Below are 71,758 nucleotides of genomic sequence, written 5' to 3'. Positions count from 1 at the left end.
TATTTTTAAAGTCATTGGACAATAAGAGCCCTGTAGTAATATTTCTTTTGTATTCTAATAAATAAAAGAGCCCCACTGGTCGGTTTTACAAACCAGGCAGTGGTGACACACACCTTTAATCCCAGTAACCACACAAGTTTGCCATAGAAACAGGGTGGCGCACGCCTTTAATCCCAGCACTAGAGAGGAATATAAGCTAGGAGGAGACAGCTCACAGACATGGTCTTATTCTGAGATTCCTGGAGGCAGGATCGCCATTTCAGACTGAGGTAGAGGTAAGAGCCAGTGACTGGCTGTTATGCTTTTCTGACCTTCAGGCTGATCCCCAATTCCTGTCTCTGGGTTTTTATTAATTGTGCTACAGAGCCCAATAGTTTTTACTATTATAAAATATTTAATTCATCTCTTGCTCTTGTTTTGTAAGGTTTAGTCCCACGGCTATTGTGATACCTCACACTGTGTCTTTTTCTTTGTTCTCAGCTGTGTATCTGGTGCACTATAACACTTCTCTCCTTTAAAAGAGGCACTGGGAAAATGACAAGATGTTCACGTAACTGTGTTGTTCTTAAACTAGCCATTTCAGTTGATTTATATTGGTTCTGACTATGGTCTAATCCCCGAAATATTTAATTATTTAAAAAGATCAAACAATTACAGAAAGTTTGAGAAAAGAACAAAAACAATTTACCCTAAGGGTTATGCCTGTATTATGTCACTGTAATTGCAAATATCAATAAAAATATTTAATAGCTACAAGGAAAGTAACCAGTAAACTGGAAAAACAAATTCCTAGAGTAAATGTCAGGATGCCTAAGAAAATAGCAAAGTGATCTCATGGGAATACTCGCCAGCGAGAAGTCCTGGTGTTGAGAATCAGAAGAAAATCCTACTTGGATCAAAAGAGTAGACAGAATTTAATTGCATCAACTAAGAAAAAGTTGAATAAAGAGATCTAGGTCTAAATCAAGATGAAAACTACTAAAAGCTAAGAGTCATGCAATGGCCATCAGCTTGACCACTTCTGGAATGAACTACAATCCAGAAATGGAGGGCTCACCTGTGAGAGATTATTTCTGCTTGGTTTGAAAAAGGAGGATCCACTTCTAGAAGACACCAGCCTTTGATGGGGATCTGAGGTAAGAAGACATACCTTTAATCTGGGCCACACCTGCTGGAAGCCTGTATAAGGACATGGAATAAGGAAGCTTTTGCTCTTTGCCTGCTTGTTCACACCTTGCTAGCAAACCCATAGAGACTACTTCTGTGGGATTCCAGTGTCTACTGAAGACCAAATGAAACATCCAGCCTTGTGGACTGGGTAACTTCTGGATGCTTGGACTTTCCATTCATAGCCCGCCACTGCTGGGTTAGTTAGACCAAAGTATGTAAGTGGTTATCCTACAAGTCCTGCTAGTCTACAGAACCCTGACTAATATGAGACATTGGCCTGATATGTCTTGTCTTTACTGGACATATGAGGTGTGGAAGAGATCCAGCATAATCTCCAATCTCTGGACATTGGCACCCTACAGAACTAGTAACAGGGTACATCCTCAGAATAGCCAAGATTCAAATCTGTTTTCACTTGATGGTAGTAGCCATGGCTAATGTCCTTCAGCCAGAGTATAGCGGCATCAAAGAGCATCTCTCACCTTCTATTTGAGGATTTCGGCAAGAGAGAGCTGTAGTATATGGAGGTTCCTGGTTCCTCGCATCACCAGTGAGGGCAAAAAGAAACCAACACTTGGCAGGGGAAGGTTTAGGTGCCCTGAGCAGGTAAAAGACTTCTTAGGAATATGTGTGACAGAAGACTAACAAAATTCACTCAGAGAGGGCCAGCAAGATGATGACTCAGTGAGCCAAGGCACCTGCCACCAAGCCTGATGACCTGGATCCAGTCCCTAGAACTCACACTGTGGAAGGCGAGATCCAACGCTTGCAAATTGTCTCTAATCTCTACATGTGCTTTGTGGTACACACATGCACACACACACACACACACACACACACACACACAAATAAATAATGTACAAAAAGTTTTAAGATTTCTTTTAGAAGAAAAGATGTCTTGAAATAAGTTTAGAGATTATGTTGTAGACACTTTTTGACTTTTGATGGCTTGGCTTGCAATTTGAGACTTTACAATGGTATAAAAGCGATACATATCTAGTGGGATTGATATTATGAACCTTTATATTCCCTGGGCTGGTGCTGTGCAGTCTGAGTCTACCTTGCCATGTAGAGCGGCTCACTGCACCATAGCTCCCAGCCAGTAAATGAATGATACTCTACAATGTACTCTGTGGCCAGTCATTTTTGAGTCCAGGCATTTAATACATTATATCAGGTAGTTAAGGGTTATTTTTTCCCCTGTAGGTTTGTATTAGATGAGTTTGCCCAACTATAAGCTAAAGTAAGTGTTCTGAGCATGTTCAAAGTAAGTTAGTATAAGCTAAGGTTTTAAGTGAGACAGTAAATGCATCTTCAATTCTGATTCTTTCATGGTGTAAGCCCATCACAAGTTGTGGTGATTTCAATGAGAACGGCACCCATAGGCTCATGTTGATATTACTGCTTCTAAAGAATAAGTAGGTATGGCATTGTTGTGGGGAGATGTGCCATTGTTAATACTCATGTTCTCTCTCTGCCTCTGTCTCTCTCATGTGTGTGAACGTGCATGCATGTGTGCATGCGTATGTGTTTGTGTGTGTGTGCGTGCGTGCGTGCATGCGTGCGTGTGCGTGTGTGTGTGTGTGTGTGTGTGTGTGTGTGTGTGTGTGTAATGGCTGTTGCCTCAACACATAAGCTCTTAGCTACTGCTCCAGTGCCACGACTGTCTACCTGTTGCCATGTTCCCTGCTATATTGGTCATGGACTCTAACCCTCTGGAATCCTGAGCCTCCAAATTGAAGGCTTTCATAAGTCTGCTTGGTCATGGTGTTTTGTCGTGGCAATAGAAAAGTAACTAAGAAACAAGTCAAGAAGCTTCTCTATTTTGTACATGGAATTTTAGAAAACATCGTGGTCTTCACTTCAAGGTTTACCCGTTTTTTCCACTAAAAGTTCTGATGAAAAATGTCTTCATGGTCTACATGGATGATGTTGGTCAAATGATTCCCTTTTATCAGGAAGTTCACATTTGACAGATTGTTTTATGAAGTCTTTGTACAGAAGGTGTGCTGACTAGTTTTATCTCACCTTGACACAAGCAATAGACATTTTGGAACAGAAAACTTCAAACGAGAAAATGCCCCCATGAGATTAGCCTGTGGGCAAGCCTGTGGCACATTTTCCTGATTGATGATTTGTATGTGATTGATGTGGGAGGGTCTGATTCACTGTAATCAATGCCACCCCCGCCTGGAGGTCTTGGGAGGAGACTGAGCAAGCCACGAGGAGCAAGTCAGTAAGCAGCACTCCCGCATGGCCCCTGCATCAGTCCCTGCCTCCAGGTTCCTGCCTTGTTTGAGTTCCTAATCCAGTTTCTCTCACTGATAGAGTGTGATGTGGACCAATAAGCTGAAATAAACCCTTTCTTCTCCAGCTTGCTTTTTGCCATAGAGTGTGATCACAGCAATAATAACCCTAACAAGATAGATGGTGTGACGAGAATCGGGACTATGATCTATCCACTTGGGACCAATACATCACCTCTGTAGTTTTGCCCCAAGGTAGAAAAGCCTAACAAATGATGAAGTGACCCTCCGCCCGTCCTTCTCCCTTCCTCAAAGCAAAGGATCAGGGAACATTTTGGCAGAGGAGGCAGAAAGAAAGAGGCCTCTAAATGCTGTCTTCTGCATGGAACATGGCTGTTGCACTCATGAATTTACAGCAGCAATGATAACCTGTTCAACAGAACACGTTCGAACCGGTCAAAAGTCCCATAAAGACGGAGGAAGAACTCTCAAGCCTCACCTCTGACTGGGGAGTGATTGGCAGATGGTAGTGGCAGGGGAGAGGAACTATTCGTCTTTGGGGGTGTGGTCACTGATGGGTTTCCAAGGCCTAAGTGGATGACCTCATAGCCATACAAAAATGGGCACCACCAAATAAACTTGAAGGGAAGTAGGAAAAAGAAAGGAAGGAAAAAAGGAAGGGAAGAAAGGAAGGAAAGAGAGAGGGAGGAAGGGAGGGAGGGAGGGAGGGAAAAGGGAGGGAGGGAAAAGGGAGGGAGGGCGGTAAGAAGGGAGGGAAGGAGGGAGAATGGGAGGGAGGGAAAAGGGAGGGAGGGCGGTAAGAAGGGAGGGAGGGAGGGAGAGAGGGAGGGAGGGAGGGCGGTAAGAAGGAAGGGAAGGAGGGAGGGAAACGGGAAAAGGGAGGGAGGGAGGGAAAAGGGAGGGAAAAGGGAGGGAGGGAGGTAAGAAGGGAGGGAAGGAGGGAGAATGGGAGGGAGGGAAAAGGGAGGGAGGGCGGTAAGAAGGGAGGGAAGGAGGGAGGGCGGTAAGAAGGGAGGGAAGGAGGGAGGGAAAAGGGAAAAGGGAGGGAGGGAAAAGGGAGGGAGGGAGCTTGGGAGGGATGTGATAGGTGGACATGAGATGGGGACATGTGGGGAAGATGGCGGACTTGGAGAGGGAAATGAAGGGTGAATCAAAACCCCACTGAATAAAGCTGTACTGTAGGTAGAAACCTGATGCAAGGTAAACGCCCACAAATCTACAAGAATGATCCCAACTAAGAGCCCTAGCAATAGTGGATACACCGCCTGAACTCGCCATCTCCTGTGATCAGATTGGTGACGGCCCCAATTGACATCAGAGAGCCTACATTCTGTAACTAATGGAAACAGATACAGAGACCTGTTGAAATACGGAGGGGCGGGCTGTGTCCCGCCACCCGGCTAGCTTTACCCGAAATAATTACACGGAAACTGTATTCTTTTAAACACTGCCTGACCCATTAGTTTCAGTTTCTTATTGGCTAGCTTTTACATATTGATCTAACCCATTTCTATTAATCTGTGTAGCCCAAGAGCTGGCTTACCAGGAATGATCTTAACCTGCGTCTGTCTGGAGTGGAAGAATCATGGCGACTCCCTGACTCAGCTTCTTTCTCCCAGCATTCCGTTCTGTTTACTCCGCCTACCTAAGGGTTGGCCTATCAAATGGGTCTAGGCAGTTTCTTTATTAATAAGAAATCACTCCCACATCATTTCCCCTTTTTCTGTTTAAACAAAAAAGAAAGGCTTTAACTTTAACATAGTAAAATTACATATAGCAAAACAGTTATCAAGCAAGAATTACAGTTACAATATTTATATCTATTTTATCTTTTATCATAACTAAGGAAAACTATAACTATCTATTCATTCTTCAACTCCATCAAAGACTCCAGAAGGATATAATACTACCTAAGTAAACAAGAAATAAGAAAACTCTAGAAATGACAGAGACATCTTGCTGCCTGGACAGTCACCCAAAGTTCTTTTGTACCTTTGGGGCATCCATCTTCAGCCTTCAGGCCCAAAGTATCCAGCAGATATTTCCATGAAGCAGGAAATTCCAAAGACAGTTCAGTCACTTTCTGCTGTGTCCTGCAGAATGTCTCGCAGACTCTTTCATGAGTCATGAACCCCGAAAGACCATCTCACCTTTAGGCAAGTTTAGCAGTCCTCTTTCTGCGGGTTCTCTGTGTCCATTTTATGCAACAGTCCAGGCAAGAGCAGTTTCTTGCCCAAATGGCTATCCAACTCCATAAGGATCCTCTTCGATGCCCATCTTCCTCTCGAAGTAGATTGGTGCTGCCAGGAGCAGACGTGTCTCATTGTCATGAAAAGTCCTAAGTTATTAAAATATTTTAAATGGCATATTCTGTAGCCTTTGAGAGATATGAAGAATGCCTATCTGAAATATATCTCTATATATCTAGAAAATCTAAGTAACATGACTACAAACTTGACTATTATGATTATCCATCAACAACCTATATTTCCTAATTATACATTACATTTTAAAAATGAACTACACAATCACACCTTATTCAAGATCAAAAATACATATACATATAACAAAATTGACCTTAAAATCCATACCAATGCAAATTATTCATACCTATATCATATCCCCCTTTAAATGTAAAAGAACATTTATAAACAATATTTTGGGAACATGGGCGCAGTTTTTTCTCTCCAAACTGCTTCCTGCTGAATGGGGGCGTCGTTAATTAGGTCTTTCATGGTATAACCTGTGTGCTAGTTTCATCTCAGTTGGCAGTTGAGTGAAGCAATTTTCTGAAGATGTTCACAACAACCTTTCAGGAGGGCGTGGTCTATCATACCAAATTGTAATAGAAGAAATCCATAGGGTCTGGTCCTCTGTGAAAACAAAAGAAGACCCTCTCCAAAGCATCATATTCTTAAACCCAAATTTTGAAATCGTAATACCCTTATATCCATTCTGGTTTAGCTTAGCAGCCCATGTAATGAAATGTCTCTCTGTAATTAGCTCCTTTATAGTCAAAAATTTTAAAGAAAGCACAATGTACATAATCCAGACTCTCTGTGAATTTTTCATTTTTACGTGGCTTATTTTTCTTTATTTCTTTTAATCTCTTAACTATCTGTACTCTGTCTCTTTAAAGAGTTTACCTTTTTTTTTTAAACCATTAACTTTATTCTCTATATTTTTTTTCTTCTCTCTCTCAAGCCTACGTACATTCATCCAACAGTGTGGTCTTTTATGTCTGAATCTGTTTTATTGTGAATCTGTAACATTTTTTTACTATCCAGGAACATTTCTTAAAATGTTAAGCAGTTCTTAAAAACTTAAGTTGCGCCATGTACAGGTAATATGGTACCGCCTGTGTCCTGCCCAGTTGAAACCTTAACTGCGCTGTTTTTATGGTAATTACGGTAGTTCCTGCCTGAGACCAGCACAGTTCAGCATGGCAGAGCCTAGCCGCTCCTGCCTCAGAGCCATTTGGTGCCCCTGAGCCACACACAGTTCCAGGCACACAGCAGTCCACATTGCCATCAAGCAAGCCGTAGAGCTTTACTCCAAATGTTCCATTCAAAAGCTCTGTCTCCCACAGGAGCCGGACAGAGATCGCAATGGCGGCACAGCCCAGAAAGCCGGCATTTTAAAACAGCCAGTTTTTTTCCTGCTGCTGAGTCAGGACAATTTCTTTGCGCCACGGAACCCACAAACAGCAAAAAGCTGTCTTAAATTCTCTCTCTCTCCTTTTTAAGCCCTCTCAGGTTTTACGTGGATTTCATTAGCATGTTGGGTGCCACTCTGTTGAAATACGGAGCGGCGGGCTGTGTCCTGCCACCCGGCTAGCTTTACCCGAAATAATTACACGGAAACTGTATTCTTTTAAACACTGCCTGACCCATTAGTTTCAGTTTCTTATTGACTAGCTTTTACATATTGATCTAACCCATTTCTATTAATCTGTGTAGCCCAAGAGCTGGCTTACCAGGAATGATCTTAACCTGCGTCTGTCTGGAGTGGGAGAATCATGGCGACTCCCTGACTCAGCTTCTTTCTCCCAGCATTCCGTTCTGTTTACTCCGCCTACCTAAGGGTTGGCCTATCAAATGGGTCTAGGCAGTTTCTTTATTAATAAGAAATCACTCCCACATCAGAGACCCATAGCTAATCATTAGGTTGAGAACAGGGAATCCCACTAAAAAGAGGAAGGATCATAGCAGCCGGAGGGGTCAAGGACATCACAAGAAAACCCTTAGAAACAACTAACCTGACCCATGGGAACTCACAGAGTCTGAACCAACAACCAGGGAGCCTGCATGGGACCAACCTAAGCACTCTATGGATATGTGACAGCTATATAGCTTGGTCTATTTGTGGGACTCCTAACAGTGGGAGCAGTGGCTATCCCGAATGCTTTAGCTGGCTCTTAGGAAGCTATTCTTCATACTGGATTGTTTTGCCTGGCCTAAATACAAGGGGAGGCGCTTAGTCTTACCAGAACTTGATATGCCATGATACCCATAGGAGGCCTGCCCCTTTGTGAACAAAAGCAGAGGAGGAGTGCATTGAGGGGGTGGGTAGAGTAGAGGTAGTGTGAGGGAATGGGAGGAGAGGAGGGAGAGGAAACTGGACAGGTTGTAAAATAAATAAATAATAATAAAAACAGAAAAAAGGAAATTGTAATGTTACTATAGATCATGCATGCATTTTCATTTCTATAATTTACTTTATAGACTTAGTATCTAATATGTAGCACATGTAAGTGCTCATTATACAATGTCATATAAAGCAGCTATGTACATACTTTAAAAAGAATAGACAATATCTCTCATATTTAAAATGAAGTTAATTCCCCATTCTTTTCTCCCTTACTATAAACTCATCTTTCTGCCACACAATGAAATATTCTGATTTGGTCCTACAAAGTATTATGATAATTGAATGCTACTAAGTAATATACTTTATGCGTAATAAAATGTTACACTGAGGCATTTAATTTTAAACTGAGAAGCAAGAAAGTCACACAGTATCTGGTCTGATTTTTTAACAGCTTAATGTAGCGATATTTTGTTTGTGTTTTAATAAATAAAGCTTACCTGAAGATCAGAGTGCAGAGCTAAGCCACTAAAGGCCAGGCAGTGGTGACACACACCTTTAATCCCAGCACTTGAGACGGAGTCCTACACCTTTAATCCCAGCGCCAGGGAGGAGGAGACAGGAAGGGCTGTGGCTGAGCAGAGATAGGAATACAAGGTGGGAGGAGACAGGAGCTCAGATGCAATCTGGAGATGCAGTTTGGAGGTGCAATCTGAAGCAGTCAGTCAGAGAATGCAGTCTTGGGAGGCAGTCTGAGGAGGTCGGGGTTGCCCTTGGTCTGAGGATTCAGGAGAGATAAAAGGTCTCACTAGTGATCGGCTGCACTGTTTCTCTCATCTCTCAGCTTTCACCCCCTAATATCTGACTCCAGGATTTTATTAAGAACAATTGGAATCTGTGCTACAGTTATGCTATTAATAAAGATATGTGTACATGAATATACATAAACATGAATATACATAAAGTGAGTTAATGAGTGTAGATGGATTCCACTTAATCAAATAGAGAAATAAAAACTCCGATTCTAGTAATAACCTCACATATCCCTCACCAAGTAACTAGAAATAATTTTAAGAAGTAGTAAGCGGTTTCAGAAACTAAACTAAGTGTTCGAGAAATATTTAGAATTGAAAAAAAAAACATTTCAGACTTTTTAAGGGTCTTCCAAATTAGCCTGCCATTTGTAGAAGAAACTCAGGCCTAGGTAGGCAACACCAACTGTTCCATGATGAAGTTCATGGCCAACCTTGATCTCAAATACAAGTACCTCTTCTTTTCAAACGAGATTCTTGACTTTCTTGATAAGACTGAATAGTCAAAGGAAGTTGATTGATTATTTTTTCCGGACTCTCAGTTCCAGGGCAGCAGTCAGTCTCCTGTTACTACCCAGGGTGGAGACTCCAAACACAGTGCTCAAGCTTGCAATGTTAATGATGCTTGATGTAGAAGAGGGCTCAGTATACACACCCATTCCTCCACTAGTCCCATAACCACTCAGCTCCAAGTCGCCTGTGGAATATTCCTTTACAGTGTGGGAACAGATGTCCCTGTGATTGGTTTAATAAAGAAGCTAACTGACTTATAGCTAGACAGGATAAGGTTAGACAGGAGAACCAAACTAAGAGAACACTGGGGACAAGAGAGGTAGAGTTTGGGGGTCAGGGGAGATGCCATGAGATATAGAGCAAGCAGGATGGGAAGTGTGTACGTGAGGTAAACAAGCCTCAGGGTAACACATAGATTAATAGGAACGGGATCATTTAAGTTTTAAGAGCTAGCTGAAAAATAAGCCTAAGCTATTGGCCAAGCTTTTATACTTAATATTAAGTCTCTGTGGTTATTTGGGAATTGGATGGCAGGACAGAAAGGTCCACCTCCAGTCATCCACTCTAGATCGAGTTCCAGCAAAACCTCTTCCCATCCTTCCTTGAGTACACAGCAATAGATATCGATGCACACGTATACGTCCCAAATAGGTTTGCACATCGTGAGAGTGCACGTTATATTACTAAGAAAACTGGCCTTGTTCCATTGTGCTAATGATCATAGGAGTCCGCAGATGACAACAAATGAATTCTTCTGTGCCCTATAGGACCTGCATTCACAGTGGGGGCGCCTCCCTTGGCACACCTGGATATCCAGAAACCATTGAGGATGGGAGCCATATCTGTCTGCCCTTTGCTATGGTGTTTTTTGCGCTGTCATGAGCCAGTCAGGGACGCATGTGCGCTCCTTACGTTGCTCATAATCGGTCAGAAGCAAATGTTTGCCTTCTCTGACCTGCTTCTTGTTAGAGAAGCGAATGCACCAGGTTCTCAGATCCATGAGTGGCTGGTGACAAAGGCCTTTATTTTTTTTTTAAGACAGCTTCTCACTGTGTAGACCCAGCTGACCTGGAGCTTGCTATGTAGACCAGGCTTATGTCTGCCCCCCAAGTGCTGGGATGAACGACGTGAGCCACCGTGCCCCGCACAAAGGCTACTTCAAACAGCCATTTTCAGTTTAAGAAAAACTGGCGATGAAGGTCTGTCACTCAGCTATCCTAGAAGGTAAAACAGGCAGGCCACCATTTCAAGGCTGCCCAGGCTGTAAAATGAATTCATGTCCAACTTGGGCCACTTAGCAAGACCCTGTCTTTAAATCAAAATGTTGGGCCTGGAGAGATGACTCAGTGATTAAGAGCACTGGCTACTCATCCAGAGAACCTCGGTTCAATTCCCAGCAGCCCTATGGTGGCTCATAACTAAATGTAACTCTAGCTCCAACGGGTCCAATGCCTCTTCTGGACTCTAAGACATCAGGCACACAAGAGGTACAGAAACATACACGCAAGCAAAACACCCATATGCACAAAATAAAACACAGTGAATAATAGATGTCCGACGTGAAGGGCTGGTGGTGTAGCTCAGTGGTGGAGGGTTTATCAACAGGCATGAGGGCCCTGGGTTTAATCCCTCATACCAGGGCAGAGTGGAGAAAGGGGGAGCTATTACACAGATCCATTAAGCGAGGTTTGAGAAGTGCCAGGACGCAAAGCCATCTTTCTCTTACCAGAAACCTGAACCTGTCCTTTGGAGTGCAGATGCCACATTAAAAGCCTTTTAATTCCATTGCCCCAGGCAGTAAAAGAAGAGGAAACTATCAGAGGAAGCCCAGACATTGACAGGACAACTGGGACCTACCATCTTGCTCTAGAGCCAACCCCCATGAATCCTATTTTCCTACAGGTATTCTTTCCCTGGAATGTGATTAATACCGTGTCTCTGAAAATCTTGATAGTAGGAATCTAAACACAGTAAAAGATGACTTGCAAGTTTGGAAAAGAAGGCAGCAGTTGTGTGCCAGTGGGGTCGAGACCCCTTTGGGTCTTCACAGGGGTTGCCTAAGACCGTAGGAAAGTTCGGGTATTTCCACTACTAGTCGTAGCAGCAGCAAAATTACATTTATAAAGTACCAACAAAAATAATTATACGATTGGGAGTCACTTCAAGAGGGACAGTATTAAAGGGGCGTGACATTAGGAAGGGTGAGACCTGCTGGATTTGAGAAAGCTGTGTGACAGCGGAATATCAGGCATCGTCTACAGGAAGTCGGCTAGGCACGGCTCTCCCAGCCCTCTCACCCTCTCTCACGCTCTTCAAAGTTCATCAAAGTTTTTTATTCACAACCGCGGCTCTTTCATCCACGAGACAGAAGGCCCCAATGCTCAAAACCTCTGCATCTGCTTCAGAGTAAGCATATCAACCTACCTTTGCCACTGGTGGGATCTGTGGGTCCCACTTCTGAACCACGGAGAGTCCAGAGAACCCACGGGAGCCGACGAAGAAGCGTGCAGCTGGCGGGATGCGGACACGCGAGCACCGAGCGTTTTAAAATACTCGATCCTCGAGTCCAGCACAAAATCAAGCGGATGAGGGGTACTGGGGTGTAGGATTCAAGCGCTGGAATAATTGGACGTCCCCTGAAGCGAGGCTGAAGCATACACAAGGTTGAGAACTACAAACTCAGCATGGTACATCCTGGTTAGCTGGGGACTGATGCCGGATACGGGATCCGAGGCCACTGTAGTCTGTGACCCTTCAAAGCTGATGCGGCCATTTTTAAAACGACCCCAGGTTCCTCAATACCTCTTCCATGGTCAGGAAGAGTGTGTGTGTCCTCTCTCCTGGAATATGGACGAACTCTGGCCTACTGCAGCTAGAAAAGTATTACAGCATCTATGTTCTCTTCCTTCTTGCACCATGATAGGCGGTCCACGTTGCCAGCTGAGACTTATTTTGGATCCCCGAGGCTACCGTATAAGTCCAGCTTCCTGGAGCTCTCGGCCTACAAGGAAGTTCAGGACACATGCAGAAACCATATGTAGGGGCTGTCACAGCCTACTTCCCATCTGAGACAGTGGTAGGGTGAGGATTCTAGAACTTAAAGGGATCCATTTTAATAAGTGTTCGATATCTTTGAACATGGCTATAAAATTATGATTTTTTTTCCAATTTTTCTCCAAATCTAAGGTCATTCTTATTTACAAATACAAGTGTCTAAAAGTACATATCGAATTTTTCTTAAGTCAGTAGAGGCCCCTCTTGGATTGAACCTGATAGAGGACTTCTTTCTTTCTTTCTTTTTTTGTGTGTGTTTGTTTTTTTGTTTTTTGAGACAGGGTTTCTCTGTAGCTTTGGAGCCTGTCCTGGGAAGACCAGGCTGGCCTCAAACTCACAGAGATCCACCTGCCTCTGCCTCTGCCTCCCGAGTGCTGGGATTAAAGGAGTGTGCCACCACCGCCCGGCTCTTTTGTTTTGTTTTGTTTTTCAACACTGTTTAATCGCAATGAAATAAACACATGAGTTTTGAGACACTGGAAAAATAAATGGATTTTAATTGTTTCAATTCTATATGGGCTTTGGGTTTTCGGTGTATAGATTCTGAACAATACCCCATTAAAATGTATATTCATATCATAAACTCTGGAACCCATGGGCATTACCTTATTTAGATAACCTTTTTATTCATGTGACAATTAAAATAGTTATATAATATTTACATGTGTGATATGTATGAACTTCTGGGGTTTTTTGTTGTTGTTTTGGTTTGGGTTTTTTGAAGCAGGCTTTCTCTGTGTTGTCCTGACTGTTCTGGAACTCACTCTGTAGACCAGGCCGGCCTCGAACTCACAGAGATCCACCTGCCTCTGCCTCCCAAGTGCTGGGATTAAAGGTTTGCGCCACCACTGCCCAGCAAACTTCTGTTCTTTTAAGTCAGTCATTTTGCGGTTAATTAATTGTAGCAGTCACAGAAAACTACTAGTCATAAATAATGCGTTTTCTTATCTACATTCTCTGCATCTACCTGAGGAGGAAAAAAAAAATGCAGGAAACTCCAGTTTTACCCCTTACACTTCCCAATGTTCCTCTATCAATCTACAGGATAGATTTCAGATCAAATTTTCATTTATTTTGGTGTGTGTGTGTGTGTGTGTGTGCGCGCGCGCGTGTCCCCAAAGCACATGTATGCACAGTTATGCACTTGTGTGGGGGTCAGAGGACAACCTACGTGCTTCTTAGAAGCCATTCACCTGGGTTTTATTTTTAAGATTTACTTTTAATGTGTGTGTGCAGAGAGAGGTGTTACATGTACACGAACGCAGGTGCCCATGGAATCCTGTAAGAGCAGCCATTGCCCTAGGACTATGAGTTGCCCAGCTTGGATGCTGGAAACCAAACTCCCATCTTCTGCAAGAGCAGCAAATGCTTTTAACGCCTGCCTAAATCATCTCTCTAGCCACTGTGTGTGTGCATGTGTGTGAGAGTGATTGGGGGATGTATGTAGAAATGCCAGACCTGAGGTAGACATTGGATGTCTTTTTTCAATATCTCTTCATTTTATTTACTTACTCATTAATCCATTTTTTCATCCAGAGACTGGAGTTCATCAAACTAGGTAGCTTGACTGGGCAGTGAGCATGTGGAATCAGCGGGTCTCCGCAGCCTAGGTTACAGAACACTCCACCCCCAGCTTTTTAAATGGGCACCAGGAATCCTGACTCTGTCCTCTTGCTTGTTCAGCAAGCACTGGGGGATTAAGCCTTTCCCCCACCCCCCACCTTGTTTTGGACACAGGGTCTTTCTTTTATCTGAAGCTCACTGATTAGCCTAGACTGGCTAGCCCACAAGCCCCAGGAATCAGTCCCTATCTGCCTGATGCTGGGATTACAAACGGGCGCCACCGCACCCAGCTTGGTAATATTTGTACCAGGAATCAAAGGCAAACCCTTTCTGCATAGCAAGCACTTTTTTGCCTGAACCATCCCTCTAGTCTTCAAAGTGTTTTTTGCCAGATAAATATTTTTGGCTACTGTTTATTTGTCCGTGCTGATGGTTTTACATGCTTTCTGGTCGTGTCTAAGATATGGCCCGGTGGCCATTTTTAGGCTGTATTTACCAGCAGCCTGGAACAAAAATGTGCAGGACTTGACTGAACATTTTGAATTCTGTTGATGGTTCACTGTACATATTGGAGAGCAAAGGCTAAGAAAGGATAATGAGAATGATAATTTCACAGTAAAATTACTGGGGGTGGGGGATTGGTAAGCATGCGTTAAAGAGGGCCATTCTAAATCCCAGTTGAGGGTACCCTACAAAATACCAGTACTGGTGGAAAACACGGAGATCATTACAATAAACTGTCGTGTTTAGGAGACATGAACAAAAACGATGTCCTCGCACAGGAAAACAAGCATTAGGTAAAATAAAAAACCTGAATAAATCGTGACTCTAAGAAACGCCCTGTATTTATGCAAATGCTAGAAACTGGGTACTAGACGTGTGAACTCTTTAAAGTATCGTTTCCATTTTTCTGCAAATCCAAAATGGCTCTAAACAGGAGTTTCTCAAGAAGGCCTTAAACAGTCATCTTTCTTTATGTTCATACTTTAAATAAGAAATCAAAGAAGCGAACATCTCATACAAATCGGCAGTATTCCGGGGGTATCCTTGACTGTTTGCCCGAAAGCTTAAGAAAAACTAATTAAGGACACCTCCTCGGCCATTCGTAAGGCTCTAAGAAGGAAACACCATGAAACCCTTCCAAAAAAAAAAGCCTTTTGGTGTGGCTTCCAGGCTTGTTCCCAGGGCTAACGGGCGTGCCATCTGCTCCCAGCCCAGGTGGTAACCAGGGTTCACGTGTCACCCGGCACCGGGTGCTAGGGAGCCGCCCTGGCAGGTCCAGGCAACTCCGCTGCCCGCAGGTCGCTGGGGGGGGCAGGGCGGCAGGATCAGCATCCAGCGCCCGCGGCTCGTTTCCCCGGCTCCATCTGCTCCGCGGGGACGGGCGCGGGTCCGGGGTCGCACAACAAAAAGGCGCCCCGCGGAGAGCGCGCCGGCCCGCCCCGCCCCGCCCCGCCCCGGCTTCCCGCGTCCGCGCCCGCGTCCCCGCGGGAATCGCTCCCGCGTCACCGCCTCCAGGTACCCGGAAGGGGGAGGGGGCGAGGCGACAACAATCCGGCGGGCGGGCGGGCGGGCGGAGGGGAAAGGCGCGGGGCCGAGCGCCAAGACAGCGAGGGGCGGGGCCCTGGGCCGTGCCACCGCGCCATTGGTCGGCCCCGCCCCTGAGGCCGCCGCTCATTGGTGACTGCTCAAATTCAGTCTCAAGGCGCCAGAGGAGGTGTTTTAGCGGGGACCGCGGTCCGGGGCTGGAGCTTGGCTAAGGCGGGTAGGATAACGCTGCTGCCGGACGGACACGGCTAGCTGGCTGGCTGGGCTGGCTGGAGTCGGGGATCTGCGAGTCTGGCCCGGCTCTGTCCATGTCGCCAGCCGGCCGCTGAGATCTCCACGCACGCCCTGCCCGCGCACGCGTGTGGCTGCGGGTGTCCCCGGAGACGGAAAGCCTCCATCGCACAGCGGCAGTAAGGAAGCGTGCGGCCCCTGCGGATGGGGAGGCGGGAATGGGGAGAAGGGCTACCCGCCCGCCCGGGGCTGCCATTCCACTGGTCCGGAATCCGAGTGGTCCGGCGGCGGTGGTGACTGCAGCCCTGGGTGAAGGAGACTGGTCCCTCCCCACGATTTAGGGGGTTCCATGGGAAGAGTTCAACTTGGGGTGTGCTTAGATGCCTGCCTGGGGAGGGGCTTGCGTGCATCCCAGACGGGTAGGTCTCGAGATCGGGTTTCAGTCTACCCCCTAGTTCAACCCACTCAAAGTTGAATTCCTCCCAGTTCTTTGCGCCAAAATTAACTGACCTGGGAGACCCTGTAAGTTTCTGACATTTGCCCAACACCCTCCTTAATGTGGTAACTCTTTCGCCTGTTGATTTTTGTAAAGAAGTACTGGTTTGATTCGTTTTTCTTCTTCCCAGATTTTCTGTGACTTCTAAGTATGTTTTAAGCGTTTGTTCAGTGAGTTTTTAATGAGGGTCAGAGGGTGTTTGCGTTCCTGGAAATTCCCAGGAATGCTCTAGGGACGAGCAAGTGGATGTTCACAAATGGCATTTCTGTTGTTGGAGCGGGAGGTAAATGTGAAATCGTTTTCTGATATAATTGTCTGTTCCAGATGGAGGTAAATTGTTTAACACTAAAAGACTTGATGAGCCCCAGACAGGCCAGACTGGATTTTGCCGTTGAAGATGCCGAAAGTGCACAAAAGGTAAGCACATATAAACACTTGGATCGCTAACGTCTTTTAGATGATGGTGCCTGGCTTTCATCTTATGCACAGCAAGGTTTTGGTGACCATTAAAAAAAGAGGTTTTAAAGAACCATTGTTTCAGTTCTGCACCTAGTCACTAGTTTTGGAACCAGATCCTAAAGTCAAAGATATGCCGGGTGCAGCAATCAAGTGTGTAGTGCTTAGAGTTGTCAAGGATAGTTTAGCTAATGCTTTGCAGAAATTAGAAATCTTAGTACCAGATTTAATGTTAACATGCTGAGAAATACCGACCTCATCCTAGTGAATCTTATACAGAGGTTCTGCCAAGAGTGTAGTCTGCCTACCATACAGGGCCAACGTGCCTGGCCCTCACTAGCTATTCTGCGCAGTTAGCAGCCCTTTTGCTTCTTTTACACTGATGCACGTCTGTGCATCTTGAACACATTACCGACTAAACTGGCCGTAGCAATGTCTACACTGTCACCTTGGCCTGCGATGGCACAGGTGTGCCCATCAGTGGATGCCCTGCAGGAAAGCTAGAGCAGTGAAGTCTGAGCATTTGTTTAAACAAAAGCAAAGAGGTACAACAAACCAGTTTTAGGAACCTTGAATATACATCTATAGTAGCAACTTCCTTGGGCGTTGAACCTCTCTGGATTCCAGGCGTTAGTTTTAGGTTAGGGTCAACAGTGAACCTGCTTGGTGGCGAAGAACATCCTTTCGTATGCTACTTTTTTTTTTGTTAGAGGAGGAGATATATACCAAAACATTACTGATTTAAACATCACCTAAGAGTATGACCTTAAGAATATATTCCAAATTTTGTTTTGGCAGGTTTTCTGTTTTCCTTTGTAATTAGGATGGTTCTGTCGAGAGAGAGAGAGAGAGAGAGAGAGAATATGTGTGTGTATGTGGTGTATGTGTGTGTGATAATATATAAAATCTGCCCAGTCAGTACTCCATTCTCTTTCTGATCAATGACTTGCCCGATACCTTCCCCAAGGGCTGCTCACTCCCCGCTCAGTTTGTCTCAGCCAGTACTGTTGAACCCTCATGGGGGTGCAGAGAAACCTAAATGACTCAACAGATTGGGAAAGCGGTTACAGTATTTGAACTGGAATGAATAAGCAGGGGTTCAGCTCAGAGAGGAGGCAAGAGATGAGAACAGAATGGTTTTGTGGGGACATTGGGGGACCCTTTGTCCTCTCCCCATTGCTACATAAAAGAAGTTTCCTAAGTATGATAGGAACATGGGGTGTATAGTCACAGAGACCCGAGTTTGATTTCCTGCCCTGCCATTAACTAGCTACATGACCCCAAATAAACATATTTTTAAGTTTTTCCAGCAAATATTTGTGTTCCGAAGGCTAGAGATAGGGAAGGTTAATATCACCTAACCTTTCTTAGTCTGCTGGTTACCTCTATGAACTGGAGCCAGTGAAAATCACCTCGCTCGTTGGGTTTTTGTAGCGTGCCTAGCGTATACATTCTTCATGTTGTTCTGAATTAAAATGAGAGTATAAATAGGAACTGTAGTTTCCTCTCCCAGCCGTCCCGACTGAAATAATCACACTGAAACTACATCAATTACAACACTGGCTAGGATTTCTAGCTAGCTCTTTCATCTTACGTTAACCCATTTCTTTAATTATGTACTGCCACGAGACTGGGCATACCTCGTTTTCTGCATGTCTTGTTTCTTCAGCAGCTGGCTGGCATCTGACCTGACTCTGCCTTCTTTTTCTCTGTATCTCTGCTTGGATTTCTCACCTGGCTTTACTCTGTTAAACCAGTGGCCGAAACAGCTTTATTCATTAGCCAATAAAAGGAACTCACATACAGAAGGACATCCCACATCGTAGCAGTCTGATCATAACTTGCCCTTTGATTATGTGAGAGGCTTTCAGAGTCCCAGGTGGAAAAGTAGCCAACTAGATTAAACTCAAATAAGCACATGCATGGGCATTGGAAGGCTTCAGGGGGAGTTTTTTGGTTTGGTTTGTTTGAGCCTTTGAAAAAGGTTTGAGAAATCCAAAGTGGCCAGAAGCCAGGGAGGTAAAGCTATTCCTTCTGAAGATCCCTCGGGGGTTACCAGTGAGGGCATCACTGGATCGCTTGTCCCTTAGAGGACCTTTTCCTTGACATACACTCTGGATCAGATCTGCATGCGCACATCTCCTGATCACTCTCAGAGAAACTTGTTTTGAAAAAAGGAACTTTTGTAGCATGGTCGCCCGACCTTACTGTTTTTGGTTATGGCATAATAAACAGACTGACCAGTCAGTGTCCTGATTGATGGACAGTTTGGGGCAGAGAGGATGGAACTATTAAGAGGACTTGGTGAAATGGCTGATGCATGCATTGGGCTCGGAGGGCATGCATGCTAAGGCCCTGGAATGTGAGAAGAGGGCGACGGGTAAAGAAGTAGAAGCATGCTGGACCTGACGGTGCATGCCTCTAATCCAGCACCCTAGAGGCTGAGGCGGGAGAATGGTGCATGCCTTTAATCCAGCACCCTAGAGGCTGAGGCCGGAGAAGTGTGAGGCTAGAATAACAGGCTCGCACCACCACGAGCTTCCGTGTGTTTTCTTTAAAGGCCTTGAACGACTTTGGGGAGTGGCCAAGGAAGATGGCAGATTCAGCTTAGAATATGCTTGCACCTGTGTGACAGGCAGACAGATAGCAGGAATCAGCTGATTGGCTGATTTAGAATTCTTGAAAGGTTATAGTCGTGAAACCAAATTTCGAATTGCGAGCACATAGTTTGCCTTTAAAGCCGCGTGTATGAGGCTGGGTGAACCTGAGAGTGAGGAGAGATAGAGGTCTGGATGTGGACTCGTGTAGTTTGCAAGGTACAAAAGGAAACCCAGTGAGGGAGATTGAGAAGGTGCTGTCAGAAATACGGAGAGCAAAGACCACATGCGCAGTGTCTCAGGAGCTGAAGTCTCGATTTTATAGAGCCAAGACTCACTGTCCCCCTTACTGCTTCGGTGGGGTGGAGAAGCAAGATGGGCTTCACCGATTTGATGGCCAACCAAGAGGTGATCTGAATGAACAGCATGGATTAGAACAGACGAATGGATGGGGAACCTCTTGGAAGATGACAGGAAGAAGGTCTCACTGTGGACTGCTCTTTCTAAAAATGTGTGCACTGGCAGGAAGGAGAGTTGATGGCCCATAGCCAGGGGACACTTCCTGACATGGAGTCTCTGCAGTGAGCCCTGAGCAGCAGGCGGGGTTTCCACAGGCAGAGCTCTGCAATGTTCAGGGAAGCGTTTGAGTGTGATGGAGGACAGGTTTGAAGAAAGCCAATGGGACCATGTGTGAGCTGTGTATGAAGATGGGACTGGAGAAGACGTTAGTCAGACACCATCAAGAATCTTGCAAAGCTGATAGTCATATACGTGACTTGAGATTGCATAATCAAAGCTATAGAGAGACATAGCCAAGTTGAGAACTCAGGTCTTTTAGCTTCCAAGCCTTTTCTGTGGCAATATACAGCACGTTTCCCCATAGCCATAGTACCGGTACTTATTAATAATAATGGTGTGTCATATGGAGGGCTGCTTGTTGGTTCCCGGCTAGCTTCAACCCAAAATAATCACATAGAAGCTGTATTAATTAAGTCACTGCTTGACCTATTAGCTCTAGCTTCTTGTTGGCTAACTCTTTTTTTTTTTTTTTTTTTGGTTTTTCAAGACAGGGTTTCTCTGTGGTTTTGGAGCCTGTCCTGGAACTAGCTTTTGTAGACCAGGCTGGTCTCGAACTCACAGAGATCCACCTGCCTCTGCCTCCCAAGTGCTGGGATTAAAGGCGTGTGCCACCACCACCCGGCTTGTTGGCTAACTCTTACATATTAATTTAGCCCATCTCCATTAAGCTGTGTATCACCACATGGCAGTGGCTTACCAGAAAAGCTTCGGCATGTCTGACTCTGGCAGCTCCATAGCGTCTCTCTGACTCTGCCTTCTTCCTCCCAGCATTGTTTTTAGTTTTCCCCACCCAGCTCTGTTCCCCTATAGCTCTGCTATAGGCCCAAAGCAGTTCCTTTATTCATTAACCAATAAAAGCAACACATAGACTAAAGGACCTCCCACACCAGTGGTGAACATTTGCAAAGCCTTTCCCAGGTAGCTGTGTTTTACCTTGTTGTAAGAGATAAACCCAGGTTCATTCGTTCCTTTTATACCTGAGGGCTGCGAGACCATTTCATGGCTTGCATTTCTCTAGATCCTCTGACCTAAGTGATGTCCAACATTTCCTAGTGAGCAGCTCTCACATGAGTGTGCTAGACAGAAAACTGTAGGTACCCAGAATTGTAGCAAAGGAAGGAAGAGGGCAGAAAGGAGCAAAATTGGACAGGGCAAGAGACTGGGCTGCAGTTGAGTTGCAATAGACTTCTGATATAACACTACGTGGAATTCAAGGCAAACCCCTTCGAGTAGTCCTGAGCTGGCAGAAAGACCAGATCTTTGCATACTGGTGAGAGTTTTACCAGTCACCGAGTTCACTGGTGGCCTCCCAGCAATGGGTGTGTTCCCGGGTTCATGGGCTCTCCTTAGCCAAAGCGATCCAGCCAAGGGCATGTACTGTTGGCATGGCTTCCAGCAGCTGGGAGATGACTCATTCATTCCTGAAGAGAGCTGGGTACATCTAGTGTCGACCATACAGCTAGACACGTTACTAGAAAGTCTTGACAGTTAGTCTGAACCCCGTGTTTTGTGTATATATGGAAACATGGAATCAAGAAGAAGGAACACCCAAATCTGGAACTATTCTAATCCCTTGTTCTGCCTACACACTGTCCAGAAGGCAGTACAGACAGGTGGCACCCGTGTAAAAAGATCATACCTGACCTATTTCTTGCCTATCTGGGACTTCACAATTTGTGTGCCATTTTTAAATTTTTGCATAGAGGTGTTGTCTTAGTTGGGGCTTCTATTGCTGTGACAGAACCACGACCAAAAAGCAAGCTGGGGAAGGAAGGGTTAATTGGCTCACAGTTCCACATTGCTGTTCATCGTTGAAAGAGGTCAGGACTGGAAATCGAGCAGGGCAGGAACCTGGAGGCAGGAGCTGATGCAGAGGCCATGGAGGGGCTGCTTAGTGGCTTGTTCCCCATGGCTTGCTCAGTCTGCTTTCTTATGGAACCCAGGACCAGCAGCCCAGGGATGGCGCCACCCGCAATAGTCTGGGCCCTCCCTTGTCAATCACTAATTAAGAAAATGCCTTACAGCTGGATCTTGTGGAAGCATTTTCTCAGTTGAGATTCCCTCCTTTCAGATGGGGTGTGTGTGTGTGTGTGTGTGTGTGTGTGTGTGTGTGTGTGTGGTGTGTGTGTCAAGTTGACGTGAGACTAGCCAGCACAGGTGGATTATAGCCCTAACTCAACCACATTACCTAACTTCACTATGACTCTCTCACATAAGCTGCGTTTTAAAAAATGCACCTGTGTATGAAGACATTACTCATCCTGAGTTGCTCCCTCGCTACGGAGAAACTTAAGAACTCATTCCTGTATGGACACGTACCTTGGAAATGGAAGGGAAAGAGAGTAAATCTGTCTACTCATAAGCCTAGGACACACCTTGTGTCTTGAGGGTACCTTTTGGCAAGACTTAGTGTTCATTCAGCGCCTGCAATGGGCAAGGCATCTAGCGAATATGGTGTGTGGGACTGGCCTCCACAAGTGCAGACTCATTATTGAGACAAAGACAAACATCCAGTGTTGACCAAGGTTTCTTTTCTGCCTGATCCTGCAGTCATTCAGTCCCAAAGAAATACACAGAGGCCTACATTAAGTATAAACTGGTTGACCTATTAGCTCAGGCTTCTTATTAACTGTTATATCTTACATTAACCCATAATTCTTGTCTGTGTTAGCCACGTGGCTTGGTATCTTTTATCAGTGAGGCATTCTCATCTTGCTTCCTCTGTGTCTGGGTGACGACTGCAGACTGAGTCTTTCCTCTTCCCAGAACTCTCCTGTTCTGGTTACCCCACCTATCCTTCCTGCCTGGCTACTGGCCAATCAGGGTTTTATTAAAACACTATAAGTGACAAATCTTTACAGGGTACAAGACCATTGTCCCCCAGCCATCTAGGAAGCTAATGAACAATGCAGTGTGTTATGTTTTATTAGAGCTAAGTGCCAGGGCCAGTGGGGGAGAATGGGAAAAAAGGAGAAAGATAATAGCTGAGTTATGTTGTGTGTTCAATATGCACTCGTGAACAAGTCTGAACCCTTTAAGCTGCTATTTTTATGAGCTTCGTCTTTAGGTTGAATAAATGGGAATAAGTGAGGCGTGGAGGAGGACCTGGCCCAGTAGCCTGAGACCCTGCATATATAACCACTCCCTTGTGCTGCCTCTCCAGGTTCTACTAGGCACCTTTCCCGGAACTTAGAAGGTAGTTTCCTTCTAATTTGCACCCAGAACAAGCTCATCTGTAGATGCACCATTTCACAAGCTGTCCTCAGCTGTCTTTTGCATGCTGTGCTTTTCCCAGGGGCTGCTGCTACATGACTTGAAGCAACTTGCTAAACCTCTGTACCTGTGGTTATGTTAACTGGAACAAACAATAGTACCTTCGCCAAAGGATTAGAGATTGATACAAGCCCAGGAAACAGGGTGTGACATGGATTAAACGCTCCATCATTTCCCTTGAGGGTTCATTTGTAGGCACCATCAGAACGGCTCACCAGCAGGGACTTGCTACCAGGATTGTTGCTTGTTTGCCGCCGCTGAGCTGTGAGACTTCATCACCTCCACCTCACCTTTCTGCCACATTCCAGCACAACAGAGTGTCACGCCGCTAGCTGGCAGCTTCTGCTGACCCAGGGAACAAACGTCGGGTGGCCTGGGAACACGAACACCAATTTTTTTCCCGTCATCCACCTCTTTATAGAACAGGACTATTGTAGCTATTGGTCCGCCAGAACCGGAGTATACTGTAGCGGTAGGATGGGAGATGCGTGTCCAGGAAAAGTATGACATGTTGAACTCTTTCCCCTTTTTCCATATGTGAGTCTCTGTTGGCGGGAAGAGAATTCCACTCGAGGAAAAATCTTTCTGGATTCAAATAATAGAAAAAAAATATCAGAAAGATGTCTGCTTCCGTTACTTGTTGGAGCCAAATGCAGGCTCTCTATGCTTTTTTATTTTTTTATCATGTTCTCCATTTGAACCCTTTTTTGTTGTTGTTGTTATTCTTGCCATTTTTGATTTTTATTGAGCTCTACATTTTTCTCTGCTTCCCTCCCTGCCTCTCTTCTCCCCTTCATCCCTCTCCCATGGACCCCATGCTCCCAATTTACTCAAGAGATCCTGTGTTTTTTTACTTCCCATGTAGGTAAGATCCATGTATGTCTCATTGTTGTCTAGGTTCTCTGGGATTGTGAATTGTAGGCTGGTTTTCTTTGCTCTATGTCTAAAAACCACTTATGAGTGAGTACATGTGATAATTGTCTTTTTGGGTCTGTGTTACCTCACTCAAAATGATGTTTTCTAGCTCCATCCATTTTCCTGCAAATTTCAAGATGTTGTTACTTTTTTCTGCTGTATAGTACTCCATTGTGTAAAGGTATCACATTTTCTTTATCCATTCTTCAGTTGAGGGGCATCTAGATTGTTTCCAGGTTTTGACTATGACAAACAAAGCTGCTATGAACATAGTTGAGCACATGTCCTTGTGGTACAATTGAGCATCCTTTAGGTATAAATCCAAAAGTGGTATTGCTGGGTCTTGAGGAAGGCTGTTTCCTAATTTTCTGAGAAATCACTACACTGACATCTAAAGTGGCTGTACCAGCTTGCATTCCCACCAGCAATGCAGGAGTGTTCCCTTTATCCCACATCCTCTCCAGCATAAGTTGTCATCAGTGTTTCTGATCTTGGTCATTCTTGCAGGTGAAAGATGGAATCTCACAGTTGTTTTGGTTTGCATTTCTCTGATGACTAAGAATGTTGAACATTTCCTTAAGTATCTTTCAGCCATTTTAGGTTTCTCTGTTTAGAGTTCTCTGTTTAGGGCTATACTGCATTATTTTATTGGATTATGTGATCTTTTGATAACCAATTTCTTGAATTCTTTGTATATTTTGGAGATCAGGCCTCTGTCTGATGTGGGGTTGGTGAAGCTCTTTTCCCATTCTGTAGGCTGTCGTTTTGTCTTGTTGACCGTGTTCTTTGCTTTAAAGAAGCTTTTTAGTATCAGGAGGTCCCATTAATACATTGTTTTTCTCAGTGTCTGTGCTGCTGGGGTTATATTTAGGAAGTGGTCACCTGTGCCAGTGCGTTGAACCCTTTCTTATCATTGTCTAAGGCAGCATACATGCAGTATGGTGTGGGAGCAGGTGCTGCTTTACCATCTGTTCCAAGATTGCAAAAGCTGAAGAGCAAAAGCTTGGCCCTGAGCACTTAGGAACCATGCTAGCGATTTGATGCTGCCTTTGGGGCGTCTCAGCTTGTGACTTGCTGAGGGTCTCACTTGTTGCAGGGGCTGGAGGTTGATTTAAGTGAGAAACTCAAATGGTCAATCATATGTTGTGGGAATTCCACGCTAGTCCTATGAGGGAAACGTGGCTTAGCAGTATGTAGGACTCAGGAAATAGAAAACAAAACAAACAAGCGAAAAACTGGTCGTTCACTGAATGGTTGGAGAAACACTGCTCAGAAAACAGCAGTCCGCTCTCAGGTTAGCATACGCTGGTATCTTGTTGGCTTCTGTCCCTTTGACTTGTCCCATTACTGGTGGCTTTTGAACACCTAACTCCAAAGACATAGCTGTTCTTTCCTGGTAAATTCAAGCTTGTAAGTAGGGTCTGAAAATATAAAAAAATATGGCCCTGAGGAACAAAAAAAAAAAAAAAGTCAACCGGTCTTCTTCATTTACAGCTATATGAGCATCTGTTGGTGTTAGATACGTTTGTGATTTCTCTTACTGGCACTTCATGGGAAATATGTGTAAAGGGAGTAGCAGCTATAATGGGTGTCTCCTTGGAGCCTCCCGTCGGTGCCCACGGAGCTCAGTCCCGATTCTTTCCCTGATCATGTGTTTGGATTTCCAAGTCGAAGCGGAACAAACTCCGCACTCTTAACCAACTCCTGCCCCTCCTTAACCGCGCTGAAAGTTCTCTTTTCTCTAAATAGGAAAATATATTTGTTGATCGATCAAGGATGACCCCGAAGACTCCGATGAAAAATGAGCCAATTGATCTGTCAAAGCAGAGAATCTTTACTCCAGAAAGAAATCCCATCACGCCGGTAAAGCTGGTCGACAGGCAGCAGCAGGTGGAGCCATGGACGCCCACAGCCAACCTCAAAATGCTTATCAGCGCTGCCAGCCCCGACATAAGAGACCGGGAGAAGAAAAAGGGGCTGTTCAGACCCATTGAGAATAAAGAGGATACGTTTGTGAACTCGCTGCAGGTAACTAACTAGCTATGTTCGGAGGCCTTGTGAGACCTCAAAGATTTACGAGATTATTAAAAAGAAATGGGATGCCTGTCCAGTCACATACAGTGTTAAACATGGAATCATTTGGTTAACAGATGAATTTTCTCTTAGATTCTTATTTTTCATAATTAATTTCTTTCTTCCTTTTCAGACCGCATTTTAAAAATAACATATTAGTAATTTGATTCAATAAAGAAACGTGGGTTCTGGTTTTTTTGTTTTTTTTTTTTTTTAAGCACTGTTGAGAATTTTTCATTTCAGTAATTTTGACTAGGAAAGTTCTATTATTCTGTTTGCTAGTTGGGGACTTTATTCAAGTTAAACTAGTTTAATATATTTCTTTAATTTTATTTGCTTAGGTTTTTGGTTGGGAGAGTTCTTTTATTTTGTTGTTGACTGATTGGTTGGGTGTGGGTTGGGGGGTGTTTCTGCTGTTTTAGACACTGTTGTGTTGCTGTGAAGAGACACCTTGACCGAGACAACTCTTCTAACAGAAAGCATTTAGTTGGGGCTGGCTTACAGTTTCAGAGGTTTAGTCCATTATTATCAGGGTGGGGAACATGGCAGCGTATACGGCTCTGAAGAAGTAACTGACAGCTGTTGGCCTGCCAATCCGCTGGCCAAGAGGAAGACACTGGACATGGTGTGGGTTTGAACCCTCAGAGCCCACCCCAGAGACACACTTCCTCCAACAAGGCCACACCTCCTAATCCTTTTCAAACAGTGCCCCTCCCTGATGACTAAGCCTTCACATATATGAGGATCTGGGGGCCATTCGTAACTCAAACCACCACAGCTGTTAGTGATTCAGCCCAAGGCTTTATACATAGTGGGCAAACCCTCTGCCACCAAGCTACATGCCCAACTCTTAACTCAGAAGGGTCTTAGGCCATCTTTAAATTACATACCACGCAAAGATGTAGATCTGCTCGGTGAACAGCATCTTCATACTGTTTTTAAAAGACCTAACAGTCAGTAATTTTCCCTCCCACCCACCCACGTTTTTTCTGAGACCTCCCAAGAAAGATGACTTCCAGATTAGTCTTCTCAGCTATTTTTCCCCTTCTTTGGTGTATTATTTTTTTTAACGTTGTAAAATTTGCCAAAATGTAGAAATTGGGAAAGAAAGGGAGATGTCTCAACTTAGAGCTTGAAGCTAACAGAGCAAAGGGCGTTTCATCTCCCCCACAGGCCACCGCCGTGGCAGAGGTTTCTCTGTGTGGCTGCATGCAGATCGTGCAGTTTGGAGAGCAACTCCTTTGTGCTCAGAGCCAGAAACTGTTCATCCTTCCTCTTGTACGCCTGCTCCTTTCCCTGGCCTCCTTTCTGTGTTTTATTTGCTTTGAAAACCACAAGAATCCCAGCTTCAGGGGGTCACGAGTGGGTGTGGCTGAGTGCATCAGCTTCCATGTCCAGAACGTGAGGTCTGTGGTGCTCCCTGCTCCAGTTTTCCTGGGATAACACTCACGCTGGCCACTGTCCTTAATCCCAGCACTCGGGAAATAAAGGCAGATCAATCTCTGTGAGTTCAAGGCCAGCCTGGTCTACAGAGCGAGTTCCAGGAAAGCCAGGGTTATGCAGAGACTCTTTCAGGAACATATATTGATCCTGCAAAGAATGATTGTATTCACCATTAGTGGAAGTACCATCATTGGCCATGCACACATTCACAGGGTGGTGGGTGCCACATGGATTCCCAAGCGCCTGCCCGTTTCCACGAGGTATGTGAGACACTGACTGATCCATGTCGCTGAAGCTGTCACTTATCACTCTGTCAAGTTACCGGGTGGTCTGTGTCTTTCTGTGGCTCTTAAGATTAAACTTCTTTCTATGTGACCACTGGCCGCCATGGTTGTTCCTCTTCTCTGTGATGCCCTTTTGTGTGTGTTGGTTTGTACTGAGTTGTTTTTTTCTCTCATAGTGATTTCTAGGAGATGGTTGTATATTCTGCACACTAAACTCATCAATCACTGTGTTTCATATATCCCATATATCCTGGTTCAGTTGATATTTGTTTTTCCCCTTTCTGATGGTTCTCAGCTCACAGAACTTATATTTAAGATGACTCTGTGTATAAATCCCTTCTTTTTTAAAAGTTTTTTCATTCTAATTTTTATTGTTTTCGCCGGAATCTTGAATGGTGTATATGGGACCATGTTGCCAATGGGCTTTCCAACATCAGCAGTTAAGGTGGTAACCTGGCATCTCTCCCCACCCTTCCTGTCCACTCTCCGTAGCTCGACGTCGTTGGCGACGGTGTCGTGGATGACTATGATAAGCAAAGGCCGAGCAGAAAGCAGAAAAGCTTGGGACTACTGTGCCAGAAGTTTCTCGCTCGCTATCCAAGTTACCCCTTGTCCACTGAGAAAACCACCATCTCCCTGGACGAAGTCGCCGTCAGTCTTGGTATGTATCGCCCGATTAACCGGAGACCTGTCGTCTGTGACAGTGGGAAGCAGGTTACCTGGGGTGGGCCAGAGGCTTCAGGTAGGGAGTGGACGGAGCCGCCTCCATCGCCACCAGATCTCCCTTCAGTGTGCACAGAGTTCAAGGAACCCACAGGGCCAAACGGAAACTTTAGGGCTTTCAATCTTAAAAATGTCGGGGGTAGGGCTATAGCTGATTGGTAAAGGATTCGCTGATCATGTACAAAATAGGCTTACCCACAAATACAATACATAACACCATACAGAAAAAAAAACTATTTAACTGTTTTTATATTTTATATTTGTATTTGGAATCTAACAATATAAGCTGGGTCTGATGGCACATACCTATAATCTCAGTGAGCAAGAGGACTGTACACTTGGGGCCAGTGAGACCCTGTCTCTAGAGAAAATTACAGATTTTATTTTTAGTAATGCTTCAAAGAGTTTGGAACTAGTGTCATCGCCTATATAAAGCAAAAAATCAAGAGCAAGACCGTGCTGCTTGAAACCCTGTGCTATGGTCTTCACGGCCAGCCTGTCAGAACGGGAAGTGCACAGCTGGACATAACTCAAACAGCTAGGCTTCCTAACAAAGAAGAACGCCTGTGTTCACGTGGCAGGAGTGTGTGTACCGTGGGACGCCCGCCTGCACAGCTGCAAATACATATACCGTCACTTTGGATGAGAGACCCCTAGTGGACAGGGGCTCTCTTTCAGGATGATTGGATTGCTGACTGTGATTAAATAGAAATCACGCTAGTCTGGAGGTATACTGGGGTATCCACTTAATAAACCAGGGAGCTTTCCACATGGGGGATAAGCTAAAGGAACGGTTAATGGTCGTGTTCATAGCTGTCTGTCTTCCATAACCCAGAGAAACATGCCGGAGCAGTGGGCTGTCAGTCTGAATTACCCGAGCTGACAGCCCTTCGGACTGTTGGAAACTGAGGTGATGGATAGGTACGGGCTAGGATCCGGGGTCAGCAGGGCCCAGCTCTGAACTTACCCACCTCGTAAGAGCTTTGAGAAGTTATTAACTCTTTCTTGTCTGTAACATAAACTGCCAAGATGTCACAGAGTTGAGCCAATGCGAGTCACATGCTTAACTAACTCGGTCCTGGCGGGGTTCCTGGAAAACGGTCTTGCAGAAAATGAGGGTTAAGTACCAGATCATCCTGTGTCCTCATCAGGCCTCAGGACGTCTTCCCCCGACACCACCCCATGAGTTCCATGAACCATGAGTTCAGCCGGAGATTTTCACAACAGCTTCCCGATGCCCCATGACGACACAGACCCACTAAAGTAAAATGTGTTGCCGTCTCTTCTCATGCAGGGTTGAAAGTTAGCGTCTCTCCCTAGAAGCTCTTTTCCTCAGTGATCATCTCCTGACCTTGAGTCCGAATCCCCTGCTCCCTAATTTAAAAGGCCGCCATCTTCCCAAATATGTGCAGAGTTTCACACTGTTGTTCCCAGAGTCGTGCGATGTAGATTTGACTCTGGAATTAATGAGGAAGCGTTTAAAGACCTTGGAATGACTTGAGTAAATAGAAAACAGGACAACATTTGAGTCGAGTAATGTTCTCACTCAGTTCCTAGGAAAGTAGACTTATAAAAAAACAGTAGTCGTCTTTAAGTCCTTGTATGTACAGTTAGGGCCACGAGTAGATTTAATAAGGCCACCTCAGTACAAAAGCAAAAGAAGGCAGAATTCCAGGGAAAACCGTCCTCCCAGCAAGCCTCCGAGGAGCCCACAGGCTTGAGACCTGTGAGTGGAAATTCAGCCCAGCCCCCTAAAGAGAGAAACTTGGGCATGATTGAAATGATGAGTGATTAAGCTGGCAAGGGGCTGCCGCATTTGGCGTTTGCCGAAACAGCCTACCAAGTACCCAGCTGCACGTTCTAACTTTCTCTCGAAGCAGTCCGAATCGTCCTTCCTTTTCCCCGTCTTGTGATGCCTGGCCACTAGGTGGAGACTAAACAGCTCACGATCAAGCACAGAATAACACAGCAGGCAGGCATATGGCCAGCTCCGGGGTGTCTCGGTTGCATTCACATGACATTTCTAATGGGAAGGTTTATGGGATGGTACAGGTTACACAAGATGTGTTACTGTGTGGAAACAGACTAAAGAACCAGATCACTCTGGACAAGAGACTCCTGCCAGGACCTTCCAGCAGGCAGCTGACGCCAAGCCTGGGGTGGAGGACAGGCCAGTCGGGGTCATGAGTGGAATCGTTCTGATTGACCGTGAAATACCTCCTCATGTGTGTGGTGAAGAAGAATCCACACTCTTCCTCAGTCTGGTGTTGTCTTTGTTATTTGGTGTCTTTGTTCTCTCTCTCAAGAACCCGAAGCTGCCCTCACTGAGTCTGTTTCTGGCAGATGCAACAAATGGAGCCTCTTTTTAGCCAGTCTGGGTTTTCTTCAAAGGCCTGAAGGCTTTAGTGTGGATCCTTAGACGAGAGCAAAGGGAACAGCAGTCCCGGGGCCTGTTACTCAGGAGAGTGAGTCATGGACCAGAGATGTTTAAAATCTGCCTCCACTGTGACTCTGTGTTGGCGGGGGTTTAGGTGGCTCCAAATCCTGCACGTATTTAGATAAAATTAACAACTGTTGAGGACCCTTCACGTCTGTGTTCAAACTTAATTACTTTGTAAGGGAAGTACTATACTGTGAAGAGGTTAGGTAGCTACTTATAAGGGATAGATTGAGGCAGTCTGATTCTAGAACCTTCCACGCTTAACCAGCATACATATTTTCAGACATTAGAAGAGAAGTCCAGCTTGGGAGCGCGCAGGGAAGGGAGCGGTGAATTCATTTTCGTGGTTGGCCTGTACTGTGCTTTGCGCTTCCCTGCTGGCCAGCTTGTTAGCCAATGGTGAACGAGAACGCAAGGAGGGTTACTACAAGCCGTGGCAAATAAAGGACTTGTGTTCTTCCGGCGACATGAGAAGGGGACCAAGCCCTTGAATTTGGAGTAGCCGGTTCAAAACCGGAGGCAATATTTACCATCCACTTTCCTTACCAGACTGCAGAGAGGGAGTATATTGTGTTATACCGTTCAAACCCCCAAGACAAGACAGTATTTTTTAGCTCTATGATTGTTAATCTTTGCTGTCAGTGTGCTGACAGGATTTAGGCTCATTACAGGGACACATCCTCTAGGTGAACCTACCAGGGTATGCACAGGCAAGGCCCGCCCAGAACGTGGCAGCACAGTCCCGTGGGGTAGGGTCCCTAACAGACTAAAATGAGAAGGCAGGCCAGCTTCGTCTCTTTCCGTTTCCTGACTATAGGTGCAGCCGCCGCCGCCTCCCATCCAGGCACTGTGACCTCTTCACCATGCTGGGCTGACTCCCTGAACAATGAGTCAGTATAAATCTTCCATTGCCTTAGTCAAATATTCTGCCTCGTCAGTGAGACAAGGAACTTATGCAAGTCCACCAACCAGTTAGGAGTGCAGGTGACTTGCAGCCAGCTGGTGTCCAGTAGGCATGGTTGCTAGACATTAACATTAGTCAAATAGTACACGGAACCTTTCCAGACCCTTCGGGAGTGGATACGCAGAAATGTCTACTTGTGTGATGTCATCTGCCTTCTCCTTTGGCCAACAGGTGTGGAGAGAAGACGCATCTATGACATCGTCAATGTGCTGGAGTCCCTGCATCTGGTCAGCCGGGTGGCGAAGAATCAGTATGGTTGGCACGGTCGACACAGCCTGCCCAGAACCCTGAGGACGCTGCAAAGACTGGGAGAGGAGCAGAAGTACGAAGAGCAGATGGCCTGCCTCCAGCAGAAGGAGCTGGACTTGGTGGATTATAGGTTCGGGGAGCGCAGGAAAGATGGCTCCCCGGATCCCCAAGATCAACACCTACTTGATTTTTCTGAGTCCGACTACCCTTCTTGTGAGTCCAGTATGAGTTCATGGAAAAGCAAAGGGAGTGATGGTCTCTGGAAACTGGGAACAGAGTCTTTTGACGGCGGGGTGGGGTGCACTCTTGCCCTGGCCGCCAGCTGAGCTGCCCACTCCACCTCACTTGTAACAGTTCTCCTGGTCAGAATGTAGGAGCCATAGAGACTGATAACCACATACTGTTTGCCTTGAGACTTCACACTGAACGCATTTTCTTCTCAAAGCATTTTATTCAATTATCTTGTTTGAGTAGATTGCTAAGAAGAACAACCCCCATAGTTGAGTCTGTTATGTCTTCATTGTTCTTCCTGTACCCCAACTTCTCCGTCTCTTCTCGCTGAAGCATTGATACCCATCAGTCCCACATCCCCCTGTTTTGAGAATGGCACATACAGGCATCACTGACAGGCTACCTTGCACTATTGGACGCTGGCGAAGGGTAGAATGGTTTTATTTAGCTCCACAACTTCATGCCATTTAGCTCCCACCATAAGGAAGTACTTACCCTATAGCCAGAGGAGACAGTCATCTTATGGGGGTTCTGCCATCCACAGAAGCACACAGATAATCGGTGTCCTGTTTGTGTAAAGGCAGGTCCTACTGTTAGGGTGCCTTCTAGACATGGTGATGACAGAAAAATGGGGTTCTTGGGTTGGGAAGATAGCTGAGGACCTGAATTCAGATCCCCAGTACCAAGTAAAGTCAGGTACCTCGGTGGTGTGTGTCTATGACCCTAACACTAGGGAGGCAGAGGTAGTAGGATCCAGGGGGCTCCCTAAATAGTCAGTGAGCTCCATGTTCTGTGGGAGACCCTGTCTCAACAAATAAAATTGCAAAGCAGTTGTCGACCTTTGGGCTCCGCACGGATGCGCAAATACCCGCTCCACGTGAGCATGTACACCCATCCACACGAACATGTACACACACAACACATAAATGGAGTTCTTGCTTTTGAGAGGAGAGTCGATGTTCTAAAAGCAGCTCCTGGTCCCTACTCCCATCCTTTTATCTGTCTGCGTTGATCTCTTCAGAGCTGCTTAAGGAAACCTGCCATGTGGCTTCTGTTACGTGATGTGAGCATGAACTATTAAGAGCAGTGGAAAATCACCGCCCTGTTATGAGATGCGGGGAGATCCTTCCGATTTCTTTACGGGTTTATTTTTGTGATGTGCTTCCAGTGGCTTCTGCCTGTTACCCCATGATCCCGCCAATGCTGGCGGAGTGAGGAGTGGCGGAGCTGGGGAGCTGGTAGCAAAGTCTTTCTTGTGGCAAAGCCGCGTTTTGATGATTTCTATTCTCTTTCCCATTTTAGCATCTGCAAACAGTCGGAAAGATAAATCTCTCAGAATTATGAGCCAGAAGTTTGTCATGCTGTTCCTTGTCTCCAAAACCAAGATTGTTACCCTGGACGTGGCTGCCAAAATCCTCATAGAAGAAAGCCAAGACACCCCAGACCACAGTAAATTCAAAAGTAAGAGCTCTCACCTAATCCATGTATCAGCACAAAAGGGCCGGATTGCTGACACTGCTTCCTGCCTCTGAAATAAATATATCCAGAGAGGGTTTTTATTGACGGTGGTGGTTTTGGAGAAATGTAGCCCTTGTGCTCATAAAAGCCCTGCGTGCAGTAAACAGTCAATCAGCTAATAGAACCCCCCACCAGATCCACGTCAAGCTCGTTTCCCTCCACGGTTATAGTGGACAGGGCAAATTAGAATGCTCCCCCAGAGCCCGGGAGGGTGTGATCGATTAGCATTTCTCTTTGGTGATGCTACATCCGAGACAGAATGCCTGAGTCTTCTTTCCCCTTCTCTCCCCATCCCCCGCCTACTTCTCTGAAGGCTGGAGGTGAAAGTTTTCTACAGGTAAGCACCCCAGGAATGGCCAGGGCTGGGGTTGGGGGCGGGGACAGGGCTGCTCCGGAGGAGAGAGCCTCTGGGTGTCGCGCCCACGTTTGAACCTTCTTTTCCCTTTGAGTTTAGCTGCAGGGTCCGTGCCCCGGTAAGGAGCCAGGGGCTTATCATTCTCCAGTAGTGTTTTGGTTTTGGCTGGAATAATGGCCATCCTGCGGGTGAAATGGTTCAGATAAAGCCCGACCCTGGCAGTAACCCTCCCTTCAACTCTTGACTAGAAAAGCAGACAGGCCATCTTGTCCTGTTTTTTAACACACCATCTGAGTCGTGTGTCGTCCCCCCCCGACACACACACACACTTCATACATGCATTTTCCAAAGATTCTCCAATGTGCTTTCGATGCAGATCTCACCCATCAGGCCTCTCCGGCTTGGCCAGGGTTTCAGGTGAGCACCTGCTCTCTTTCAAAACTGTACCCCATTGACCTTGAATCTTTCGCATCCTGTGTACCAGGAGTGTGGCTTCACAGAGACCCTGGGGAATCCCTGTCATTGTCACAGGTCAGCACCTGTGAGGCGGGCGCCACCACCTCTTGCTGGGGGACAGGCGAGACAAGCTTTTGGTGGCCACATACCAGAGTGATATTCACTAAGCCTTTCATCCCAGCCTGTCTCCCCCCGGTATTTTTGCTATCATGAAGCTCCCTGCCTGTCCGCAAAGGGCTCTTACACAAGATGTGACGGTGTGGGAAGGAAAGGGCACGTTGTCCTCCCCCGATACTGTGTGTCTGCAATGTGCCTCCTGTGCATAGCTCTCCACTGATACCATGACAGCCGTCAATCTCATGTCACCTGTGCTCTGGAGGTTCACGTGGTAGCCAAGGAATGTTCCCTGCTACGTAAACTAAAATACAGTGGCGTGGCACATGGCTTGACCTTAGCTGTGTTTTCTATCTTCAAGCCAAGGTACGGCGCCTCTATGACATAGCCAATGTCCTGACCAGCCTGGCTCTGATAAAGAAAGTGCACGTCACGGAAGAGCGAGGCCGTAAACCAGCCTTCAAGTGGATCGGGCCCGTGGACTTCAGCTCCATCGGTAAGGAGATGGGTTCTGCCGAGGACCTGCTGTGGAATTCCAGCCAAATCGACCTCTCCCCGCTCTCTATGTCACATTGAACGTGACACTAGTGACGTCGCTCTTGGACTCATAATTACTGTCCCGCAAACGTAGGTGCTGTTACCTCATTCACATCAGGAAGGAAAATACTAGAAGACCACGGGTTTACGTAACTGCTAAAGTATTCTCATTTGTGAACTCTTATTTTGTTCTGGAACTTTTCCCTGAAAAATTTGGGACTCCAAATTTAAAGAGACACTTCTGAACTTGGGTGATTTCTACCTCTGCAAAATAAGCCACTGTTTTTCAGTAGCGTTTAAAAACTACAATCAAAGCTGGCACAAGATAAGGTGCCTTCTAAATCTGGTAGGGACATATCGGATGCCTTTTATGTCATTTAGTTAAAAGGTTAAACATACCATGATTTTGCTAGACCATATCAAAGGAACAGTTAATATATGTGTGGCCAGGGACTGGATCTTCTGTGCAAGGGACCTTACATGCAGCCATGCTGCCTGAGCACCAGCCATTCAGATAATGTTTGAATTGCCCTTTCCGTGTTGGTATAGTGATACAAATTTGTGCCACATAACTAGGGCTTATAAAAGATACAGCTCTCTGCCTCCTTGGTAACATATTAGTGCTGGAGGAAGGCTGCTTGTTCGTCCCGGCCAACCAGAACCAAAATAATCACACAGAAACTGTGTTATTTAAAACACTGCTTGGCCCATTAGCTCTAGCTTCTTATTGGCTAACTCTTACACCTTAATTTAACCCATCTTCGTTAATCTGTGTATCGCCACGTGGCTGGCTTACCAGCTAAAGTTTCCAGCGTCTGTCCAGCGGGGAGTATGTGGCTTCTCTCTGACTCCGCCCTTCTTTCTCCCAGCATTCAGTCCAGTCCTCCCTACCTAGCTTTGCTCCTCCCCACCCTGCCCTGCTATAGCTCAAAGCAGTTCTTTATTCATTAATGGTAATCACAGCATACAGAGGAGGGAAATCACACATCATATTAGGATCTAGATAAAAATCCCCTTAAAATCAAGTATAACTACTTCAAGCCAGCAAGAATTTACTGTGTAGACTGCAGGCCATTTACTATACTTAATGCCACGAGAGATTTAACTTTTGTGTGGAGTGGTCCCTGCCTATGTGAAAGAAAAGACTTCATGGTTTTTGTTGTTTCTGTGCCTTTGGCTTCTCTTCACCTATGATACCCTCTCCTTATCAGCATTCAAAATAGTCGTGCCTTGCTTAGTGATAGGCTTGCATTCTGAGATACACGCTGCCACCACCCAGCACCCCTTCACATTTTTTTTTCAAATGTAGAATTAACATTTCTTTTCCTTTTAGGATTAAAACATCATGTACATGATTAGTCACCCATACCTGTGCAGATGAGTGCACCCGTGAGCACGGATGCCAGAAACATCGGAATCCTTGGAGCTGGGTGTTGATGGCGCATGCCTTTAATCCCAGCATGGGGGGGGGGGCAGAAGCAGGTGGATCTCTGTGAGTTCGAGGCCAGGGCTACACAGAGAAAACCTGTCTCAAAATAACAATAATAATAATAATAATAATGAGAAGGTTATTTCCAGTAAAGTAATCCTTGAAAAATGAGGCAGATTTTTTATATTTATAAAACAAGCAAAACCTGATTAAATTTGTCCCCACTGGACCAGCTTTATAGACTTGTCAGAAATTCCTCAGACCAGTGAGATGCCTGAGCACGTAAAGAAAGGCCCTTGCTGCCAAGCATGGTAATTTTGTCCGAGAATGCAGAGAACCCAAAACAGAAAGAATAACCACCTCCTCCAAGCTGCTCTCTGATCTCCAATGTGCGCGCGTGTGCGCACACACACACACACACACACACACACGCACGCACCCACACAAAACTCTAAAATAAATGCAATAACATTTAAATGCCTAAAGTAGTCTTAACATTAGAAGCAAAGGATAAGTATATCTTGCGGATATAAAACATACTAGCAGAGCAGATTTACAAAGAAGAAAAGGAATCAAACTTAATTGATGTAGCAAACCAAACCTCAAAGACATAAGGGAAGATGGACGGAAAAGAATGAACAAAAATGATCAGTATGAACTATTTGTGATGGCAGAGAATGTGCACAGATTACCCTCCCCACCGTTAAAAGATAAAGCCTGCGCAGTGACCACACTGACCCAATGATCAGATTTCCTCCGCCATAAGTAAGCAGGCATTCATATGACTGTATTCCAGAAGAGGAGGGACAGGAAAGAGCCTGAGAAATCAACACTGATGTAGAAACTGCCATAGAGTCCTCGGGTCTTGTGAAAGATACAGAAATCCAATCTCAAGAATCACTTAGACACACACACACAATCTAAGAGACCTGGTAACAGAAAGTAAAGGAGTAGCAAAAAAATATACCCTGCAGTTAGAAACTGAAATAACATCGTAAATGGTAAAAAGAAACAATGGGCATTTAGTCATAAAAGGATCCATTCAGAGAGGAATTTAAATGGTGTTTTGTATGCAATTAGCGCTGAAGCACCCAAGTATATAAAGCCAACGCTCCTAGGTGTCAAAGGGGAGATGTAATGTAATATAATGTCACAGTGGTGACTGGCTTTCCACCTAACACTTGAGAGGTAGAGACAGGTGATCTCTATAGTTGGAAGCTACCCTGGTCTGCAAGGTGGGTTTCAGGCCAGCCAGTGCTACATTGAGAGACTGTCTCTGAATGAATGAATAAATGAATGAATGAATGAATGAATATGAATGCATGAATGGTGGAGGCTTCGCTGCTCTTAGTATTGGGTGTGTCATCCAGATTTTAATTATCAATGAGGGAACATCCTTGTGAAAGTGTACCATTAGGGTAAATGTTAGATGCATCCTGATGTCCCTGCCACTGTCCTGCCCTGCGAACTCTAGCTGCCTGGCACCGTGCTGCACCTCAGCTTGGGGAGACTCTCGGGTTCCTGCACCCCCTCCTAGAAACATCCTTCTGGCAGTAATTTCGGACAGTCTAAGCTTGCTTAATTTCACGTCTGCTCTAAGGGGTCGCCGCTTCCCGCATCCCTTGCCTAGTGTCCTAAGAGCCACGGGTATAGACATTCCTGTTCAGTGTTTTATTTGAGTCAGGAGAGCGGGTAGCTATGACCCCTGGGACTGACTCGACCTATTTCTTCTTTTCGTCTTGTACTTCTGATTTTTATAAAGGCAACATATATTGGGCTTTTGTTACGTGACAGCGAAAGCCATCAAGATTTATTTTTGGTTCAGTTTCAAAGTCGCATTAGGTCAAAGCGCATTTTCTAAAAGTCTAGCTGGACTTTTTCAGTGTGTCAAATCAGATTTATAATTAAAATCTGTACGCTCTGAACGTATAAGAAATGCGCACAAATAAACAAGGCGGGAATGACTGGCCAGACCGTGAGGATGGCTGCCTGAGCTACAGAAACGTCCATCTTTTTACCTTGAAGCATAAAATGGTCTTCAGGGCCCAACCTTCCATCCCTATTCTGTTCATCAGCACGTCAGCCCTGATGTCTGCTGACCTTATTCCTGTGGTCACTTGGTAACCAAGCCTCTACCTGTGCAAGAAAAAAAGTAATAAAGCAAAGTAGAAAAGTGGGACTCTCCTCTGCATTGCCCTGAAGCTTTGGAGTGAGAAGCTGATCTCGATTCATCCTGAAAGTGGATCTCAAACCACACATGCGGAGCTGAACGTGGCCGGGTTTCCTTTGCTGTCAGACCCTAACCGAGCATGAAAATGCTGGGCCTGTTCTAATTCAAGTTGCAGAACATCTTGCTCCACTTCGGTTAGAGTTGGGATAATTTTAGGATGCATATGGGCTCGTTCTCACGTTATAGTTAGCCATTTTTTCTTTTCCAGTATATGGAAAGAAATTGGGGTTTGAGATAGCTCATAAAATTCCTTTGATGGTCTTAGGTTTTTTTTTTGTTGTTGTTGTTGTTGTTTATAGGATAACTCCATTTCAATTGTAAGTTTAAAGCAATCTCATTACTTTTTATTTTTATTTCATGTGCTTTGGAGTTTTGCCTGCATGTATGTCTGTGTGGGGTGTCCAATCCTCTGGAACTTGACTTCCAGACAGTTGTGAGCTGCCCTGTGGGTGCTGGGAATCGAACTTGAGTTCTCCTGAAGGGCAGCCATCTCTCCCACCGCTCAAAACCATCCCTTAAAAAGGTGAAAATTACCCTAGACTGTAGCTGTGTAACAGCACTGCTGTTCTGATTTTCTCCCCCTAGACGAAGAACTACTAGATGTCTCTGCCTCTGTCTTACCGGAATGGAAGAAAGAAACGTATGGCCAGATCCGAGTGTGCGCGAAACAGAGGCTGGCTCGGTACGGTTCCTTTAACATGGTTCAGACGTCTGAGAAGATAGAGAGGAAAGTGAGCTCGGAGCCCAGCAGCCCACAGGGAGGAAAACAAGGTACGGGCCCTTGCTCCACCTCTGGAGTCTGTGAGTTGCTATGGAAAAGCAGCCATGGTGATATGCAGGCGTTTTTAAATGATCTCTCTAGACCATGCCGTTTTTTTCAACAGCCAACTCTTCACTTGCCTGAAATCAAATAGTTACTGGCTGCAAAAGAGACGCTGACTTCACAGTGTGTGAGCATAGCCCCGCGCCTGAAATTGATCCAGTCAGCCTTGATCAATTGGCTTGCTATGCTGGCCCCTTTGATATATCACAGAAGTTTATAACTTGGGAAACAACATTTGTTTTTCTCTCTTACTTATTCTTAATGAGACCTGAAATCACCGTTAATAGCTATGGTCTGAAAATTGCCCTTTCTGAAACAAAACCAGAGTGGATTTGGAATGGTCTTCACAACCCCTCAGGCTGGAGGAACTGTCTGTGTTGTGTGTGTCTGCACAGCGTGGACCCCGCTGTATCTGTTAACCCTTCACGTTCCCTTGCAGGATCAGCCTATTCCCTAGAAATTGGAAGTCTGGCAGCCATCTACAGACAGAAAGTAGAAGACAAATCACAGTAAGTCGCCTTTAAGAACTCAGTCACGGTCAGGTCGTGTTGCCGTTCCTGGTGGAGATGGAGAGGTTGACAGCCATGGCCAGCGGACACACCGACGGTTGATAGATTCACTCTGACTTTCAGAGCTCAGTTTCTCGCTTAAGGAGGCCGTGGTTGGAGAGAAGTACTCAACCTGCAAAACTGGCCCTGGCTGAAGTGGGTCTCAGTCATGTGTGCAGCCAAGCAGAAACCCACATCCTCTACTTTCCAGAGGTTAATCTAGTTCAAAACATGAACGAAACACATTCGCGTATTGTATAATACGATATATATATATATGTATAGAGATAGATAGATGATAGATAGATAGATAGATAGATAGATAGCCAAAACATTAAAATCTCATAACGGAGCTTAGTTTTGAATGAGGGCTGAGGGCTGCCTAAGCATTCTTTATTAGTACTGAGCAAACGGAGAGGAAAAAACAAAGTACCAACCCCGGCAGATACACGCACTTCCTCGCCGCCCACTTTCTAGGTAAACTCAACTAGCTTTCCTTTACATCAGTCCGGCCCAGCCTCACTTCCACCTGTACGCTCTCGAGTAACCGGGAAGCTGGCCTTTGCCGTCAAACAGTGAGGTCCAGCTTCACATCCTTAGAACCGGAGCGGGTGGATTAACTGAGCGTGGCTTGGGTTTTCCTCATCAGTAAGTGGGAACAGGAGTGGCTCTGGCTACAGTATGGTACCAAATGTCCGTCAGGGGCCAAGTGCTTGATACTCGATAACCATGAGCTGTGGGAGAACCAGTGTCAGCCAGTGAGAGCCCAACAACAGCTCTTCCCATGTTGGCCTCATGTCGTCCCTAGCCACCCATCAAGAGTTCCTTGGTCTGCCTCTGTGTGCCCAGGGAGGACATTTGAACATCGTCCGAGCAGTCTTGCCTCACTTCTGACTTGGAAAGCAGTGAATCAGGGGCTGTGGTAGAACTCGGTGACTTGATGGTAATCATCTTTTCTCTTTATTACAGGGGGGAAGCCTTTGCCAGCAAGAGAGTGGTGCCTCCAGCAAGCAGCTTGGACCCTGTCCTCCCCGCTGACTCGGAATACTGTGTCAAGTCTTTAGCCCACCCAGTATTTTCTGTTGCTCAGCCAGATTTGCAGGCTTCTTCCACGCAGAATGGCCTCCACGGACAAGCAGGTGGCCACATTCCTCCCGCCACCTCAGACGCAGAGAGCTTGAAGCCAGCTCTGCTCGCTGGCCAGCCCCTGGTCTACGTGCCCTCCTCGCTGTTCATGCTGTGTGGGAGCCTGCAGGAGGGACTGTCCCCAGAGCTGAGAGCAGAGGAGGATGGTGGCTCAGAAGTCCCGGCTGACCTGTCCTTGGCACCCTCGGCTCAGAAGCGCCTGTGTGAGGAGAGGAATCCCCACAAGGAGGATGAGCCTGCCGTGAAAAGGCAGAGTCAGGAATTTGAAGATAGCCCCTTATCCCTAGTCATGCCCAAGGTAAGGGATTGTGGGTAAATGTGTCTGGTGTCATCTCGTTGGCTCGGAGCTTAATGCAGACAGATGCTCTGAGGCAGTAGACTCTGGACTAGAAGCGTATTTCATGCGGTCCTCATGTATTTAATGAAGCTCCAGACTAGCTTTCCCAAAAAATCTTACCATAAGATAATACTATAAGAAAAGTAACTTTTATTTTAGCAAAATAAAAAAATCATACTTCTTATGAAAAGCCAAAAAAGTATAGAGAAGAAAAAAGCTTGCTTGTTAGTACAGGGTAATAATCGTTGTTAGTGTGTTTGTATATTCCATCTCAGTGTTGTTTCATGAACAACAACAAAAAAAAAAAAAAAACAAGTTTGGAATCATTTGGGCCCTGGAAACAGTGGGGTACCTGAATTGGGGATGTGAATGGCTCTGGAAAGCCGGCTCTGGGCTGGGTCAGTGCTCTGCGCTGCCCAGCGATCCTGGTTCCTTAGCTACGGAATGAAACAGACAAAAAGATGAGCTGTCTGTGTCCCCATCCCCACAGTAGCCGTGCAGAAGTTAATGAGGTAGAACCAACCAGTGAGGCCGGGAGAACCAGAGCGCGTTCCTCTCAGCAGCGTGCTGTGGGTCGACTTGGCGCGCTGCGTGGAGATTACTCCATTAAGAGCCTTTCCCTTCCGCCTTTGTCCCGCCAAAGTGGTTTTTTTCTAGTTTTATATATAGCTCAGCATTGCAGATTAGAAGTGTGAGAAGGAAATAGAGTTGGTAAGAATGGGAGGGAGATACCAGCAGGTAGTGGAGAGAGTAGCCAAAATGCATCCTGTACCTGCGTGAAATTGTCAAAGAAGTAACTTAACAAAAAGTAAATCAAATTTTAATTAGAGGCCCACGGTGATGGCGCACGCCTTTAATCCCAACACTCGGGAGGCAGAGGCAGGCGGATCTCTGTGAGTGAGGCCAGCCTGGTCTACAGAACTAGTTTCAGGATAGCAAGGGCTGTTACACAGAGAAACTCTTCTCAAAATCCTGAGCCATTAATCCAACTGACACCTGGCTGTTTTCTCGTCTGTATGCTATCAATTTTAAGAGAACTCTTCTATCTAAAACTGACTCCTGGAATCCTGACTTGGCTTCTCTGCTTTCTGGTTTGGTCGTGCTTAGAGACCGTCAAACTCCACAGCCCTCGCCTCTCCTGTGACTGCAGGAGACGGGAGATCTACGCCCCTGGAAGCCTCCGCCTGTGAAAAGGGTCAGCCCCCGGCGGATGAAGAAGTTTCAGGAAAGGCCGTGGCAAACTGCTGCTTCCTTGCTTCTGCATGTGGAAACCCTTCGAGAAATCCAGCCGCAGAGAAGCCTTCAAACGGAAATGACGTCACCAAAGACCCCGCCCTGCTGCAGTATCTGTACGTGCAGTCTCCAGCAGGTAAAGGGATGCCCGTGCCGGTCACACCACGCGTTCCCGTCTCTGCCCATGTCACCAGACCAGGGAAAGCAGTAAATTGTCGGGCTGTGCCCATCTCACTCCGGTCTCCACAAACAAAGGTCAAGGCTCCTGTCCTCTGTTCAACAACTACGAGGGTAATGGGATACATTTTAAATGCGTTACACTTTATCTGACGAAGAAACCGCCCACTTAAAAGACAAGTTTATTTTTTGATTCAAGCAAGTCTAGCACGGGTTTAGACTCACAGAATGAATTTGTCGGCGATTGTACACAGCCGGCATTCTGATTTTTCAGGGTCGAGCAGTACTGAGTGCGTCATCGTGATCTCCTGTAAGCGGACTTGACATTTAAAACCACTCATGACCTACGTCAACTTAAAACAAGCACTCAGATAGTCTCGTTAGTAGAAGAATAGTAATAGCACCTGCTTCTCTGGAGTGCTGAGAAACTGAACTGAATCTAATAAATCTAAAGTACCTAGAGCATGCCAGTACTGGCACTTACTAAGTAAGACTCAGTAGATCACGTTGTTATTTTGAATAAACCGAATTAGAGCGAAAAGCTGGTCAGGTTTGTCCTATGTACGTCGTTATTCTTGATACAGAGATACTGTCTTAGCTACTTTTCTGTGTTAGAAGGGAATACTTGAGAACAGATTAAAGAAGGGAAGGTTTATTTTGGCGTGTGGTCTGGGAGGGCATGGCCAAAGGAGCACAGCTGCTTACATTGTGTCTGCAATCAAGACCCAGAGGGGTAATCGCTTTGGCAGTATAGAATTGTGTACTACAATTAGAAGGATGCAGAGACGATTAGCACAGCCCCTGTGCAAGGGTGACGTGCACATCTGTGAAGCATCCCATATTAAAAATAAAAGAAGACCCGGGAGGGTGGGATGCTGTTGCCCACCAGCTTTCTAGCTTTCATTCATGCCAGGGCCTCAGCCAAAGGGCTGGCTCTGCCCACGTTTAGGGAGGATCTTCCCTCCTCGGTGGACCTCCAGTGCAAGAGCCTGACAGACGGTCAGGCATGTCTCTTAGACAGTTCCCAATTCCGTCAAGTTGATAACAATGATTGGCCACCAGGTTTCTGAGATGCCTTTGGTCCAGTCCCGTGCTGGTTTCAGTCTGGTCTGCCAAGCAGAGGAGAAGGGTGTTTCTTCATCTGCCAAGTCCTCAGCTTGCATTGTTGCCTCTGGGACATCTCAGTGTTGAGAACACTTTAATATGGAAGCACAGACTCGTCCGCTGTAGAACTGAAATCATTGCGCAATATGGAATTTTTCTTTGGTTGGTTTCTTTGGCTTTTTTTTTGTTAAAACTATTTCTCAACCATAAGCCATTATTAGGCGATTGAAGGAAACACATGAACTCCTCAGAATGTTTCAACATAGACAACTTAGTACATGGGCGTATAAAGAAACAATTCCAGTAAGATTAAAGTCAAAAGCTAATTTTTTAGTTATCTACACTAATAAGAAGACCCAGTAGCAACTGGGCAATGGTGGCACGCGCCTCTAATCCTCGCACTAGGGTGGCAGAGGGAGGCAGATCTCTGAGTTCGAGGCCAGCCTGGTCTATAGAGTGAGGTCCAGGACAATCAGAGCTAAACAGAGAAATAAGACATCTAGCGGCAAGTCCAGAACGCAGCACACTTCCAAAGCTGTGATTGTTAAACATAATAATAAGACCTTCAGTCTAGAGTCCCAGTGTGAGGTAGCCGTGTCAGCTCAGATCCAGATCTTCTTCCTTGAGTGTGGCACTTTCTCAAGAGAGCTATCTCTCCAGGCCCCACTGTACTTTTCAGTATTGCCAAAGTATCATTCAGACACTTAGGAATTCTTGCTTGCAATCACTGAGGGAAATAGAAATTTTTGGCTAGAAGTTCATAGCAATCAAAGTAGAGGTTTTCGCACCGAAATTTTATTTTCCCCTTCATTTTGGATTCGGTGCAATCCCTACTAAAACCCCTCTCAACAGGAGGAGGAGGAGGAGGCGGTTCAGTAAGGTGTTTATTGAGTCATCATGAAGACCCGGTTCAAATCCCCAGAGCCCACGCAAAACTGGGCACGGTGGTACATATCTCCATATTTCCTGCATTCCTGTGGAGAAATGGGAAACTGAGGCAGGAGAATCCTTAGAAGCTCTCGGGACAGCTAGCCTGGTCTGTGCGATGGTAAACAAGAGACCCCGCTTCAGAGTAGAAGGTGGATCCAGCACCCAAAGTTTTCCTCTTATCACTACGCCCACCCACATTCACACACAAATGCATGCATCCCCGGAGAAAGAAATTAAAGAGTTCTCCTTGGGCATTGACCATAAGACCCTGCAGGTAAAGGCTGACATGCAGTCTTGTCACCAATGTGATGTAGCTCTGTCAGCTGGAAGAGCACAGCCAATATGCTCACCCTCGCCAGAGAGAAGGTTCCATCATGCGTTGATCTATTAAGAACTCCGCTGGAGGAGCCATGAGGGACGTGAACATGAAGGGGATCTTGTCCTGTGATTTTTCACCTGGTTCTCCTTCTGTTTCAGGGTTAAACGGCTTCAACATGCTCTTACCAGGCAATCAGACCCCCCACGCTGTGGGGCTGTCACCGTCGGGTCAGCTGCCGTCCTTCGGCGTTCCTTGCATGTTCTTGCCGTCTCCAGGTTTGGCCCCCTTCCCAGTTCTCTATTCTCCGGCGATACCCGCGCCCATTTCTTCAGCTCCCGCCACTCTCCCAAACACCGGACCCATGAATTTCGGCTTGTCCACCCTGGGATCCACAGCGCACCTTCTCCTCAGCCCTGCAGCCATGGTCAGCCCGACGACGCCCACCATCCCTTCCTCAGATTCTCAACTTCAGTGTCAGCCCTCTCTCAACCTGAGCCCAGGGATGCCAGGCTCACACGGCGTCATCCATCCCGAGTCCCCCAGTTACAGGAGACATCCCGTGTCAATGGTAAAAGTAGAACAGGTAAGACCCGAGGCTTGGTCACTCCATGATGGGGTATGCCGACACATAGTTAGCTTTCTTCTCAGTCACTTGACCGACACAGAGGTATTACCTCAGGTCCTGCCTGGTTTCCAGTGTGAACTGTGTTGTCTGCTTCTTCCACAGAGCTCTGGGCTCCAATGCAAGAGGTGTCATACTTTAAGACAAATCTTTCCAGTTTGCCGAGGGTAGAAGGAACGTTATTAGGCGTAGTTATAATTGATCTCTGCACTCGGACAGTCTCCTGACCTGGCATTCGTCTCTTCAGGCTGTTTGAGGAGACCATCCTAACTTTAATGATACGGCTGTAGGACAGCCTGGGAGCTTGGGTTGCACACACTCCTGAAAACACACACAGACAGTCACTGCCTCTACAGTCAGTGCTGCGTTTGTCGCTCGGATTCTTTTGTAGTCAAACCAGTAAAACCTCTTCCATTCTTGTGACACCATGTTCAGAGTCACTCATTCCTCTCAAGAAGCGTTACTATGTGTGACTAAAAGTCGTTGGAGGTAGGTTATTCAGAGGTTCAGAAGTCTGCTGTATATTTAAATAGTCACATTAGTTTTCTGACTCGATTTTGTTTTGGTTCAGTTTTTTGCAGCGCTGAAAGTCAAGCCTTGGGCCACACATAAACTAAACAAATGTTCTGCCACTGATCCACACCCCGTGCCCAACATACGCTTTTTCAAAAAATAACGTTTTTATTAAATCTTTGAGAATTTCCCTGCAGAATATTTGGATGATATTCATCCCCTTCCATCCCCGTCCAGCTTGGTTTTCTCCTCCTCTGTCTTTCTAAGCTCCCTGAGTCCACTTTGTGTTGGCCAGCCCTTCCTGGGCATGGGGCCTGCCCCAGAGTGTGGTCAGTGTGGCTGGTGTCACAGCGTCTTAGAGCATTGCCCCTCCCTCTCACAGCAGCTGACCGAGGCCAGGAGCTCCTCAACTAGGGCCTCTATCTCCTTAACCGTTGTTACATGTATGTTACATGTTCCTAAATATGTATATGAAGTTTGCTCAGCCCTTGTCATGGCATTTGTGTGTATAATTTCAGGGCCGACCACTTGGTACTGCATAACCGATTTGGGTGCTCTTCCCTGAGAAACACGATTTTTCCCACTCTCCTCCTCCGTAGTTACCTATAGTTCTGTGTCTTGTGTTGTGGGCCCCCTGAGACAAATGTCGGTCTGACTTGAGTTTACATATAGCTCTGTGTGCTATCAAATATACCATCTGTCTGTCAGCACAGCGCCGTTTGAGAGCTAGTTATGGGCCAGGCAGTGATCCGGGCAGTGCCAGTAGAGAATCAGCAGGATCATGCTCGCTTCCACTGTAGGGCACACACAGAGAGGATGACTGTGAGCAGAAGGGACCACAGACACACAGCATGTTTGCTTTGCATCTTCTAATGTACTCTACCAAGATTTTCTCACTTAGTTCTTCTAGCCCTATGAAGTTGCTATTCATCTCTGATGGAGATGCAGACACTGAGGGACACAGAGGTGAAGTAATTTAATTTGTCCAGCATCACACAGCTAAGTGATGGCAGAGCCCAGGGCCTGGCTCCAGACCTTGGCCACATCAGTACCATTTTTGGTAGGCTGTGCTTTTCTGTATCAGAGATACTTACGCATTGTGCTCAGGGTTGGGTGGTGGGAAGCCCTTAGTGGGAAAGCCGAGCACAAGGGACAGGCAACCTGGTGACACCTAGCAGGAAGAGATTCCCATCTTGGAGCTTGAAACATCTTTTCACTTCTGCTTTTGCTCTTTCTGTCCAGTCTCCTGCACCAGCGACTCCCAAGAGCATCCACCAAAGACACCGGGAGACATTTTTCAAGACTCCTGGCAGCCTTGGAGACCCTGTTTTTAGGAGAAGAGAAAGAAACCAATCCCGAAACACTAGCTCGGCCCAGAGACGACTCGAAATCTCAAGCAGCGGGCCTGACTAACCTGCTGCTTCAGTGGGTGGGGTGGCCTCGGCCCCTGAAGTTTCCCGCACCCCAGACAATGTCCGAAATGGAACACACACAGGCTGTCCAGGTCCTCAGCCTGTGTCCTTCCTCTCTGGCATCCACTGGTTCTGCTAACTTCCCAATATCACAACTCACCTATTTGCCTGAAAGTAATTGTTAACTAATTATGCATCTAACACCAGCTAGAGCTCGGGCTCCGCCTGTCACAGCGGCAGTACCGGCCAACTGGTGTGGTCTGCTTCGAGAATCATCCGAGTGCTGGAAGCCATTCCTGACAGGCTGCTGGAGCCTTGCAGTTTTTCTGAAGTGGGGGGGGCTGTCTAGCACTTAACCTGGGCAAGCGTTGGCCATGTGCGTCTCGCTGCCCTGAGTGAGTCTGTAGTGAGAACTTTCTCTGCAGCCTAAAACACACTACTGCGTCCTCAGGCTCCAGGGAGCCACCTTCAGTGACGAATCCTATGGTGTTATTTATTTTGTTTCTGAAGTAGGACTTCCTGCACAAAGTTTACAACATCGGTCTAACACGTATTTTTTTTTTCAGGGTATCGTGACTTGAATGTTTAAGACTTTTTTGTATAATTTGCCCTGCACTTATTCTACAACTTATTAATAATGTGGATAAATGTATATACGTGACAGATGTCAAGACCGAAATAACTGTGAATGCTCCTCCACCTAGCTATTGATGGATGGACTGCGCTCAGCCCGTCTGGGGACACGGGAGCCGAAACCGAAGTCTAGGTGCCTTGTGACTTGTTTCTCTGGTAACCATGAATAGTGAGGTTTTACTGTTTGTTTAGAACAAAGCCGAACCTACTGTGCTCAGCTTCCTTTGCTCCATTCCATGCCCTGTGGTTTTTAAGTTGAACGTTCACTGTCCAGGGTCAGGTGTGTGCCTTCTCATGGTGGTGGCTATAGTCAGCTGAATCAGGGTGACAGGAAGGAACGGAGGAGACTGGAACCAGGTGAGAGAGTTGGTTGAATTATGAAGCATATTGACAACAGAAACATAAAGAGCAATAGCTAAGTCTTTTGTTTTTCATTTACTGATTTTCCTCAGATTTGGAGGGAGATGAGGGAAAATGGGCACATTCTGCCCATTTCCAAGAGTGTCCATAAGTTCTGTGGCCCAGAAAAGGAAATGGCGGGCACAGGGGTTGGCTGTGCTAACGGGTACAGTCCCAGAAGCTGTCGCGCGCCTCCCTTTGTGAGCCACGTTGCTTTAGGGGTGTTTTTACCTCAGTCTTCTCTCTTCAGAGTAAACCTCCTGTTCTTTTCCACTCCCTTTTCCCTCTTTTCTTCCTGTGGTCCTCTCTTGAAACTTAGAGTCTTACTATAAGGCTGCTTTTTCTCTGTATTTTTTGTGCCCTGTGAAATACCATATAAAAGTATAAAAAAAATATTAATTTAAGAGACTCTGGGAGCCTGAACAACACAGTTTTATGTTAAGTACAGGACATCTGTGGTCTTACTACGGGAAATGAGTGGCCAGGTGTAACACATTCGCTACTTATCCAATTTTTTTTTTTTTTTGTCAACACTAAGCTTCTAAAGTTGTAAAATGGCATTACTCCCCTTTTTAAAAGTTGGTTTTTCCTTGAGTTAGGTGAAAACTGCATGGCAGTAATGACTGAACCCACACCGCTGGTTCCTTTCCGGAACAGGGGAATCACCCTTTCTCAGATAATCGAACATGCAGCCAGTGGGTCCGCCGAAGCCTCTGGCATGCAAAACCTGCCCCAAAGCATTGTCATCAAGACGTCCGCATCTCCGTCGAAACACAAACCTCTTCCCTTGTTCCTGGACAATGTTCATTTATTTTTCACTATGTGCTGTTCTTTACTATTAGAGTTTTTACTGTTTGCAAATTGACCACATTAACCTCCGAGAATTTGTGATTCTGGAGAGGGTGTCGAGAAACAATGTCATCAGTGCAAGACAAAGTTACTTCTATGTGAGGGTCCCGCATGCTCTGGCTTTTGACTCATCCAGAAGGCCTGGTACCCTTTGCGGCTGCCCGGCTGGACTTGAGTACCTGGGGCCTGGAGAAGCAGTGGCGATCTAGAGTCTGTCATAGTCTAATTTAGGGCAAGAAGAAATAAACTGTTAGTGATCCTGCAGAGGACATGAGCTCTGAGTCAGCACGGAGGGGGTGCGCGGCCTCCAACGATGCTGTCCAGGGTTTGCGGAAACCCTTGCATTCTGGTACAAGAGTTGGGGGGTATAACTTTTATACTTGAACCTACCTACCAAGTTTACATTGCTCAATGTAAGGTGCTATTTCTGTATTTAAATAACGTTACTATAAGGCTGCTTCCTGCTTACCTTACTGCACTGCTAGGTTCTTGTAGGTGTTAATATCATTGCTGCTTACCGCTCTGTTTCCATGGTTTTTGGCTCTGCTCTTTCCCGGTGGCTTTGTTATCTGTAGCCATCTGCTTGTAACTTTCCTACATGTAAACCAGACTTTTCCTTTTAGAAAAATACTAAGCTTTATAAAGTAGCAATGATAATAAAGGCATTTAGTAAGAAATGTTATATTACTCTTTTCAACGTTTTCATTTATTGTGTGTGTGTATGTGTTGGCGGTGGTATGCCATGGCACGTGGGTGGCGGTCGGGCGACAACTTGTAGGAGTTGCAGGTCCTGGTTGGGCTCACTGGCAAGCCCCTTTGCCTGCTGAGCCACCCCACTGGCCCTGTGTATTTCCTGGTGGGTTTTCTCTGCTACTGCGTATTGTAAAATTGCTAACAGTAGCCGTAACAGCCACATGGATGCTTCCTGTGGCTCTCACACACCAGAGGTAGCTGCATCGGGTTGACCTGAGAGCTTGGGAGGGTTAGGACCATGCTGCTGGCCTTGAGTCGGCTGTGTCCAGCTGGAAGATTAGAGCCTCCCGACTGGATTGACATTCAACTCAGCAGCCACAAACGAGACCACCTGCCCAGCTCCTCGTGTCCCTGAGGTTAAGGACTTGTCGTCCCAAAGTCCGTTATTCGCATGGATGCTGCTCAGCTCTAGACTCGCAGGGTAAGGTCCATGGTGCCGGGGTATCACCTCCGCCGCCGTGTAGTTAGGTGGAGCAGGCAGATACTTGAGCTGGTGAGATGGTATGAAAGAAGATGACTCACGAAAGGAGTGGCACTGTTAGGAGGTGTGGCCTTGTTGGAGTCCGGTGTGGTCTTCTTGGAGGAAGTGTCACTGTGGAGGCGGGTTTTGAGGTCTCACGTATGCTCAAAATACCACCAGTGTCTCAGTCCACTTCCTGTTGCCTGCAAGCAAAGATGTAGGACATTCAGCTCCCTCTCCAGCTCCATGCCTGCCTGCATGCCACCGTGTCCCACCATGATGATAATGGAATAAACTTCTGACTCTAAGCCACCCAATGGAATGTTTTCCTTTATAAGAGTTGCCATGGTCATGGTGTGCCTTCACATCAATAGAAATTCTAACTAAGCTGGTTTACACAGAGATGGCTTGTGTCTGAACATGTATAACACAGGCAATATATTTTCCTCCAGCCGCTGTTCCTCCTTCAGGGTTTCCACATAAACAAGCCCCAGGCCGACCATATCCCCTTCACCCACAGCCAGTGTCCTTTCTCCTGACTAAGAAGGCCCAACAGAACTCTATCCTGGTCCACCCATCTCCCCAGGCAAGTGAGTCACCGGCATCAGCGTCCTGTTTCAGGAAGGGCTGTAGGCCAGCAACAGGGAACACCTCCCTCATTCCCTGTAGGCAAGGAGACCTGTGCGACTCTGATGCCCTCACCGAATCTATTTCCAGTTCTGCATCCTCAAGCTTTTCACAACCTTGAGGGTGAGGGGACTCAATAGATGTGGAATTTGTTTTTTGCAAAACCTCCATCGGTTCTGCAGAGCCCAGCACCTGCCGAAAGAGTATTTGCTGTAATTGGTGCTCTAGCTAGAATTTACAATTTAATATTCTATCACAATGTCCTCCTGTTGTCCAGGAGGCCTGCGTCGGTAGATGGTCACTGAGGTTTAATATTTCATACTTAAAAAATGGTTCTGGTGGGTAATTTGTGTGGGTGTTAAGTTCGGATTGATTCTGTGTCTTTTCTGGCCTGAATGCTTCCAAACTTAGGAAATAATACCAAAAACTAAAATGGTTTCCGTTCTCCCACATGGAAGTCTATAACTCTATGCAGCCCACTAGCAACCCCTCATCTCAGTGGCTCTTGTAAGCCTGTGTTCCGGTATTAATAGGTGTTAAGAGTAGAAAGTGGAAAACATTCATCAATTAATCAGACAGTGTCTGGGGAGGAGGGGCACTCCTCATGTGTGCCTACAGAAATAGGGGGCAGGGACAGGTGTCAACATCTGCTGTCCTTCCTCTATCACTTCTGTGTTTTTGAGGTGTTTCTCAGTGAGTCTCCACAGTCCACTGTAGGCAGAGACTGCTTGTTCGTTTCCCGGCCCCCCAGACCCAAAATAATCACAGGAACTGTATTAATTACAACACCGCTTGGCCAATAGCTTAGGCTTCTTATGAACTAACTCTTACATCTTAATGAACCCACTTCTATTCATCTATGTGGTACCACGTGGCTGTGGCCTATGGTAAGTTTCCATCGGCTGCTACATGGTGTCTCCCCGACTCTGCCTTCTTTCTTGTAGCGTTTAGTTTTTGGCCCTGTCACGGGCCAAAGCGGCTTTTTTTTATTAACCAATGGTAATAAAACATATTCACAGCATCGAGAGGAAAATTCCACACAGTCCACCTGTCTCTGCCATCCCTCCTCTGGCTCTGGAGTTACAGATATACGCTATGGGGGTGCCGGGGATTTGAACTCCGGTCCTCATGCTTGCCTGCCAAGCACTTTACCCACTGAGCCACCGCCCTAGCTTCACAGTTCACCGCAAGATTACAGACTTCAGTTAGTGAGTGTATTTGACTTAAAAAACTGACTTGAATATGAAAATGTTCTCGCGTTTTATAAGACACTATTCAGAAAAGCAATGAATCGATGCCCCAAGCCCTCTAAAGCTAAATTAATACTTAATTCCTAAGGGTAGAAGTCATATATGACTTTTATCTTTATGCCTTATGATTGCCTCAAAGGCATATCTCCAAAACACTGGAGTAACGGTATTTCCATAAAAGTTATATTAAAAAAAAATTAAAGCTTCAGAGGACTATTTCATTATATGGTTTTAGTAGCAACAATTACCTCAAAACTATCACGAGGGATTTTCATTTTAATTCAGAAGAATGGACTCCGCAGTATAACCAATGCTTATAAGATGAATTTGGTCCTGATAGTCTTCCCTTTGCCTTTCACACATCCTGGACAGCATTCTGTAACTCTCTGTCACGTGCTTTTCAGTCCCACGCTGCTTCCAATGTGCCTTGCCAGCCGTGTGAGTCACCCGCCACTGACGGCCGCCACTTATCCCTACTCCCTGTCTATTTCTCACCCCAGGGACTGAAAACCTGGCAACCGATTCCCAGATGCCACTGCTGCCAGACCTCTGAAATGATCTTGACACATCTAATCATCACACAAGACTGGGAGACAGAGGGACACCGGGGCTGTTCTCACAGTAGAAGCAGCCTAAGCTGCAGGGATGCATTTGAACAAAAAAAAAAAAAAAAAAAAAAAAAAAAAAACTTTGAAAAGGAGCAAAGTGATTGGTTGATGATCACAATGGCCATCTTCTTTGATGTAGCAATCTGGGCAAAGCCAGCAAAATCGGGCTTCATCAGAGTTAATATACCTTATCATGGTAACTGAAATTTGAACCAGGTTCCTGAAAAGTTGATGGTGTCTAACTGCCATGATGCTGGTATGCCTGTATATCACAAATTCTGTGACTGGAATTAATTTTCTATTTTTTTTAAAGATTTATTTATTTCTTATGTATACAACATTCTGCCTCCATGTATGCCCGCACACCAGAAGAGGGCGCCAGATCTCAGTACAGATGGTTGTGAGCCACCATGTGGTTGCTGGGAATTGAACTCAGGACCTCTGGAAGAGCAGCTAGTGCTCTTAACCACCGAGCCATCTCTCCAGCCCCTTAATTTTGTATTTTAAACCTGCATTTTATTTGAAGACTCTTTAGTGGAGCACCAGTGTGCTACTTACTCTCAGGCAACTGGGAGGCTTTCAGTGACCAGTGTTCCTAAACATCGCTTAAACAGACTTAGACAACGACGGTCCCAGTGAGGGCCTGAGGTAGGAGGAGCCAGATCATTTCCAACAGTTCCATCCAGCTTGTTCCAATGACTCCTTCCGACTTGTCTTGCTCCCTGCATCCATTTTTTTTTCCTCCTAGGCTGCAGCAGGTACAGCCCCACACAAGCCAAGTTCAAGTGAAGAGAACAGGTAACTGTTTGGAAATCCTTCACCTCCGGATTCCTCAGAAAGTCTCTCTTCAGTTCTCATAAACCCTGACTGGAATAGGCATCTTCTATAGTTTAAATATAGGTTTCACAGGGCCCCCTCTCTTAGATAAAGAGCTGCAGGCAGTTAGCAACAGCTGCAAAGAGAGAGGGAATAAGTCCTCCCACGTGTCCCCTAATTATATTCCCAATACCAAGTAGTCAGCCCTAAAACATACCATACATATAATCAACATTAAATGGTTGTATTGAGACATATATTATATTGTTATATAACAATTATTTTAAAAAGTTCATGAATTTGAGGAGAGTGTTAAGGGAGCTTGAGGGGAGTTGGAGAAAAAAGGGGGCAATGGTGCAGTTACATTCTAATTAAAAGTAAAATAAAATTAAAGATATACATAGTTTTCCCCAAGGTCCATATGTTAGGCCCTTGATGTCAAGGACAGCATCATTGGCACATGGTGCCATCTTTGGAAGGTCTGGCCTAGTGGGAGATCCTTGCATCGTTGAAAGATATATCCTTGTAGGCAGAGTTCTGTGTGTCTCAGCAACCACTCCCAAATAACCACTCAGAGACTTAATATTATAAACGGTTAGCCAATAGCTCAGGCTTATTACTGCCTAGCTGTTACATCATAAATTAATCCATATTTCGTATCTAGGTTCTACCATGTAGCTCATGGCTTTTTATCTCATTTTCTGCACATCCTGCTTCCTCTGTGTCTAGCTTGAGACTCCTCTCACTCCAACCTCCTTCTTCCCAGTGTCCTTAGTCTGGTTCTCCCAACTAACGTTATCCTGTCCAGCTATTGACCAGTCAGTTTCTCTATTAAACCAATCACAGAAACATATATTCACATGGTATAAAGGAATATACCACATGTCCTTGACGCAAGAATAAGCCCCTGGTCACCGCTTCTCTCCCTCTGCTTCAGCGCTTGCACTGCGACCTTTTTCTTTGACACATATTCCTGCCATCATCATCTACTGCCCTCAAAAGTTGAGTCAATAGCCGGGCGATGGTGGCGCACGCCTTTAATCCCAGCACTCGGGAGGCAGAGGCAGGTGGATCTCTGTGAGTTCGAGACCAGCCTGGTCTACAGAGCTAGTTCCAGGACAGGCTCCAAAGCCACAGAGAAACCCTGTCTCGAAAAACCAAAAAAAAAAAAAAAAAAAGTGAATCAATGTAGGTGCCTTGCCTTTGGATCTATAAAACTGTGAACTCAATTAATGGTTTGCATGTATAAGTTAGCTAATGTTAGTGCTTTATTACAGTAATGAATGGCTGAAACAACACTCACTTTGGACCACTTAGGTCCAGACAAGATTCTCTTTCCTATTGGATGAAACTGCTCATGGGACAGAAGTGTATGGGCTCTATAAAGGAAGGTTGACCCCTGAACAAAATTCAGCCCAGTTAAAATGGAAAAAGAAGCAACTTGATGCTGGCCAACTACAGCGATTTCACTCTGTCTGTCCTCCCTTCCCTGAGGTGGCAGGACATCAGACCGTAAGACGTGATGATCAGATTGCCAGTCCCTACCCTTATAAACTACTGTCAACCAAAATATGTATTCCCTTCTGCTCCTGGGTCCCCGTTATCCCTTTTGACATCACTGTGAGTTCCTTAGCTAGCAGGACCAACTCTATAAAATACTACTGGGCCTTCTTAATCCAGATCCAGAGCTTCAACCAGGCTTTCTGCCCACCTCCCATCATGTTCACCAACACTGGCATTCACCAAGAAAGTGCAACTTTACACACAGCCCAGAGATCCAAGACTTTCAAATCTGCCTCTGGGTTTTTCAACCACACGCATACAAAAAATAATAATTATTATTTTAGGTGAGAAGATCCACGACCACACATCCTGCAAAGTCTGCCCTTTGGGGCTGTCATCAATAAAACTTCAACTTGGCATGCAAAAGTGATTGGCTTTTTCAACCCACAAGCCTGTTTTGGTCAAGTGATTCAATCGTTTCAAGGGCATGCATCTCAGAGAAGCATATAAAAACTAATATATAAAGATGCTTATTGTAAACCCATGAAAACAAAAATTGAAAGCCTCAATGACATAGATAAATTGTATCTATCCACACAATGCACTACTGCTGAATAAATGGGATGTCTAGAGCTGTACACGGCAATATGGACACATCTGAAAACATCCACGGTTGAGTGGGAATAGGAATGATACAGAGATTAGATTTTTACAATATTTTAAATTTAAGGCACGTTTGCAGCAAATATAGGCAAGGATAAAGTGATCACACACACACACACACACACACAAGTGCACGCATGCACATACACACATACACACCCTGACAACAACAGATTATTCCAAACTGGAAGAGTATGGAGCAGGAGGGGCTTCTGAGAGGTCTTCAAATGAAATATCCTGTTTTCCTTAAAGCAAAGGGAACTGAGGTCACTTTGGCAAATGACAGACATCATCCCGGGATAAGCAAATACCTGCGTCTGTACGTCTCTGTGTGATGAACTAACGGTTTTATAAAAATTATGCCCATTTTTGCCTGTGGGGCTCCTATACGTGGACTTTGCATGGAGCCACGGGTTATCAGGCTAGCCCTAGTATCTCCTGCAGCTTCCGGCGGGAAGTTTGCACATCCTCTCACACAGAGCTCTGAGAGGCCATGATTTACTTGTTGCCCAGAAATATGGGAGGAAGCGATGTGTGTGCCTTTGGGCCAGAAGTTCGGAGATAGCGCTCATGGCTTTCTATGTCCGTTTTTTTACCCTTAGCCAGGAAACCTGTTGTCCCGGACCAGGGTCATTTGGCCACATGGGGCCTGAAACAAGAAACAGACGCTTGGCCAGGCCAGCCTATAGGGAGCATGCCAGTGAGCAGAGGGAATACATTTTTCAAGCTTCGGAGGTTTGGGGCTGCCTGCTCCCTCTGTCTAATTTATGGCTATGCCAGCTGACACTATTTCAGAGTGTCATAGGAAACACAGGATCTAATAGGACACAATTGCTGTGAGAAAGACAAGGTTTTCAGAATGAGTATGAATCTCCCAACAAACATCTTTTTTTTTAATTCATAAGACATTAAAGAACTCAGTAAGTTCAATATTGAAAACGTGGTATACATGCATGCATGCACGTTTGTGCATGTGGTGTAGTTACACATCTGTGTCTGCATAGGCCTGTGTATGCACGAGGTTAAAGCAGGATGTCCGGGCCCTGCTGTATCACTTGCCACCTCCTTCCTTTGGGACAGGGTTTCTCGCTGAACCAAAGCTAGGCTGGTAGCCAGCTAGCTCCAGGGAACCCTTGGCCACTGTCTCCCACAGCACTGAAGTTGCAGGATCAAGGGCTACTCCATGAGTGCTGGGGATTTGAACTCGGGACCTCACTCTTGCACTATGGCGCCATCATCTCAGCCCCGGCACTGGGAATGTCATTATGTCCCTACTACTTCTGGAGAGCTTCATCGCAGACCGGCTCTACAGGCAAACCAGTGGCTTTGCCAGCCGTGAGCACACTTTGGAAAGGACTGGTAATATACCAATCATCCTCTTTGTGCCCTCAAATTCCGTTTGTATTCCAAGATCTGTTTGCCTAGGATAGTCTCTGGTGAGCTACTATCTCTCCCTCCCCCATCTCTAAGTCTTTTCTCCCACCATAAAAATACAGACCATCTCGAGTGCACTGGAAGGTGACCTGTATACTGCCTGGGGGTGGGGACCACAGGGTCCCCTGTCATAGGGGTGACAGCAGGGCCACTATGCTGAGAACCTGTCTGTCAATCAAGAAGTGAGGATCAAATATATTTCCAGGCCTCAGGGTCTCCAACTATTTTGCCGTCAATGTCTTAAATAGGACCCAGCCTGCTGTCCACTGATGGAAAAGAGAAAATTATTGAAAACAGAAAAGGTAAGCTAAGGAACTAAAGATTATTTTTCCAAATTGGATTAGCATTGCCTCATAAAATTTCTTCTATTCCCACTATATTTCTGGAGTTTATATTTCTGGTATGTAGAAAATGTAATAAATACGGACGATCATCGAAGCTGGTTCCTGTCACGTGGCAATAACAAGGGTACAGTCTGGGCGTGTAAAGTGACTATCTAAAGTCTCAAATAGCGAAGAGGCAAATCTCAAAACGCAACATTTGTTTTGAATGTTTAACTATTGATCAACATTTTAAACACGTTTGCATTTTTATGAGTAACGAAAATGAACATAGCTAAAGCCTCGTATTCAAGCAAAAAAGTGACACTTAAATTTAGTTCGTTTATTTTGCTTGAGAAATGTGTGCATGGATTTTTACAAACCACACACCACTATGTGTATAACACAAGGCGTTTGAAACATTGACTTACAAAACGCGAGAATGGTAAGTCTGTTGGGGAACTGAGATTTGCAGATTAATCAGCTCAAGGAAGGAGAAATATGTGAAAATTACTCATCTAAAAACGCTTTTTAAACAGCTGGTGTATATCAAGTCGCCTTTCTATTGGTATTGCACTGTATTGTATATACGAGCAGAGTGATGAGTTTTGTCTTAATATTTGTGAATATTTTCACAAGCCCCAGGAAACTTTCATGGGATCTTTCAAACTGCACAGCCCTGCCACCTCCTCCAGCTCCCGGCAGGTTCCCAGCACTGTCCACGAGGTGGCGGTAGTGTCCGCACAGCGTGGCCTCCACAGCCAGATGTTTTGAAACCATTTCCCTTGCAACCAATACATTAAATAAACTTCACATCGCCCTCGAATTATGACATATCCAGGGTGAATAACGCCTGGATCTCAAAATATTTCATTAAATTTTCCTGTCATGTGACAAACTATACCAGGGATTTTTCTGCTCCACCTGGGACAGACCGGGACGTTAAATTCATTTTTTATATATACCACGCTGCTGCCTTTGTCTTCCCTAGTGCTTACACAACTCGACTCACTCCCCCGTTCCAGTTGCTAAGCAACTAAGAGAGCTTTGTTTTTCCTAAACACTAGCCATTAACTGCCCTCATTTTCTCTAAACCAGAACATGGCTGCCGACCAGATTCCCACCTCTTTCTAAAATCCCAGGGCAGGACGCTTACGACTTACGTTAATAGCATGGTAAATCGCATCACAAAGGATAAAGGCAGGAGAAGGAAACTCAGAACATATGCTTCTCTCCACACAGAGGACTCACACATTGCACTGAGGGCTCATTCTGCCTGAACAAGATCACAATTTTATTGAGCATTTATTACACACAAGATACTCTGCAACATGTATATTTGTTTTAATAGTAAATGCAAAAAAAAAAAAAAAAAAAACCAAACCACCCCACTCTGCTTTCTGGAGGTTTTTATACCCCTGTATGAAAGGCATTGCATTTTGAGAGCAGGAAATGAAAACACTAATCAAATAACCATCCATACAGCCTTCTTAGGCATACTGGGAACATACGCACGTATTTCAAAGCAGGGTCTCACTATGCAGCCCCTGCTGGCATTGAGTCCCTGGTCCTCCTGCCTCGACTTCCCAAGTATTGACGTCACAGGCACATGTAGCAATGCCTGGAGGTAAATGTATTATTTTTAAAATTTCTTCCAATTTTGCTTTATGTCTGTGGGGGTTTTGCTTGCATGTATGTCTGGGGACCGTGTGTGTGATGCTCAAGCAGACCGGAATGAGGCAAAGATCCCCTAAGACTGGAGTTACAGGTGGTTGTGAGCCACCATATGGAAGCCAGAATCGAACTCTGGTCCTCTGAAAGAGCAGCTAGAGCTCTTTTCTTTTCTTTTAATTTTTTTACAGTTTTATTTTTTATTGATTTGTTGAGCTATATATTTTTCTCTGCTCCCCCCTCCCCTTCTCCCCTCTCCCATGGTCCCCATGCTCACAATTTTCTTGTCTTTTTCTACATCCCATGTAGTTTAGAACCATGTATGTCTCTCTTAGGGTCCTCATTGTTGTCTAGTTTCTCTGGGATTGTGCATTGTAGGCCATTTTGTTTGTTTGTTTGTTTTTGTTTTTTGTAGTTTTTTTTTCTTGCTTTATGTCTAAAAGCCACTCATAAGTGAGTACATGTGATATTTGCTTTTCTGGGTCTGAGTTACCTCACTCAATACGACGTTTTCTAGATCCATCCATTTGCCCACAAATTTCAAGATGTCATTGGTTTTTTTTTCCTACTGTGTAGTACTCCATTGTGTAAATGTACCACATTTCCCTCATCCATTCTTCAGTCGAGGGGCATTTAGGTTGTTTCCAGGTTCTGGCTATGACAAACAAAGCTGCTATGAACATAGTTGAGCACGTGTCCTTGTGGCACGATTGAGCATCCTTTGGATATATACCCAAAAGTGGTATTACTGGGTCTTGAGGAAGGTTATTTTCTAATTTTCTGAGAAATCGCCACACTGACATCCAAAGGGGCTGTACCAGCTTGCACTCCCACCAGCAATGCAGGAGTGTTCCCTTTTTTTCCACAACCTCTCAAGCATAAGTTGTCGTCAGTGTTTTTGATCTTGGCCATTCTTACAGGTGTAAGATGGAATCTCAGAGTTGTTCTGATTTGCAGCCAGCACCCTTAATTACCAAGTCATGTCTCCAGCCTGCAAATTTATTATTTATTTTTCGATATTCAGTTTTTCAAGACAGGTTTCTCTGTGTAGCCCTGGCTGTCTCGGAACTTGCTCTGTAGACCAGATTAACCTCAAACTCACAGATCTGCCTGACTCTGCCTCCCAAGTGCTGGGATTAAAGGCACCACCATGCCTGGCCTATTTTTTGTAGGTTTTGTTGTTGTTGTTGTTTTATTTTGTTTTAATATTCGAGACTGGAGATGCGGCACCCACAGAAGTTAAAATATTTGTCCTTCAGAGAACAAGAACGTGGCAAAGGTGCATCCTGCCACAGTCAGAATAAAAGAGCACATGACTTCTTGCTCACGTTGGATTTGGAATGTTTCCGTGGCTACTATTGTTCTATACCATTGTGCAACATAGGAAAATGGGATGAGAATCTCTGCACTAAAACTGGCAGGTCACCTTGAAGCGCGATGTGAAAATCTGCAGCCCCTACAGGAAGGGACTAGGTGGCTAGGGTTTGGGGTAGTACAACCTGGGGAGGTAGACCCCCTTATTTAGACTTTGGTTCTCCCTTCGTAAGAGTGAAAATGAGCGCTGTCTTCCTTTGAAGATTAGCATCGTATAGTAATTAGAATTTCCTTTCTTCCTATGCTGAATGAGTCCCACATGTAGAATCACTCAAAACTTAGGTTTCCCTCTTATTGACAGCACACCCCTTTCAGAGTGACAAGCTGGTGGCGGTGTCACCATCTTTAACACGCTACCTTCATCCTCACCCACGTAAGCTAGAAGCAGGAAAGGAAAGAAGAAGAATGGGGGCTAGTTAAAGCGAGACCTAGACATAGGACAGTTTGCTTTCATTTTACACCTTCTCGGCCAGAAGCTCAGGCAAATCAATATAGCCACACGCAAAAGACTTCAAGATTCAAGCCCTTGGAAGTTTGGCTAGACTCAGGTTAAACGCTGCATACACTGTTTTCTTGAGATAAGCCAGGCACCTGCTCTAAGCAATTCCACATAGTAATTTGTTCCAACCTCACAATGACCCTACAAAGGTCCTACCATTATCCCCAAGCGTCGACAGGAGAACCAGGGCCGCCCAGCTTCACGTGGCAGGGCCTAGATTTGAACATGGGCTGATAGAAATGTTCACGTATACATACTGTATGATTTGACCTTCAAAGTGGGGAAGAAGAATACACACCCCAGGAACCTACAGCAGTAGGGGCCCTCAGTAATGCAGTACAGGACTGGCTAGAGGCTTTGGAAAAAGCTATGAGCCAGGCCCTGCTGCATAGCTCATAGAAGACCATGGAGAGCTATCTTAACGTTATAACTTCATTGGTAAACTTGAGATGATAGTTACATTAGGCACTTGGAAAAGATAGTGGTGCATAAGTTCCCTTAGACTGGAACTGTGAAGCCCAGGAATTGGCACCCCAAGTCACTCTGACGAGATCTGTCCTTTGGGGAACTGAGTTGTGTTCCACGTCCATGCGACACTGGGCGTGCGCCTGGCACAGGACTGCCAGGCCTAGGCATCCCCTCTTGTCTCTCTCAGTGTTGCTGACACACACTGGCTCAGAGGAGGGGATCTCAGCTCTCTCTTGATACTGCAGATAAAGGAACACAGTCTGCAGAAACAGAGGAGAGAGCTGATCAGCGTCCTGGGGCTGTTAGGAAACTGCCGTGTGGAAGAGGAGACAGTGGGGAGTGACATTTCCTACCATTCTCCTCCGCAAATCCCTATAAGAACCAAATAGGTTTTCCACGGTCAGAGTTTAACAGAAGAGGCCTGATTCCCATCTTAAGGGCCTCTCTGCCAGGTCTTTCCGCCTATTTCCTTACTCATGGATATCAATTTCCTTTACTGCGGAAAATCTCTCAACTTTATAGTTCAATGAGAGACCCAAAACCCGAATAACTAGGTAAAGCAATGCTTAGTTTGAATGTGTTTCAGCAAAGCGCTATCTGCCATTTTGTAAATACATGGGCGTATGTCATGAGCCATTTCTTGCTTGATAAGGTAGCAAGGGAACTGGAGATCTCACTGCAGCGGGCACAGGGAAGTCTACAAGGGTGAGAAGGAAAAGCACCAACAATGAAATATTTCAGCAAGAATATATGAAGGAACACTACCCGTGCCCAGAGGACCACCGCCCATGTCCAGGGGAAACACTACCCCATGTGTAGCGTGGGCTGCTGCTCCTAGATGCTCTGCAGAAAACTACTTTGTCAGCGCAAACATGGCAGCTCTTTTCTTACTAATGAGATTTCCTTGACTTAATTTTCTCCCTTACATTCGGTTTGTAACAGACACAATGGTTATATTGTGTGGTATGATGTCTCAACTCTAAAAAGCCGGTCTAAAGATAGAAACACAGCCTATCTCAGAAGAAAACATTGTGATTATAGTTCTAGGCTGACGTGACAACCTTTGCACTAGGCAAGATGAGAAAATTCATGAAGGGTACCTCCTTCCTCAGAAAACACTGAGACTCAAAGCACAAAGCATGCCCTGGAGGTGCGCCAGGTCAGGGACGTAGATTTTTGAAAAAACAAAACTAAACCAAAAACAAAAACAAGAACGCTCTGACCCTGGAGGCTCTAAATGAAGTTGGGAATTAGATTCACAGAGTTAGGATCCCTGTGGCCCTTTGCCCATGGGTTAGCATTTCTTTTTTTGTTTTTGTTTTTGTTTTGTTTTGTTTGTTTTTTTTTTTTTGTTTTTGTTTTTCGAGACAGGGTTTCTCTGTGGCTTTGGAGCCTGTCCTGGAACTAGCTCTGTAGACCAGGCTGGTCTCGAACTCACAGAGATCCGCCTGCCTCTGCCTCCTGAGTGCTGGGATTAAAGGCGTGCGCCACCATCGCCCGGCCATGGGTTAGCATTTCTGAGTCTCATTTTTTACTGCACACGATGAACCTCAGGCCCTGATACATAACCTGGATTCGAGGCATAGCAACATTCATTTCACCTTCTTAGATGTGTGTTTTCCACCAGCAGAATGCCAATTCGCATATGCTTAGGGAGTTACCTGATATTTGAAAACCATGTCTGTTTTTTGCTTCTGAAATTTTGCATGTAATTCATGTTTTGCTACTTCAAAGATATGCGGTGGCTGCCACAGTGAGCACTTAGCTGACTTTAGGTCATAGACCCACTTAGGACAGGACTTACACTTGTAAGTAGGCCTGGTGTCTCGTGGCCATGGAAATAGATGTAGACTATCACAGAGAAGGGGTTGTCGGGGAGGAGCGGGGCAGAAAGACACTGGGGCCAGGGTCCTGATGGAAGATTTATATTAGCTCCGGGCTGCCTTCTTACATCTTGCTATGTCAGAAAAACAATCCCTTATTTGCCCCTGCAGCCATAGCTTGATCTCTACTGCTTACAGACAAATACGTTCATATCAATTAATGAAAATGAAAACCATCCCGAGTAAGATAAGAGAGGATCCCCATCCTGTCCCAGGACAGAGTGTGGTAGAAAATAGAAAGCAGGAAATTAGAATTCACAGGCGTGGAGTGACTAGGGGATCTTTTGAGAATGGGATGCCTATGGCTAGATGCTGTTTACAGTGGAGGATGGCTATCCTTCTCTCTGCCATCCTCTCTGAGTTTTATGAATGGGATGCATGGAAACTAGGCTAGAGTTGAAGTTCTCACTAGCAAGAGGTCTAGCAGTAGGTGTGGAAGTGAAAGACCAGCATCAAGCCGACCATAGGAATGTAAGTCCCCGTAGACTTCATGACCATAGGAACATAAGTCCACATAGACTTCATGATCATAGGAATGTAAGTCCACATAGACTTCATGACCATAAAAACATAAGTCAACATAGACTTCATGACCATAAAAACACGTCAACATAGACTTCATGTCCATAAAAACGTAAGTCCACATAGACTTCATGACCTTAAGAACGTAAGTCCACATAGACTTCATGAGAGTAGGAACCTAAATCCACATAGACTTCATGACTGTAAGAACATAAGTCCTCAAAAACTTCTTGACCGCAGGGCTGTAAATCCACATAGAATTCATAAGAAGCTGGGGACAGGAGTAAGGCTTGCTTAGGTTATGTAATCTAGGGCTAGATTTGAATCAATTATGCTTGGGTATTTGGGGTCAGAAGGATTCTGGATAATATTTGGATTGTGGCTTAAATCCAACAACACTTTAGCAAACTGGCCAGACTAAAGAGTTGTAATGGTATATCTTTCTACTAAGCTAGCAGAGTGCTTTGAAGGATGACTTCTTTTCCCTTTCCTAAAGAGAGGGAAACCTAACACGAAATAGTGAGTTGGTTCTTCTCGCTGGTGCTACAGAAGTAGAAAACTAATAAAGGGTTGTGCGTGTGCCCCTCCCCAAAAGGCTCAGGGAAGAGAGGGTGGAAAGACCGTAAGAGCCAGAGATCAGGGAGAACCAGGGATTCTTCTGGAGGTGAAGGAACTGATAAACTCTTGAACTCACGGAAACTCCGGCTGCCCAAGACTGAGGCAATCACATTCCAACATGAAGCGGGGGCTCAGGAGCCCCTCCCCGAATAAGGAGCTGTGCATGGGGGAGGGGGCTAGAATCTGTTTTCTTTAAGGATGCAACCCTTGTTAGGTTGGCCATAGATGTACGGCTCCTCACCAAAGATGGCTAGGACACACTAGACTCAGTGGGTTATTAAAAGAGATGGGGGGAGGGAGAAATAGCAAAAGGGAGAAGGGGAAGGAGGGAAGAAGGAGACAGGGAAATGGAAAGTGGAGGAGAGAGAGAGAATGAAGTTGGGTGGTGTCTGGGTGGAAGTTCCACCCCAAGCCCCCTCCCCTGAGATGATCTAGACCACTCCCACAGGGTACTTAAACTGCCCACCCAGAGAACAGCACGTGGTTTTCTGGACTTTCTTTCCCGGCTCCTTTCTGGGGGGCTGGAAAGTCATCTGGGAGCATTTGTATCCACTAAATCTGGGCTTTTTTCTAATTTGGTTTGATTTGGTCTGATGTGAATTATTGTACCAGCAGAGAGGCTTATTGGGGTGCCGAAACTCTTCAGCTGGACCTGGGAGGAATCCAGGTGGGCCTGGGAGGACTGGGGAAATTATAATAAAAATACACTGTATATATATATATGAAATTCTCAAAGAATTAATAAAATATTGCATTTTTAAAATATTGTGTAGAAGATAATTATAAAATCAATCAAACCACTTCCATTTCCCCTTCTTGCCAGGTGGAGAGGTTGAAATGCTGTAACCATATCTCCTAGATGCCCCGTGACTTCAGTTCTGCCAACTAATGGACGAGAGAGAAGTGGAAGATGGGGGCGGTAGGATTCATCTTCCTGTGTCTCTAGGATACCACTGCTGACTGCAAGGTTCTGGAAAAGTGACCCTTCCTCATAGCAATATCCCAGATATGTCAGAGCAGTCACAACTTTGGCAAAGGTTTTTATTCCTCTTCCTAAGAATGGTGTTCTATTCTAGACATGGTCCCTGTGGTGCCGTATACTCTGTGACTGTCTCCTCTTGGCCTTGGTGAATAGCATATGTTTAGCTAAGACAATGAGTCTCCATCCTCTCCCCCAAGGCCTGATACACACACATACACACACACACACACACACACACACACACACACACAAACACACTTTCTCATCATCAGAATTAGAGTATAAATTCTAGGTATGGATTATGTGATCTGTTAAATTTCACAAGGTTAAGGATCATGAAAATTTTTCATAATTGGAGAATCCAGTTCCACATGTTGGGATTCTGTCCATTTTCAACAAGTACTTCCAGAAGAGATTGGAGAGATCCCATTTTGAGACACGGTGCTAGTTTGTTATGTGGTGATTAATCTGAGCCACCACATAACGTAACATCTGTCTTCTAGCAACCAGTGAGTTTTTGCAGAAGCCAAGAAAAGTGAATCTTAAACTGGGAGGAAATGGGACAGGAAGCAGAGGAAGAAAAGAGGAGGACAGAGTGAGAAAGAGCAGAGAGAGCAGAGAGAGGGCCTTTACTGTTCTCGCTCTCATCTGGACCTTTAACACCCTGGCTACACCGCCTTACCTAGGATAACACATTTGCATTTGCTTGGTAAACAGCTCCTTTCACCTAAGACACCCAGGGTCCTTTGATCTTTATCTTCCCCTTAAAGATAGCAAATGAGTCATCTCTAGACTCTTAGGAATGTTTATGAATTGAATGGAGACAGCTCAGCCCCTCTGCATATTTCTGAATATGAAATAATTTTTGGAGGTCAACTCCATAATGGTAAATCCATGACTATATGATGACATTCATACATGCTGGAAGCTGTAGAGTGACAGCTGGGGTTACTATGTCTTCCAGGGTGTATCAGTCCTATGTTACCATGGGTTGCTTTCTGCTTCAGAAGACTATTTGGGCTCAGGGAGAGCAAAACTTTACCAAAGATCACACACCTTGTTTCAGAGTGGGACTCTGAGGCAATGCTACCATCTCTCCACGCTTCTGTTTCACAAGCACAGATGTGCAGGAAAGAACTTTGTAGAGAAAGCAGACGACCTTAATTGTGTAGCACCCGTATTTTGTGGAGGGAGGTAGAAAAACGCAAATGAACATTTTGGGAAGAAAACCTGGCAAACAGTCTAAGGCGGGACCCAACAAAGGGGTGTGTGTTTGTGTATGTGATGAGTTGACAAAAGAAAATGTCCACGAAGGAGTGATGGCACTGTGTCAGGACAGGGACACCCTCAGCAGAGGGAGGAATGCTCCCTATCTTCTAGAGTGAGCAGTAGTAAAAATCCTTTTTGAATTGGTACCAACAAATACGAGTACACTATAAATGAATACACTGCCTTCATGATCTGTGTACTCACATTAATTTAAAAATTCCTTCCCTATGTATTAGCTTCACTGCTACAGCATGAAAAAGGCCTGGAAAATACAAACACACACACACACACACACACACACACACACACACACAGAGAGAGAGAGAGAGAGAGAGAGAGAGAGAGAGAGAGAGAGAGAGCAGGCGTGGTAGGTTGTGTCTTTGTTTCCAGAAGCAGGCTGCAGATTGTATTCACCTTCTAGATACACTTTGCCATAGCCTAAGTAAGCTACAACACCTAGAAACTGCTAAATAATAATGATTTTTATGAGAGAGTGCTACCTAAATTTCTTTGAACTTAGATAGAGAATCCCAGTAAAACTTGGGTTTATTTGCAATTCAGAAGAAAATTTAAGTTCGCTACCATAAATCCCAGGATTATGAGCATGATTTGAATAACTTCCATATGTCCTTCTACACCAGATACCAGAAAACATCAACATGGGAGGACAAAGTTGAGGTGTGCAGGGTGTATCGGAGATAAAACCCCAGCTGAGTGTCACTGTGAACACAATGTGGTCAATAGCATTTTACAATAAAATGAATGGCGGGGTTACAACAGGCACCATGTTCTATCCAAGCAGGGCCAAGTTAGCCAAGTAAAAAAACAGGGCGCAGGAGTGTCATTGAATGTTATGGAAGGTTTTCATGAACTTGGAAGTGCGATTACAATCATACTGACTAGACCCGAGAGGAGCCAAAGGGATTTCACTTCATACTTAAAAATATGGAATAAGAGCAAGTTTGCCTGAGTGAGGAACCAGCACTCTTATTAATGACCCTATGAAGCCCATTACAAAAGATACTAAAACGAGACCCAGAAGAAATGCATGGAGAGCATTAGTCATGAGTGTGGCCTCACAGGGTGGGGACTCTTATCTTTGGAAGGTGACACTCAGCTGGCACAGGTGGGAGACGCACAGGAGAAGGAAAGTGGAAGGAGATAAAGTATTTAACTCACCCTGCCTGCTGTATTCTGTAGTACAAAAGTAAAAGCCCAAGAAATGAACAAAGAACAGAATTTAGGACTTGGGTAGTCTCGTGGTGGCAGCAGCTTAGGTAGGGGGAAATAAGCCCCTTTGAGGTTGTTCCTGCTTGTGACTGATTCTGCTGTCCCCCAGATAAGTATGGTGGATTGCAGCTTCAAGCATTTATTGCTATGGAGTGTTGCAGAGCCACAGGAATGCTGTCATTATTACTGGAGTTGATTGAAAAACTTCAAATGGGGCTATTTTCTAGTGCCATGGAAATATTCTTTCTCTGGGCGTCCTCCCCCTGATCAGTGGGCGGCACAAACCTTGAGTTTAATTTCCACTACTTGATTTTTCAGAAGTTGGGAGTGCGTGTTAAAACATGGAAAAGGGAACCAATGAATGCTGCCTTTATAGGATGGAGTCAGTAAATATAATATTGAAAACACAGGGAAAAAATATTTAAAACACAGAAGTGTCTGTCCTAGGTCAAGAAGAGTGGTGGGGCCTGGGAGGCTAATCAAGTCCAGATGCACTGTGGAAGGATGCTGTGCCCTGCGTACGCTGCTTCTGTAGTAGATGAAGGACCTTTCTGCAAAGAGGAAGGGTAAGAGCGGTGATGCAGAAACAAGAAATGGTCCAGGGGGCCAGTAACTGTCAGAACACCCCTGCTCCGCTGGCTGGGGCACTGCTGTTAGCGTGCTGTGGTTACAGGGTCCAGTCATTGCGCTGAACACTCAGTCATGAGTCATTCAGTCCCGACAAAACCCTTGTGTGATTGTCACCCCACATTCCAACGGGCTTGCCAAGGCTCGTGGAGGCTAAATGAGATCCTGGTGCTGGAATGGAAGACCATGGGCTTCCCTTTTGCTCCATCACCCTTCACGCATGCTTTACTCCCAAAGGGGGGGATGCTCGGCCCTCACAGACAACATACCACACAATGGACTCCAAAGTATGACGGTTTTGACGTAATTAAGGATATTCTATGTTTAGCGCAGGGCCCAGCTCAGTATTAGCAATTATTACCAGTCCGGCATACCCTTCTAAAACCTCCTAGCGTTATCCCCATTCTGCAGAGAAAACTGCAGTAACTTGCAGATGAAACTGGAATCCCAAGTCCTTGCTTTTAACTATAGAGCATTTCTGCCTTGAAGTGAAAGGATGGGGGACGGTCGATAATCGGCTTAATTCCTGGCTTGTAAGAACTGAGGCTATAATAACCTAGTTAAACATTTTAAAAATTATTCATGTAGAATATGAAGCTGTCAAATCCTTCTCCATCTCCTTTCTCAGTGAGGTCTGAAGGCAGGCAGGCAGCCACTGCGGGATTGTTCAGTGCCCGCAGCCTCCTGGCACGCAGTCCCGGCTCCTACTTGCTGACACAGCTCAAACTTGTGAGTTGAATAACGTCTCCTCTTTCCAAAGGAGACCTTTTAAAATACTTCCCTTTAGCGAGTAACCACAGAGAGGTTGTACTTAAAGAAAACAGGCTGGGGTAGAGAAGAGCGAGGTTTTTTTTTTTTTTTTTGAAAATATTATTTTACTTTTTATAAGTCAGAAACCATATGGATTTTCCAGCCTCACGTAGCACAGAAATGACTTTGCCCGGCTTTCTGGAAACCCGACTCTCCAAACTCCAAGCTCAGCAGCGTCTGGGGATGAGCTTCTGTCTGGAACTGATATTGCCAAGTGTGGGGTGGGGGTGGGGCTGTGGTCCGGGACCACTCTCAGGAAGTTAGCCTGTGAAGACAGAAGCCGGGATGTCGTATTTTGACCCATCACTTCTTGTCCTGATATTACCTCTTCAAATCCTAACAACGTATCTCATGCTAGGATAGCATTTTCCTTGTGTCTTTTTTTTTTTTCCCCAAGGGTTTCCAAGGACAGGAAGACAGCGCACTGTATGAGGCATGATTACGTACAAAGCAGGCAACCAGATAAACACAATCGGGCTCCTTGGCCACACTCCTGATTTGGCGTCTTATGGCTTAATCTACCCCTATCCGTTGGATGTTAACTTAATGAGGGCATAGACAGGGGTGAGAAGAGCTAAGGTTTGTTTTTCACTGTAGGGTTTTTATTTTGTCAGAAGCAGGAACCATATCATTATAAGAGAAAACCATGGGAGCCAGAGGTAACCAGAATGCGTTTCCAGTATTACATACTATTCTTCCATATACATACATTCATATCTGTGGATTTGACCGACCTCAGATCAATATTTGGAGCCAGTTGAGGTGGTTTGGCCCTGAAATCCCTGCACTCAGGGTGCTGAGGCAGGAGGATCAGTACCAGTTTGAAGTCGCCCAGGGCTTGCGGTGAGTTCCAGGACAGTCTGGGGCCACCAGAGTGAGAGCAGACAGAAGAGAGGGAGAGGGAGAAGATCGGATGAGGAAAAGTAGGTGAAAAATAGGTTGATTGCTGGGGAGAACTGCTTCTGTACTGATCACGAACTGGAAGTTCTCTTCTTGTTCTGCGATATTGAACGATGCTCATTCGTAGACCATCTACATTGCATTGGGTGTGGTAGGTAAGCTGAAGGTGACCTCAGGTAAGGTGAATGGAAGGGTATGCATTTTTTGGAAGAGTCTTGAACATTGATAGATTCTGGTGTCTGCAGGGGCCTAGACTGTCTTATAAGCACCCAGGGAGAACTGTACAGTCCTATGGTGCTTGGGGACATTTCATGAATTG

At 45.5% G+C, this 71,758-nt stretch overlaps 1 protein-coding gene and 1 pseudogene across 2 annotated transcripts; both read left to right on the top strand.

The window, feature by feature from the left end:
- Nucleotides 1-15,710: 15,710 nt before the first annotated feature.
- On the top strand, nt 15,711-50,755 carry E2f7 (E2F transcription factor 7). Of its 2 annotated transcripts, none has more exons than XM_041669349.1 (13): nt 15,711-15,924; nt 16,566-16,658; nt 25,811-26,089; nt 28,354-28,522; nt 32,160-32,450; nt 33,771-33,929; nt 35,273-35,407; nt 39,693-39,878; nt 40,370-40,439; nt 41,448-41,922; nt 43,069-43,330; nt 45,883-46,307; nt 48,102-50,755. In XM_041669349.1, exons 2-13 carry the CDS (start codon nt 16,566-16,568, stop codon nt 48,270-48,272), a joined length of 2,715 nt encoding a protein of 904 aa, XP_041525283.1. In that variant the 5' UTR covers nt 15,711-15,924; the 3' UTR covers nt 48,273-50,755. The 2 variants fall into 2 exon arrangements, with proteins under 2 accessions (XP_041525283.1, XP_041525273.1); XM_041669339.1 differs by lacking the exon at nt 15,711-15,924 and adding an exon at nt 15,943-16,164.
- LOC121464982 lies at nt 44,117-44,217 on the top strand (annotated as a pseudogene).
- Nucleotides 50,756-71,758: the final 21,003 nt, after the last annotated feature.

Source organism: Microtus oregoni, unplaced genomic scaffold (assembly GCF_018167655.1).
Source record: "Microtus oregoni isolate MIOR12 unplaced genomic scaffold, Mior012 000001F_ref0000356, whole genome shotgun sequence".
In the NCBI taxonomy this organism is placed as follows: Eukaryota; Metazoa; Chordata; class Mammalia; order Rodentia; family Cricetidae; genus Microtus; species Microtus oregoni.
Note: the sequence above shows the minus strand (reverse complement) of the source record. Positions and strands in the feature narration are given on the sequence as shown.

Coding starts and splice junctions, on each gene's coding strand:
- E2f7 (XM_041669339.1), top strand. CDS start 16,126: ATGCCTGCCTGGGGAGGGGCTTGCGTGCATCCCAGACGG. Junction 32,451..33,770: donor TGAGTCCGACTACCCTTCTT/GTGAGTCCAGTA, acceptor TTCCCATTTTAG/CATCTGCAAACAGTCGGAAA. Junction 43,331..45,882: donor GTACGTGCAGTCTCCAGCAG/GTAAAGGGATGC, acceptor CTTCTGTTTCAG/GGTTAAACGGCTTCAACATG.